The 71,177-nt window shown below is 35.8% G+C and overlaps 4 protein-coding genes and 1 long non-coding RNA gene across 17 annotated transcripts; 2 read left to right on the top strand and 3 right to left on the bottom strand.

The window, feature by feature from the left end:
- Positions 1-16,399: 16,399 nt before the first annotated feature.
- Positions 16,400-23,653, top strand: LOC112273192 (uncharacterized). Of its 11 annotated transcripts, none has more exons than XM_073529168.2 (10): positions 16,400-16,670; positions 17,021-17,111; positions 17,385-18,313; positions 18,539-18,745; positions 19,045-20,198; positions 20,334-21,129; positions 21,329-21,671; positions 21,803-22,060; positions 22,282-22,414; positions 22,564-23,653. In XM_073529168.2, exons 3-10 carry the CDS (start codon positions 17,766-17,768, stop codon positions 23,313-23,315), a joined length of 4,191 nt encoding a protein of 1,396 aa, XP_073385269.1. In that variant the 5' UTR covers positions 16,400-16,670; positions 17,021-17,111; positions 17,385-17,765; the 3' UTR covers positions 23,316-23,653. The 11 variants fall into 11 exon arrangements, with proteins under 11 accessions (XP_073385269.1, XP_073385268.1, XP_073385267.1 ...); XM_073529167.2 differs by having other exon boundaries at positions 16,404-16,726; XM_073529166.2 differs by having other exon boundaries at positions 16,406-16,730.
- A 7,745-nt stretch (positions 23,654-31,398) lies between these two features.
- LOC112273354 (glycerol-3-phosphate 2-O-acyltransferase 6) lies at positions 31,399-34,622 on the top strand. The gene is made up of 2 exons (XM_024502020.3): positions 31,399-32,613; positions 33,355-34,622. The coding sequence occupies exons 1-2, from the start codon at positions 31,957-31,959 to the stop codon at positions 34,228-34,230; spliced, it is 1,533 nt and encodes a 510-aa protein (XP_024357788.1). The 5' UTR covers positions 31,399-31,956; the 3' UTR covers positions 34,231-34,622.
- On the bottom strand, positions 34,365-36,795 carry LOC141044600 (uncharacterized). The gene is made up of 4 exons (XR_012216203.2): positions 36,392-36,795; positions 35,506-35,633; positions 34,851-34,918; positions 34,365-34,672 (listed from the first exon to the last, which is right to left on the bottom strand). It is a non-coding gene; the product is annotated as an uncharacterized LOC141044600 (long non-coding RNA).
- A 1,512-nt stretch (positions 36,796-38,307) lies between these two features.
- On the bottom strand, positions 38,308-42,768 carry LOC112273355 (LOB domain-containing protein 25). Of its 2 annotated transcripts, XM_024502022.3 has the most exons (4): positions 41,767-42,768; positions 40,953-41,444; positions 40,503-40,753; positions 38,308-39,407 (listed from the first exon to the last, which is right to left on the bottom strand). In XM_024502022.3, the coding sequence occupies exons 2-4, from the start codon at positions 41,325-41,327 to the stop codon at positions 39,068-39,070; spliced, it is 966 nt and encodes a 321-aa protein (XP_024357790.1). In that variant the 5' UTR covers positions 41,328-41,444; positions 41,767-42,768; the 3' UTR covers positions 38,308-39,067. The 2 variants fall into 2 exon arrangements, with proteins under 2 accessions (XP_024357790.1, XP_090101147.1); XM_090245021.1 differs by having other exon boundaries at positions 38,308-39,523; positions 40,953-42,768.
- A 22,212-nt stretch (positions 42,769-64,980) lies between these two features.
- LOC112273394 (30-kDa cleavage and polyadenylation specificity factor 30) lies at positions 64,981-70,275 on the bottom strand. Of its 2 annotated transcripts, XM_024502110.3 has the most exons (10): positions 69,542-70,275; positions 68,755-69,108; positions 68,432-68,594; positions 68,054-68,164; positions 67,779-67,847; positions 67,575-67,661; positions 66,804-67,365; positions 65,959-66,366; positions 65,538-65,726; positions 64,981-65,361 (listed from the first exon to the last, which is right to left on the bottom strand). In XM_024502110.3, the coding sequence occupies exons 1-10, from the start codon at positions 69,895-69,897 to the stop codon at positions 65,357-65,359; spliced, it is 2,304 nt and encodes a 767-aa protein (XP_024357878.1). In that variant the 5' UTR covers positions 69,898-70,275; the 3' UTR covers positions 64,981-65,356. The 2 variants fall into 2 exon arrangements, with proteins under 2 accessions (XP_024357878.1, XP_024357877.1); XM_024502109.3 differs by lacking the exon at positions 64,981-65,361 and having other exon boundaries at positions 65,369-65,726.
- Positions 70,276-71,177: the final 902 nt, after the last annotated feature.

Raw genomic sequence — 71,177 nt, 5'->3', positions numbered from 1 at the left:
TTTAAAATAGGACTTTTTTTTAAAAATCAAATAACTTAAATTAGGCTCTTAAACTATTCAAAGTAAGATTCTAAATACAAAAATCTTTAATCATGAAATTATTGATAAAAAAAATATTATATATTCTATCGTAATAAAAAATTAATATATAATTATTAGGGACATAATCCTTAGAACCTTCTAGAGATAAGTTTCTAGAACCTTCTAGAAGCAAGTCTCTGGAACCTTCTAGAAGCTTCCTAGTTGGTAGAAGTTGCTTGAAAAGCTTCCTAAATAGGAGTATATATTCGAATCGAGGTTGAAGAGTTCTTCAATCTCGACGACACAACTCTTGGAGTTCTAGCTCACCTCTCTGGTATTGTTTTCATCTGATTAAACTAGTTCTTGCCAGTTCTTCTTGAACTTCTTCTTAGATCTCGAGTCTGTATTTCTGTGTCCGTGACAGTTTGTCGAGACTTCACTCACCTCAGATATCAAAGCTAGTTTCTTCTTTGTTAGAGTGTGGATTACCCCTCTGCTTGGAAGTGTACTAGCATTTTAGAGATTGCGGATTACCCTCCACTAAACTGATACTTCTTTTGTTACAATATTGGAGTCTTATTCTTCTTGGAGAGAGTGGATTATCCCTTTTTTTGAAGCTCTTAAGGCATTTTAGAGGTTGCGGAGTACCCTCCTCTGAACCAATATTGTCTTCTTGTAGAGTCATTTTTGTCCTTCTCTTAGAATGGTTGAGGGCCAAGACATTAGTATGACAAAAAGTTTGGAGTCCAAGTTGGATGTTATCATGAATGTCCTCACTACGTTATCGCAAAGAACTGCAGAGATTGAAGGAGTCATGGCAAGGCTTCTTAATGATGGAGCATCTGGGATGGCACAATCTAAGTTGCATCAGCCTCAAACTTCTGCATTTGGAGAAGCAACTTTGCCTCAAGTTCGACAAGCACCGCAGGTTCTACAACATAAGGAGCCCCGAGTTAGCCTTCCGGAGAAGTTCGATGGTACGCGTTCCAAGTTTCGAGGATTCATCAACCAAATCAGGTTGATAATAGTTTTACAGTCTGAATGCTATCCAACGGAGGAGTCACATGTTGGGCTTGTTGGAACCTTACTTATAGGACAAGCTCTATCATGGTTTGCTCCTTTGTTTGAGAAACGATCGTCCATACTAAACAACTTTGACCTTTTTGGAGGCGTTTGCGGAAGCATTTGGTAAACACAATAAGGTTCGATGGGCTACAACAAAGATCCGGTCACTAAGACAAGGGATGCGCTCTACATCAGTCTATGCATTGGACTTCAGGCAATTAGCATGCGACATCAATTGGGACGAAGAAGCATTGATGAGTCAATTCTATTGGAGTTTAAGGGACGATGTGAAGGATTTTCTGTTAACTCTTCCTGATCCGCAAACGCTCAACGAAGCTATTAACCAAGCTGTGTAGTGCGATAACCGCCTATTTCAACGTCGCCAAGATCAATGTTCAAGACAACATACGGTTCGCCACGCCCCAACTATGTCAGAAAGCAGCGTGAATTCACATTCAGAGGTAGAAGACATGTAAATTGATGCGGTACGTGTCAAATCTCTTATCCTAAAAGAAAAAAAGCGGCGTATGGAGGAAGGTCTATGCTTGTATTGCGGTGAAGAAGGCCACAAAGTTGAAAACTACCCCAAGAAGCAAAATCGATGTATTGTCACGACTGGAGGTGCGTTTATTCAAAAAAACGAGGATGCCCAGCCACAATAGGAATCGTGCGGCTAGACAGTAAAATATCCCAACAACAACTAGGTTCTTTTCTTTCCGCTCAATTTGTCCTTTGTTTTACAATCCCTTTGCTTATTGGCCCTCAGAAACTGAGAACCTTAGCATTATTAGATTCAAGAGCATCTGCTTGTTTCTTAGACGAAGAATTTGCAAAGCATCATAAGATCCCTTTAGTACAAAAATCCAAACTTGTTCACGTTGAGGTCATAGATGGGCGACCTTTATTGTCAGGTAGTGTCACCCATCAATCAGAACCTATAGAAGTGACGTTTAAGGGCCATAGTAGTCATATTATTTTTAATATTATTAGAATCCCATCAAATTCTATTATTCTTGGTCTTTCTTGGTTGAAAAAGCATAACCCATCTATAGATTGGAAATTATGAAAGATGACCTTTCCCACAAAACTACCCAAGAGCAACCCTAGTAGAAAACCCAGAATAGAGAAATCTTTATTCATTGGAGCAAGAACGTTTATAAGATCGTCCAAGGAAGGCACACCATTTGTCATTTATGTGGCTCCAACTATTGGGGAGAAGATCTCGACAGCAAGTATATCGGAGCAATATAAGGTTTTTAAAGACGTGTTTTAAAAGAAAAATGCCGACATGCTACCGGAACATAGATCATATGATTGCACCATAGACTTACAAGAAAGAGTACAACCGCCTTTTGGCCCAATCTACAATCTATCGCAGACGGAGTTGGTGGAGTTGCAGAAGTACATTGACGAGAATCTAACCAAGTACTTCATCTGTCATTCAAAATCGTCAACTGGAGCATCCATCTTATTTGTGAAGAAGAAAGATGGCTCATTATGGATGTGCGTGGACTATTGAGGCCTCAACAAGGTAACAAAGAAGAATCGTTATCCGTTATCCTTGATTTTTGGTCTCTTAGAACAACTTGGACATGCAAGGATCTTTACAAAAATTGATCTAAGCAGAGCTTACAACCTCATTCGAATCAAGGAAGGAGATGAGTGAAAGACAACGTTCCGTACAAAGTATGGCCATTTTGAGTATCATGTCATGCCCTTTGGTCTTATCAATGCTCCAACAGTCTTTCAACATATGATGAATGACATTTTCCGAGAGCACCTTGATGATTTTGTTGTCATCTATTTGGATGATATTTTGATATTCTCCAAAAATGAAGAAGAGCATAAAAAGCACGTTCGTTTGGTCTTGGAGAAACTATGCAAGCGAGGAGTATATGCCAAGTTAGTGAAGTATTTATTTTATCAAATAGAGATGGAGTTTTTGGGGTTCGTTGTGACTACGGAAGGCTTGAAGATGGATCCCAAGAAGGTGGAAGCAATTGTGTCCTAGGAGGTTCCGAAGACGGTTAGAGACGTACAATGCTTTCTTGGTTTTACCAACTTCTATTGAATCTTCATCAAGAATTACTCTCAAGTTGCTGCTCCTCTCACTTGGTTGACATGCAAAGATAAGCTGAAATGGGGACCTCTAGCAGAGAAGGCATTTCAAGACCTGAAGACCGCATTTACTACGGCTCCAACCTTGGTACATATAGACTTTACAAAGGCCTTTTATTTAGAAATTGATGCTTCAGATTTTGCTTTGAGAGCTGTACTTTTACAAATGGGAAAAGACAAGAAGCTCCATCCGGTTGCATTCTATTCTCGAAAGTTCTCTGCTGCTGAAATCAATTATGAGATCCACAATAAGGAACTTCTTGCTATAGTGGATTCTTTTCCAGAATGGCGTCACTTTCTTGAAAGAGTTGCACATCCAGTGACCGTATACACAGATCACAAGAATTTGGAGTATTTCATGTTGGCTCGAGTTCTAAATCGACGTCAAGCTCGATGGAGTATGTTGCTATCTAGGTTCGATTTTGTTATCACTTATCGACCTAGAAAGTAGCAAGGACTATCTGATGCCTTCTCGAAGAGATCGTATCTTGTACCAAAGGCTGAAGAAGCAGCGTTTAATCAACAATGTATGACATTATTGAAGCCAAAGTAATTTCAGCTTTGCGCTACTATTATGCCAATTGATGTTGACTTCTTGAATCAGGTACGTGCCGTGACCATTGAAGATTCAGTAGCCATTGATATTAAGCAACGTGCCAATGACGACAAATTCAAGGTGGAAAGAGATCTTTTATACTTTGAGGAGCGGTTGTATATCCCAAAAGGACCAGCTCGACTCTGAGTTCTTCAATCTCGCCACGATTTTCCAGCTACATGACATTTTGGATTCAACAAGACCTTGAAGCTTATTTCTCGAGATTTTTGGTGGCCCCAAATGTAGAAGGATGTGAAAGATTTTTTCCTCTCCTGCGACATCTGTTCAAGATCCAAGAATCCTCGGCATCGCCCTTATGGACTCTTACAGCCATTGCCGATTCCACGTCGACCATGGTCTTTAATTTCCATGGACTTCATCACGGATTTGCCATCACCGAACTCATTTGACAGCATCTTTGTAGTAGTAGATCGGCTTGCAAAAATGGCGCACTTTGTTCCTTGCAAGAAGACATTGTCCAATGAAGTCACAGTAAGGCTCTTTTTCGATAATGTGTATCGATATTATGGACTACCAGATGATATCGTATCAGATCGAGGAACCCAGTTCGTATCAAAGTTTTGGAGATCTCTCTTTGAGATACTGGAGGTGGATATCAAGCTTTCTTCGACTTTTCATCCTCAAACTAATGGCCAAATGGAACAGACGAACCAAATTTTGGAACAATACTTACGATACAACATCAACTATCAGCAAGATGATTGGACCACATATCTGCCACTAGCCGAGTTTGCATATAACAACACCCTCCATACGTCAACTCAATATACACCATTCTTTTCTAACTATGGGTATCATCCGAAGCTTGATTTATTGAGTCCGTCAACAAATAACAATCCAATAGCTGAAGGTTTTGCAAAACAACTATCAGAGCTTCAAAATACGTTGAAGCTTCAATTACAATCCACTCAAGAATCCTACAAAGTGTCTATAGATAGATTTCGGAATCAAGCACCTACTTTCAAAATTGGAGATAAAGCATGGCTTCTTCGATGGAATATCAAGACCAAGCGACCATGTGCTAAGTTAGACTATCGAAGATTGAGACCATTTATCATCCAGAAGCAAATCAATCCAGTGGCGTACCGTCTAGAATTATCGGCTTCTATGAAGGTACATCCAGTCTTTCATGTTTCTCTGTTGGAGCCTTATCGAGAGTCGTCTTTTTCTGGAAGAGTACAATGTCCGCCACCTAGTATTGAGATCAAGAACCATGAGGAATACGAGGTTGAAAAGGTATTGGATTTACGATGAAGGTGGGACAAGTTGGAGTATCTTGTTCATTGGTGCAGCTACGACATTAATGAATGAACGTGGGAGCCAGCTGAAAATCTCGCCAATGCGCCACAAAAGGTACAGGAGTTTCATCAACAACATCCTCATAAACCTAAGCCGGTTCGACGATAGCTTCCTTCTGAAGCTTGCTCACCCAAAAATATAAGAAAGGGAGAGAGCACCACCAAAATTTGTAGTTGATGTAGTTATTTTCTCCAAGATAAAATAGAATTTTTTCAATAGCCATAGTTTGATCTTTTGATATGGATAGCCAAGAGATAGATACTATGTCAGTCAGATTATCTCAACAGACTAGCTCACGAAGGCGACCCCGAGATAAAGAACCGCCTACATCACGACGACGACGGAAGATACTGAGTAATTGATCACTGGTGATTGTATTTGAGTCTGAGCTTGCTTACGATGGTCAACCAGAAGGCGTGTTTGCAGGACAATTTCACAATGAGGACACGGAAGTTCATGCTTGGTCAGAAGTTGAAGGAGTGGGCCACTACCATTGGCTTCAAGGGTCGATGAACTACTTACCTCATGAACAACAGTTGGAATTCATAGCAGACATTATGCGACGGATCTTCATTTTCTTGCGTTGGTACTGATTAACAACAACATTGCTTCTCAGAGACCTCGAAGCTAAAGGAGGGGGTGATGGTAGGGACATAATCCTTAGAACTTTCTAGAGACAAGTTTCTAGAACCTTCTAGAGTCAAGTTTCTGAAACCTTCTAGAGACAAGTTTCTAGAACCTTCTAGAAGCAAATCTCTGGAACCTTCTAGAAGCTTCTTAGTTGGTAGAAGATATTAGGGACATAGTCCTTAGAACCTTCTAGAAATAAGTTTCTAGAACCTTCTAGAAGCAAGTCTTTGGAATCTTCTAGAAGCTTCCTAGTTAGTAGAAGTTGCTTGAGAAGCTTCTTAAATAGGAGTATATATTGGAATCGAGGCTGAAGAGTTCTTCAGTCTCGACAACACATCTCTTGGAGCTCTAGCTCACCTCTCTGGTGTTGTTCTTGTATTCATCTGATTAATCTAATTCTTGCCAGTTCTTCTTGAACTTCTTGTTAGATCTCGAGTCTGTATTTCTGTGTCCATGATAATAATCACCAAAAGTCAAAATTATAATTTTATTAATATATATTTTTTTGAATATTAGAATATAGCAAAAAGTCTTAAAATTTTCTAATAGAAAAAAAATGGTATTGAAAATTTTGGTAAAATAATTCTTCTTACAAATGAGTAGAATTTATTAGCAATAGTTTATTTAACAATATAAATAGAGTTGGACCAAAATCATAATATTTTTTTGTAATTTAAATTCAATGTATTATAAAAAAAATATTATATGAGAATTTATTTTTAAATATATTAATGAAATAGATTACACAAATCATTATTTCTACAAAAAAAAACTTCTGAATTATTATTCTAATTTAAGAAGTACTAAAGTAATATCAACATAAATGTCAATTAAAAATAATGACTCATATTTTTTATATATAGAAGTGAATTGATCTATTTTTTTAAAACAATAATCATCAAAAAAATTAAAAAATGAACCTTAATATAATCTAATGTTTATAATTTCACTTGAATACAATAAAAGTTATAATTTTTTAATAAATAAATGGAAGTACCTACAAAATATCATAGACATATTTATTTATTTCAATAATTACTTAGATAATATGAAAGGATAGAAGTGGCTAAAAGTAGATAAATTCAATAATATCTTGTAAAAAAGCTACTTAAAAGCTTCATAGATGTAGCTTTGTCTTTATATGTGTCTATAGGTGATTGGTAGGTTGAAAACCAAGCCAACAAGTTGATTATGTATTGTACATGTTAGCCACTTATAATACAAGTTGGACATATTGCACATTTATAGGAAGTTTTTCTTTAAAATTAGACATGTGTTCTATAAGTTAGACATGTATTAGAGGTTCCATAAAATATTTCTAAATTACTCCTATATAAATAGTATATATAGATAAGAGTAAAGCCTTCATTATTCTTATCAATTCTTTTCTTGCTTTTAGTTAAGTTTCTAGAATTTTTAGTTTTTTAGTCTTTGGCAATAGCCATTCTAGTTCTTTTTAGAATATACTCATTTTTTTTTCTTTTTTTTCATCTTTCTTTGAAAAATGTTTTACTTATTCAATTATATTCATTAAATTTTTATCTTTAACAAAATATTAAATATATAGACAATATCTAATGTCTTATAATATTATTTTTTAAAGATATAATTTTTTTTTTGAAACTTAAAGTAAAAAAATAAACATGATTCTTCTATTTTTTGCTAATTATTTAAGTAATATATTCATCTAATATATTATTTTAAGATATTTTAAATCCTTTCTATATTCATAGTTTTTAATTATTATTCTTTAATAATATATAAAATTAAGACTTTTCTATCTTTGCTAAATCTTTATATACTTTACCACTTTTTAGATCCCTAATTACCTACACTTTCAAACAAAAATCTCTAATAGTTCAAAAAAACTCTACCAATAAAGTTTACAACTAGCCATTATAGTGTAGTAGAAAAATATAAATATAAATATAATATTAAAATTAATATAAAATTTAATAATAAAATAATAATTTAAATATCACAAAAAAAATATAATTATAATTGTAATGTGATTTAATTTTAATTACCAAATCTACAAATAAGACATATATTAATGGATATCAAAATGCTGAGAAAAAAATTTGTAATGAAATCTATTTTTACTTCTTATTATTTTTTATTGTATTTGACTCTATTCCTATAAATCAAAGCAATCAATAGTTTTATTGTAGGTAATAAGTTGTCACAGACATACACATGTAAGCCAATAATTACCTGTATAAATAAGTAGAAGTAAGTAGAAGTAAATAAAAGTAAGTTAATTCTATAATATGTTTTATATAGGCTTCCTAGAAGCATCATAGATGTTGCTTTGACTTTATAGGTTTCTATAATTGATTTTTTGGATTGAAAAAGTGGTCAACAAGTTGGCCATGTGCCACACATTTTGTTAGCTTGAAGACCAAGTTAATTATGCGGTCCACACTTAAGAAAAACTTGCCTTGTAAGTGAAGGCATGTATCCTACAAAGTCAACACATATTGGAAGTTCTATAGAACATTGCCACGTAGCTTCTAGTTAGATAATATATATAGAGACAAGAGTGAAGCCTTTTTCATTCTTGTTAACTACTTTCTTACTTCTAGTCTAGTTTCAAGAGTCTCAAGTTTCCTTGTCTTTTGGCAATAAGCCATTCCAATTTCTTTTTAATATACGTATTTCCTTATTTCTATTTTGTTACTCTTTCTTTGACACAGTTTTCATTGGTTTATGCATCATCTTTTAGTTCATGTCTTTAATAGATTGACAAGACTGTACTTACAATATTAGAGCTTTGTCTTGTCTTGATTAAGAGTGGATTATCCCTTTCTCATGATAAGACATAAGCATATTAGAAGTTACAAATTACCCTCTTCTAGACTCATATTGTTCTTAATATTTTTTTTATCTTCAAATCCTTTTTTTTACTTATCTTGAGTGGTATTAGATATTTTTTTGAGTATTATTATGGTAGAGCTTATTGAAATGAAGAGAGTAATGGTACAAATGCAAGAGCAATTAAGAGAGTTGATACTTGCGATGCATCAAGTAAACTTACCACCACAAGTATCAACAAGAATGGCAGGAAGTGAGGATATATAGAGATGATTAGAATTGCTTCAACATCTGTACCAAATCATGTCCCTCCACCCATGGTGGAACATCTTTCAAGTATTAGAGAATCAAGAATTTCTTTACCCAAAATATTTGATGGTACAAGATTCAAATTTAAATGATTTATCAATGAAGTACAACTTTTGATTGAACTTCAATCTCAAAGCTATCCAAGTCCAAGATTATAAGTTAGATTCATTGATATACTTCTTTCAAATTTAGCACTATTATGGTTTTCATCTTTTTTTGAATGATGAGATTCAATATTGGATAATCTAGAGGTATTTTTGGCAATATTCTGGTCCATGTATAGAAAACAAGATGCAACTTGTATTGCAACCAACAAGGTCAATATTTTGTGACAAAGTAATCGATCTATAATGTTATATGCTTCACAGTTTTGACAACTTATAACTGATATCAAGTGGCATGATGCTGCACTTATTAGCCAATTTTTCTATAGATTACAATATGAAGTAGAGAAATTGATGCTCAACTTACTTGATCCTCAAACATTGAGTAAAGCAATTGACTTTGCTTTGAAATGTGATAATTAATTTTTTGAATTTCGATGTGAGAATTGGATACATGGGCCTCAACGTTACTACAATTCAATGGCAACACCAACATCTCTTCAACACATACATTCAGAAGTAGAAGATATGCAAATTGATGTGATATATTTTAAACTTCTTATTAAGCAAGAAAAGACTCGTTGCCGTCAAGAAGGATTGTGCTTATATTGTGGAGAACCTAAACACACTACTCAACATTATTCAAAGAAGTGATGAAATCACAAAATAAGAAGCATATTTGTCAAAAAAGACAATATGTCGGAAAACAAATTTGTCTAGCTACAATAAAGACTGTGTCGCTAGAATCTTATACAATTTTTAATGAAGGTCCTATCTTCTCCTCAGAATCCTCTTTTTATTTTATAATAGATGTGCATTTAAGACCTAATAATTATAAAGCCTCTACCTTGATAGATTTAGGAGCCTCAGCTTGTTTTTTAGACGTAGAATTTGTTAAAAGTCATAAAATATTGTTAGTACAAAAAACCAAACTTATTCAAATAGAAGTCATAAATGGTCGTCTGTTATCTTTTAGAGATGTTACTTATGAAACACTTCCTATAAATGTAGCAATAAATAGTTATAGTAGTTGCGTAATCTTTAATATAATTAGATCTCTCTCTAATCAAGTCATTTTAGATTTATCATAGTTAAAAAAGTATAATCTTTGTATAGATTAGAATTTTCATATCCTTGAATTCTCTAAAAGTATAATTAAGAGTGAAATTAATCCAATAAAAAGTTATAAGTCTAGTGCAATTAAACCTATGTTTGTAGATGCAAGAGCTTTCTTGCATGCTGCAAAAGAAGGATCACCTTATGTTATTTACGCCACACCTATTTCTAATGATGCAAAGACTTCTAGTAGCATTCTCAAACAATATCAAAAATTTCAAGATGTATTTGAGAAGAAAAATACAGATATTCTTCGAGAATATCATCCCTATGACTATTCAATTGACTTTCAAGAAAGAGCACATCTGCCATTTGGACCAATCTATAGTTTATCAAAAAATGAATTGGCTAAACTCAAGAAATATATTAAAGAGAATCTAGCCAAGAATTTCATACGCCATTTCAAATCACCAGTAAGAGCTCCAATCTTATTTGTGAAGAAGAAAGATAGATCATTATAAATATGTATTGATTATCGAGGATTCAACAAGATAGAAAAGTGTATATTCTATACTACTCAAGTCGACTTCTTAGGATACATCATTTCAAATGATGGACTTATGATAGATCCTAAGAAAGTTCAAATGATTATGGATTAGAAGATTCTAAAAATGATAAGAGATGTCCAATACTTTTTGAACTTTACCAACTATTATTGGATCTTCATCAAAGACTTCTCTAGAGTTGAAGCTCTACTTATACATTTGACTTGCAAAGACAAACTTCAATGGACTAAAGAAGCTAAAGCATCTTTTAAAACTTTAAAGTCAACCTTTATTTTTGCACCAATCTTGTATTGCATCAACTTTTCTAAGGTATTTTTTATGAAAATAGATGCATCAGACTTTGCTTTGGCTGTCATATTATTCCAAATGAGAACAGATGATAATCTTCACCCAGAAAACTTTCAGTTACTGAGATTAACTATAAAATCCATGACAAAGAACTTCTTGAAATCGTGGATTCATTTCAAGAATGGCATCATCATCTAGAAGACGCTTCTAATCTAATCACCGTTTATATGGATGATAAGAATCTCGAGTACTTTATGTGAGCATGTATTTTAAATCTTTGCCAAGCTCGTTAGAGCATGTCTTTATCAATATTTGATTTCAAGATCACATATCAATCTAAAAAATAAAAAGATTTGTCAGATGCCCTTTTTAGACATTCTTATCTTGTACCAAAAGAAGAAGATGTATCTTTTAAACAACAAAGAATAATTCTCTTGAAGCCAGAGCATTTTCATCTTCGAGTAATGAAATCAATATTGAATGTTGATTCGACTCTTGTGAAACAAATCCAATCAAGTATGTCTTTTGATCCTCTTATTTATAATATCAAGAATCCTTCTTCTGAGTTCCAATATACTTCTAAGTTTGAGTTCAAAAACAACCTACTCTATTTTGAAGGTCGATTATATATTCCAAAAGGAAAAGCACGATTATTTGTTCTTCAAGCACATCATGACTTTCCAACAGTAGGAAACTTTAGATACAACAAGACTTTGAAACTTATATCCAAAGATTTTTGGTGGCTACAAATGTGGAAGGATGTGAAAGACTTTGTTCAGTCATGCAACATTTATTGAAGATTAAAAACTCCTTGTCATCAACCTTACGGACTTCTTCAACTATTATCTATTCCAAAACAACCATGGTCTTTTGTTTCTATGGATTTTATCAGAGATCTTCCAATCTCAGGTTTTTATGCCTCTATATTTGTAATAGTAGATCGTTTTACTAAGATGGCATATTTTGTACCATATACAAAATCTATCACAAGTGAAGAAACAACTAAACTCTTTCTTAACAATATCTATCACTATCATGGATTATCTAAGGATATTATATCAAATAGGAGAACTCAGTTTGTATCAAGATTTTGGCGGACTCTTTTCAAGATTCTAAAAGTAGATATAAAACTATCTTCAACATTCCATCCTCAAATTAATGGACAAACAAAGCATATTAATCAAGTTTTGGAGTAGTATTTAAGATGTACCATCAACTACAAATAAGATGATTGGTTAATTATTTTACCATTAATAGAATTTAATTATAATAAAAAAGTAAATTTTTCTACAAAATAAACATCTTTCTTTGCCAATTATGATTATCATCCACGACTTCATATTTTTGACTTTTCAAAAGCTAATAATTCTACAACAAAAGATTTGGCAAATCATTTGTCAAATCTACATGCAACAATGAAGGCACAATTAAAAAAAGTTCAAGAACAACAAAAGATTAATGCGGATGTCTATCGAAAGGAAAAACCACCATTCTACATGGGTGACAAGGTATAGTTACTTCATCGCAATATCAAGACCAATTATCCTTGTGATAAGTTGGACTATCATAGGCTTGAACCATTTTCTATTTCTATACAAATCAATCTATTTGCATATTGTTTACACTTATCGAAGTCAATGAAAACCCATCGAGTATTCCACATGTCTCTTCTTGAAGCATATAAGACAATAGACATATTAAGAAGAAGACAAGCTCGACCTCCTCCTAGAAAAGTGGATAATAATAAAGAGTTTGAAGTAGAAGAAGTCTTAGATTTAAGGCGACGCCAAAATAAATAGGAATAACTTATCCATTACCACGGATATGATATTAGTAAATGTACATGGAAGCCAATAAAGAATCTTACAAATGTAATAAAGGTGGTGGAGGCTTTTCATTGATAACATCCATCAAAATCAAGATGAAAATCTTTCATATAAAAAAAATAAGATCTAAGCAAGATAACATTCGACTTTCAATCCTAGTTTGTAGCTTCTTTGTAGTTGTGACGTTGAAGACATGAAAAACCAACAACCAGCAGTTTCGACTGAAGAGCCTTCGTTTGCTGACCTATTGGACAAAACATTGCAATTGTCACAACCTTCAAGATGACACAATCAAAATGAATATCCTTAAGAACAACATATTTTTTCTCGAATAGATGGCAAGATACAACACATTTGGTATCACGACCTTAGAAGAAACTCTCGATGTTTGGTAATTTTATTAGAGATGGGAACAACTCCTAACGGTGTTACAAATATTTTATTTGAAGGAAGTTATGAAGGCCTCAACAACAATAAAATATCATGGTGGTCTTTTCGCCTTGGTATGGAATAGTATTGATGGTTGAAAGGCCCTATCAACCATCTTCGAAGAGAACAAAGATCTGAGTATGTGGCAAATATAATTTGTTGCATCATAGATTTCTTCAACATATGATGACTACTCCTTGTAGAACTCATTCTTAGAAGGAGACGTAATGTCATGGACATATACATGTAAGCAAGTAATAACCTATATAAATAAGTAGAAATAAGTGGAAGTATGTAAAAGTAAGTTAATTCTATAATAACTTTTATACAAGCTTCTTAGAAGCTTTATAGATACTGCTTTGACTTTATAGGTATCTATAATTGATTTTTTGGATTAGAAAAGTGGTCAACAAGTTGGCCATGTGCCATACATATTTTTAGCTTGAAGACCAAGTTAATTATGTATGCCACACATAGAAAAAGTTGCCTTGTAAGTCAAGGCATGTGTCCTACAAAGTTAACACATATTGGAGGTTGTATAGAATATCACTATGTAGTCCTTATTTGGATAGTATATATAGAGACAAGAGTGAAGCCTTCTTCACTCTCATCAATTCCTTTCTTGCTTCTAATCTAGTTTCAAGAGTCTCATGTTTCCTTGTCTTTTGGCAATAAACCATTCCAGTTTCTTTTTAATATATGTACTTCCTTATTTCTATTTTGTTATTCTTTCTTTGACATGGATTTCATTGGTTTATGCATCAACTTTTAGTTCATGTCATTGACATAAGCACTACAAGTATTATCTATGAAATACTTCATTATTAGATGATTAGTTTACAATCTCTTTTTTTTCATTCTTCAACACCAAGGACAATGTTTATAGATAAATGAGATTGAACATGGATTATCATTTATTTGATGTTATATTAATAGAAAATATGAAGAATGTGATCTATAATCATATACTTGTAATGTATTATATACCATAATTGTCATTATAATAATTTTATTATAAATTATTTACTTTAATATTAAATTGTTCATTTGTTTCTATATCTATTGGAAGAAGCAAGTAAGAAAAATTTATAGCAATATGTATATAAAGATATATAATTTTATATATTTTTTTCAAAAATATTATTGAAATATCTTTATTTATATTTTATTTTTATATTAAAATTATATTTGATAAATGTAATTATAATCTTTTATTTTGAAGATTTTAATTTTTATTAAGAAAATAATTATTAATATTGCAATTATATATCAAAATAAATATATAATTTATATTATTTTCTACCTCATCAATGATGCGTTTAATTTTTTTTCTTAAAATATTATTTGTATTGTAATCTTTTTATCAAATAATTTATTTTATTTCATTTTATATTTTCTTAAAAATTTATGTGTTAATAATGTAATAAGTAGAATTTTAAGTTATTTTAGTAGTAATAGATATAAAATAACTTCATTTATAATAATACCAATTTATAATATTAAATAATATCTTTTTTAGAGATTTTAGTAATTTTTAATATATTACTAAAAATAGAAATTTCTTTTAAAGAATAAAATAAAATAAATTCATGATTAAATTTTATTTTTATTTTATGATAATTCAAAGAGAGATATATTTTTTAAATGTAATCAGAGTTTTACTTTCAATGATTTTTGGATTTTAGATTTTTGTAAGTAAATAGAATAGTAGGGTTTTCATAAAAGTATTAAAAAAGATATGATTTCTTAAGCATTTTTAAACAATAAATAAAATTATAAATTCTATAAAATACTATATATCTATATAAATGATACAATATAAACAAGTAGTATTATCAAATATAGTTTAGTTACAAAATAAAGTAATATAAAATAAATATTTATTGTGCTAATATATAGCATGTGCATAATTAAATATGCATATCAATTATAAAATTTTGATAGTAAAAATAAGAATACAAATATAATATTTAATATCAAAAAATATGACTAATTTATTGTATGAATGACAAAGAATTTGAAATCAAAAATAATTCTAAAAATAGATTTGTTTATTATAAAATTAAAAAGATATAATATATTTAAAGTTAATCTTAATCTCAACCTTTCAAAAGTATTGAAGAATAAAAAAAAATCATTAGAGCATAATAAAAGTTTTGAAGTATAATATGACATATTTATCAATATAAAAAATACAAAATACAAAAAATAACAAAACATTTTTTAATTTTAGCTAAGAGAGCATAGTCTAAATAATTTTTATTGTTAAGTATACTTGTTGGTTTAGAAGGCACTCTAATGACTTCGAGATTTAATAATAGAAACAATGATTAGATTAACATATCCTAAGTTGCTACATGCATATGATAAATTATTATATACACACCCAAGAAAAATAGAGGTCTTTAATTGGTTAATTATTCTTAAATAGAGCTTATCACCTATGATAGCTATAGAATGCTCAAAGGGGTGGAAGTCCCTATGTGATAGTCTAGCTAGCTGATTAGCAAGTATGAAGAAAAGGCAACATCTCTATGAGAGTTTGTGGAGGCAATGAATTTTGAATGAACCTTGTAATTTTGTAATCTCTATGTTCTTTTTCAAATTCCTAGACTTGCATTTTGTGTGTATCTCTTTTGGTGTCTCTCACTTCTTTCCTTTCCCAACTCTCTTGTTCTCTATTTTCTTGTCTGACATTCTTGTTCCTTCCTTCTCTTTCATAATGTTCTCATTCTTGTTCTCTCCTTCTCTTTCATAATGAGCCTTCTCCCACCAGACTTAAAAAAATGTACAACTCATGGAAAGAGCTGCTCAAAGACATCCAAACCTATTTATTCATACAAACAATTGTTGCTTCCCTGACCCTTGCCGTCATCACAAATGTAATGCTCTACACAATAACAACCAACTAATTAGAGGCCACCATTTTTATTGAATGTGCATATAGCAGTTTGGAATGTGTGTGTTACAACTTGGACTGTGTGCTTGTAGCCTGAGTCTAGAAACAATCACATATGCAATGCAACAAGGTGTCAAATCCCATCGGAGGGCGGGGAGGTGGTACGCACTTTCACTTTCTCGTATGCTTCTAGCCTGCGCGTGTCTGGAAGGCTGCTTATCTTTGCTTTGTTGCTGTTACTGGTGTAACTAGGGACCACTTTGGAGAATGAGGGGAGTGACTTTTGAAACACAAAGAGGTTTAGGGCTGCTTGGTAGAGTCATGGAATCGGTTAAAGTTGCTCTTGGAATAGCATTCCAAACGGCAACTGGGTGCTTCGTATGTTGTGGCCACTGCGCCCCTTACTAGTATCGTTACTAAGTGGTGACATACTATTCCAACAAACAAAACCAAAACTAGGAAAGAGTAACTGAAGTAGCGACGCCCTGCCGCCACTCTTCGGCACACACTTCGACAGGAGGCGTAATGTTCATTATGGATGGTTACGAAATACACATCTTGTGAAAAACATTGTATCCGCCAAGCTGATAGTACTTCAACCTGATCCATCTTCCTTAATAGGTCGAAGAGGTATCTACGCTTCATTACGCATTGCAAGGCAGTCATCCACAACCAGCGTAAACATGGTTGGTATGTGTGTGTTTGAATGTGTATATATAGATATATGTAAGGAAATATAATTGTATATATTTGCACCCATGCAAAAATCTCGCAACAAACTTCTAAGATACCGATTCGTAACCCTACCATTCATCAACTCATACCTATCGAATTCTACCTGAAATCTTGCGTAATTAACCCTCATTCTATAATGCTCCTCGTTAAACAATCTCGTGGGTCTCTAAATGCATAAACACCGCAGCACGGACCTCGTTGCGTGCTACGGAATTGATGACTTCACGACAACCACGCTTTGGCAGGATCCGTTGAACTTCAGACAATACAGTGACAAGAGCAGACAGGAGAAGAGTCAGCAAAGATATAAGCTCTTAACGATGGCGATGGTGGCAGGTGCTAGTCTCGTTTCCGGAAATTTGTTGTAGTCAACGGGTTTCTCAAGATGTCTTTCGCAATGTTATTTAAGATCGTTGCAAATGCCATTCACGGCACAAAATATTTTTCACGAGTACGACGATGTTGCCTGCATTCATCGTGGTTCGTAACCCTAAAACCACCAACTTTGACAGGGAAGAGGTTTTCGATCTGCACTGATTTTTCCCTCTATTTATAGAATATGAATCAACTATAACAATAAATATATGGGGGTTGGATGAGATGATGTAGGAAAGTAAATGAAGGCTAAGAGATGTTCATATTGTGACACAAATTGTCTAGTGCCGGACAAAAAACAGACCAAAAAATAGAAAAAAAATGTGTACTAATTCATTGAAGGGTTTATGAAGTTAACGAAATATTCAAAATCTAAAATTTGAGAGCAAATGACAATATGAAGTGCAACAGATCAAATAAAAATAAAAATAGCATACACAAAACATTTGGTGGTACTTTTGAAGACATGTACTGTTGGTAGAGGGGGAAAAAAAAAAAAAAAAAAAAAAAAGAGAGAGAGAGAGAGAGAGAAAGAAAGAAAGAAAGAAAGAAAGAAAGAAACACACACACACACACAGACACACACCAGGGAGTTATTCAAGCATTTTGGCTTGCATGGAAACCATACAGCTGAAAAGCTTGCAGAGAAACTATGACAAAGACAGTTATAAAAAATATTGTATGATTCCATCACACAGTATTATTCCTTTGAATGAGATTGACATTGATTCAAATGCTCCACAAAATTTATTGACTGAAGGCGGACCATGTGATTTGCAATTTATCAAGTCCAATTTGTCTCAATTAGAAAACAAGGAAAGGAAGAAACTCACAACTGCAAATGTTGAGGAGTTAATTTATGCGTTACAAAAAGGAAGTAGTCGCTGTAAAATTGAAGCTGCCATAACTATTAGATTTTTAGTAGCATCATACGATAATTTTCAATCAATACTAATTGAAGCTGAGGGTGTAGGTCCTTTAGTTGATCTTCTCAAATATAAAGCAGAGGAGTCTCATTGGCCTTTGGAGTTAAGGGAAAAAACATCTATTACAGTCCAAGCAGAAGCAGCTCTTGCAATAGCTAGTTTGTGTGCCAACAATGATAATATGAAAGATGTTATTGGTGCTGCTGGGGCTATTCCATTACTTTGCGATCTTATATGGTAAGATATCAAAAACCAAGACATGTCCTTTCAAAAATTAAATATTATGTAAAGACATTTGAAAAGTTATGAGTGCTTGTGCATATATATATATATATATATATATATAATGTAATTCTTCAAGTTACATAATAGAGTTATTGAGTTATTCAATAATTTTTCATAAACATCTATTAGTATCGATTTTTACTTTTGTAAACACAACACTTTTCTTGTTTAATGTAGTTTCAATGAACGTAATCACAATCCAATGGATACTTTGAATCACATTAGCAAAGATATGATCCCATTTTTTGCTCTTGCACAAGATGCTAGTGTTGGAGCTCTTTTATGTCTTTCAACAGGTGAAAAAAACAAAGCAGTGTTAAGTGCTACACCTGCCATACTTCCAATATTAATTTGCATGATTGACCAGGGAACAAATTTTGGAAGGTGACTACACTTTGAAAACCCTCAAAAATAATATTACGTTGCTACAAATTTTTAATAGGGTAATTTTTATTTCATAAATTTTATTTTATTTCATTATTTGGATAAGTAGTGAATAATTTCAATATTAAACTATAAATATATATATTCTAAGTCATCAAATTATGTTTTTTCTTTGTATTTCTCAATAATTCTTATTAGTCTTGTACGAAAAAGATACATTTTGCAGATTATTTTATTATTCAATTCTTTTGATTTTATAATTTAATGTAGTTATTGTATAATATATACATTTTTAATAGGATAGCTGCTGCAAACGTGATTGCTAATTTGGCAATTGGAAAGCATGGTAATTACAACCAACTCATCTTAGGACAAGAAGCAGGAGCTATCAATCCATTATTGCATTTACTCAAGCATAGTTCTTCTAAAGCTAAAAAAATTGCAATCGAAGCACTTGAAAATTTAGCATTGTGTAATTGGAATAGAAAAAGAAAGTTACAAGAAAGCAGTATTCAATACTTGATGCAAACACAAGAACACAAAAAATTAATTGAGCCTGAGACAACAAAAGGTATTAACTTAAAGACTTGGAAACTGCCTATCCCATCTTTACTTATTCCACCACAAAGTGAAACAAGATCATTTGAAATATGTACAAATGGATATGAAAAGGATCTGAAAAACAAAACTGAAGAATCCTGTAAAACTATAGAATATGAAAACTCCATGTTTACAAACAAAGATGATGTGATAGATTCAACTGGGTTTTCAATCAGAGAAGAGGACTTGTACCATTTAAATAATCATATCTATGACAATTTGGAAGTTGCAGAAGATTCATCTTTACTGCAACAACACAATTCAAAAATTGAATCTCTTGTATTGGGAAGTAATTTTTTTTCTTCTTTTGATCTTACTTCAACAGTTGCACCTCCATTAGTAGGACAACCTTCTGTTCAAGTTGATGCCATGATGCAAAACATGAAACAACCTTTACCACCACTATTAAATATCAAGAGAATGAAAATGACCATAAATGATAGCAATGATTGTCATTCACAATCACAACCCAAAGTAAACAATTCAATCACCAATTCGAAAGAACTTGAATTTAACCATCAAAACACCATCAATTCTATGCAAACTCATTACTTGGATTCAAATCAACAAAATAAAACAAAACTCACTCCTTGCAACATTGACAAAGAACCAGTCAACCAACTAAAGGAGACCTTTTCATTTAACAAAGAATTCATGTTTCCAAAAGAAAATGAGGACCAACAACACAAGCAATGTCTTGATGTGGACAATCAACTTGTTGCCAGCAGCATTGTTGCCTTAGTGAGTGCACTATCTATCCCAAATCCAAGTGCTCAAGAATTTGCTGTATTGGCATTAATGCTACTTGCCTCTCAAGGAGGATTTGAAGTTAAAACAGCAATAGCTGACATTGGTAAGAGCTTTTAACTCAACCCCCTCCCATTGAACATCAGAACAAAGAAACACAAATGCTCACATACAAACAAACAAACAAAAAAAACAAACAAACAAACAAACAAACAAAAAACATGTTGATTCATCCATGTAGGTGCCATTCCCCTGCTGCTGAATATGGTGGACTCATCGCCATATCCCATGATAAGAGAGTCAGCGGCGGCGGCCATAGCCAAGTTGGTGGCGAGCCATCCGGGCAACAGAGCGCAGGTAATAAGAGGCGGCGGCGTCCAAGCCATGGTGACCATGGCTCGCTGGGCCACCACGCTGCCGCAGGACGCCGCGTCCGCTTCCGAGCCGAACGGCAGAGCGAACATCCAAGCCGCGGCGCTGGCGGCGGTGCTGAACCTGGGCAACCTGCAAGAGCGGCACAGCAACCAGCTGGGCCTGCACGCCGGGCTGCCCTTGTCACTCCGCATGCTGGAGAGCGACGACCCTCGCGACGCCGCGGCCAGTGCCGCGGCGCTGCACACGCTCCGCGCCTCGCTCGCCTCCGCTGCGGATTGCATGCGCGCTGCTGCTCGGCCCTGGCTGCACGCTGCCCCCGGCAGCGTCTCCTCCCACATGCTCTCTGCGCTCCTGTGCCTCGCCCGCAGCACCTCTAGGTGCTGTCGAGCCGCTGCCATTGATGCGCTGATTGGGCTGAAGCACCCCGTGGGTGGTGCTTCGATGGGTTCCTCCCGGGTGGATACAGAGGAAGCTGCTCTTCGAGACTGCGATTCTGCGGAGACTGCTCGGCTTGACGGTGTCTACATTCTCTCTACTATGTTGGGTTCGTGTCCCAGTTTTGCGCGAGAGAATGTTACTTCCGCGTTTGCGTATGCCATGGCAAGTGACAAACTCAGTGTTTGTGTCGTGGATGAAGAACTTATAATTCAGAAGCTTATGATGTATGTGACTTACGGTACTTTCTTTTCTTTTACTTTTTTCTTTGTGTTGTGAAAAATAGTATTATTTCTGTTGATCTTTTCCTGGTCATACGTATATTACACAATGTGTTATCGACATGCTCTGATTTGAAGAGTGGAAAAGTTGAGATAACGAAACAATATCCACAACTGTCTTTTTTTTAATATTCTACGAGTCTAGGATCTTGGAGGAAGGACCGACCATCGCCACACGAGTGTCGGCAGCAGCCTCGATAGCGACCATCGGAGCTCGGAAGAAAAGGCTCAACGCCCTTTCGAAAGAGAACATTCTGTTGCTGGTGAAAATTCTGGTTTCAAATGAATCGAAAATCAACCAGTGGGAAATGCATTTATTTGATGATCCAAACAAAACTAACAACAGTCGGGATAATTTCTCGTTGCCGCATGTTCTGCTTCGTGAACACATCATCGCCATCGTCGTTTATATCGCTCTCTCAGGAGATTATAGAAAACAACTTCTCATTGATGTTGGAATGGCACCTATTTTGGTTGGAGTCCTGCGAGTGAGTTCGTCCTTTATCGTCTAGTATTAGTATTGATAATTAATCCTGTTTCTATCCACTTCACTTTTCTTCGAAGTATATTATTCCGTGAATTATAGACATGTATTTACGAATGTGACTTTATCCAACAGAAATGTCTATTTGAGTCACACACGCAAGGATCGTGGCAATATATGCAATTGACTTCGGACAATAATAGAAGAATGTGTGGGGTTCCTCCATACCTTCATGTCACACAAGAATTCGCGACAATGGGACTTATCATGTTGGCGGATAAGAGCATTGAAACAACTGAGAAAATTGTGGAATCTGGCGGTGTTTTTCTTTTGGTGAAAATGTTGTCGGCTACGACGGGATGCCAAGAAAAACTTGGTGCTAATTGGAGCGAGGTACACAATTTAATTATAATTATTTTCATTTTTAAAAAAAATCAAACAAATCATTCCGAAGTGTATTAATTGCAGAACAATTGACAATTTAAGTATATTTTAAAGGTATAATTCATTAACCAACTATATGCAGATAGGTTGAATAGGCTCTTGATAAATACTTCATACTTGTTTACAATACATGTTATATTTTTATTAATAAATTTGTTTCATTTTGATAGATGGCCGCTGCAGCGCTACTGACAATGGCAGGAAGCCAAAATGCCCGGGAAGAAATAGTCCGTGTTGGTGGTGTCTCTTCTCTTGTTCAAGTGCTCAAAGGTGAAGGCGGAGCATGTGGGTTTTCATTTACAGGTATTTCACAAATTTCTAAAACTGAAGATCTTGTTTCTACACGATATATGTAAATGTACATGTACAAATATTTGTGTATGCGCGAATGCTAAGACAGGCTCTATGCTCAACTCATTTAATTGTCATGATATTGTATTGAAAATCAACAGGCTTGGCAGCAATGGCACAGCTCATAGGAGTACTGGGACTCAACAATGAAGAAACCAAAGCTCGCATGGCTGAAGAAGGAGCGGTAAAATGTTTAGTCGAAATCTTAACGGGAGGAAGCAAGTGTTACCTTCAACCATCCACAGTCACCAACAACGAACACAACCTAGAATACGTAGCTCTCACCCAAGAAGCAGCAGCAGCTGCACTTGCAACGGTAGTTCTACACTGTCAACCCAACGCTGAGGCAGCGGTCCAAGCTGGCGCCATCGAGCCCCTGGTGAAGCTACTGGGACCACCAATCGCTTCATGCGACCACCCGACATTCAACTCTGAAACTCACGCGCTTCTACCTTCAACATACAAAGCCATGAGAAGCAAAATCAGCCTCGCAGGAAACAAACTGGCAGCAGCGAACGGCGCCGCGAAACTGGCATCGGAACTGGGCGACTCAACCATGAACACCAGCGAGGATAACTTTGCCACTAGGGCTAGCATTGGAGGACCCTTGGCAGCCATGGCGGCATTGGGCAACATGGTTTCGTGCTATCCTCCGTGTTGGCGAGAGATCGTGGATACCGGAGCGGCGCCGAGGCTCGCAAATCTGCTCAGTGGCGGTAGCTCTGAACTGAACACGGGACTATCGCAGGCTGAGGCTGATTCGCATGAGACTTGTGCGACCAAAACTCAAGAGAGCGCGGCTCTTGTTCTGGATCTGCTTATAGATTGTGAGGAAATTCATCGCTCGGCGTAAATTTTCTCTGCAACTGAGACGCCGACGACGACGAGGAGGTCTCGAAAACAAGCTCCGCGTCCAAATGGATGAACGATGTCTTCTTCATCGACAACGCGGTAGATGATATAATTTTCATTCGTTAGTGTATTTCTCTTATGTTCCTTGCTTTTAGGGCATTGAAGAGCTTCTTTTTTTTTTACATAAAAACTAGAAGCATAACTTCTTGCGGTTATGGTAGAAAGAAAATTAGATTTAAGATGTGTATGTATATATATTCATGTATGTATATATATTCATGTATGTATATATATTCATGTATGTATTTTAAATGATTAAATTGATTATGTTTGAAATAATGCTGGTTTCTATTGTAAATTGGACAACATGAAACACATGATTATTTATTTATATACTTATTTTTGTTTCTTTGGTTTGGTTCTAGAGATGAGTGTTACATTATATAAACTTATGGGTAATGTCATAATGTTTACAATCCGTTTTGGAATTTTTATTTCATGACGAGATGGATTGTTACAAGCAAATATATGTGTTTAAGTTTTGGAATTTTGAAGAGTAGTTCAAAAAATGTCAAGAATTTTATGGAAAATATTTTGAATGAGAATCTATGATATTTTTTATTTGATCGCCTTAAAATAATTTTAAGTATATATTTATTGTCATTCAGAGACTTCATATATATATATATATATATATATATATATAATACTGTTTTAAACGAATTGGGATTTGATCAAATTTAAACACATCTGTATTATTTTTGTATCCAATACCAAAGGGGTTTCTTTCTAGTATATGTTTGAATTTAAATGTATATATATATATATATATATATATATGTGTGTGTGTGTGTGTATACACATACATGTACTAAACTTTGTTCCAAGAACGTAATTTTATGCCTTTTACATCTAAAAAAACAAAAAAAATATATGTATGTAAGTATGTAAAAAACTAGAAATAATAATAAAACTTTAATCTTTAACAATTAATTGTTATTGTGAAGTACTAGATTACTTTTTCAGCGTTATAAATCTCTTATTTAGATTTTTCACATAATAGATTAATGTAATATAATTTATTTTAATTTATAAGAATTTCAATCTCTTGTCATATCATATCTAAAAATAATTAAAGGACGTATAAAAACTAAAATCCATATTGTAATTGAAAATTTGTACTTTTCATAACTTGAACCACTTTTGTACTCATAAATAAAAACTATACCTGGAGTTAATGTGATATATATATATATATATATATATACATATATACATACATACTACAAATCTTGTTTTGTAATAAAATTCAAATAGGGTATCTAATTGAAAATATCCTCTTTTTCTCTTTCATTTCTATTCTCTCACTCTCAAGTTAAAGAAGTTGCCTTTTATCATGGTTTTTTCTTTTAGTTGTTGTTATCATTTTTTTAGTTGTAAACTTTTATTGAATCATTGCAAAATTCCCTAAATCCCTTTTTGCAATAACAAGTTATTTTGCATAAAATTAAAAACTTTTTACTTTATTGTATAGGTCTTTATACATACATATATACATGCATACATCAAACCAACTTAAATATAAATAAAGTAAATCATAAAATTTACTTTCAAAAAAATATCTATACATGTTATTTTTTAATTACAAATAATTTTGAAAATAAAAATTCTATATATATATATATATAATTTTAAACTTTTACTAAAGATATCAATTAACAATCTTGTAAGTAAACTAAAAACAAGATCCAAGTAGTATTGAAATAATTTGAAATTCTATTAATATATACAATGTATGTATACATATGATGCAGAACTGAACCGGAAATAGAAATTATATACCTCACAATTACTGCATGATTTTAGTTTCATATAATATGTGATATTAAACAGAATTATGTTTATAAAAATAATTATTTTGCCAGGAGCATTTGCAGTTGACAGGGCAATAATGTAGGTTAGAACACAAAATGGTGACAAGTGCATTTAAAAATCACCCAGCTTTGTGTTCTCAATATTATTGTAATTCTTATTTTAAATGTATAATTCAACTTCTTTTTAAATGCTCAAAAATAAGAAAAAAATATATTTATAATTGAATTATCTATATTTTACCATAAAAAAAAATAAAAAAGAAAAAAAATCCTTCCATGAAGATGTAGTTGTATAAGCCTAACTATTTCTCATATAACATAACACTTATTTTTTTATGATTTTTTCATTTGGGAGATGAATTAGGAGCCCATGTGAAGTTAAATAAAAGCACAATGAGAATAATTTGCTCTGATTCTTGCACTGTGATTCTCTGAAACGAATTCCAATTATCAAACAACAAATGCCACAAATAAAATTACACCCTATTAGTTTATTTCCAAGATTCAAAATCTACAAGTTAGCATGGCATATTACATCAGCATAATCTTTAATCCACTAACAAAAATCAAGACCCAAACAACAAACATTAAAATCAAGTGTGCAATAAAAACCAAACAATGACAAGTTGGTAATCTAACTTGACTATCATTGAAACAACGACAAGTAACAATGACAAGTTGGTAATCCCAGTTGTAAAACACTCCAATTGTGCTTGTTTCATGCTACCATAAAGATAATGACTATTTGATGTGGCCATAAAATTAAAAATTAAAATAACTGTAAAAATGAACATCAAAATATTTAAAAAATCACTTGCACGATCTTTCCATGTAACAACAAACAACCAAATAAACTAAAGTGTCTCTCTCTCTCTCTCTCTCTATATATATATATATATATATATATTCACACACACACACACACACACACATATATATATATATATATAGATAATTTATTTTTGAAGGTGTGGTAATTGAAAGAAACCAAGTCACATCAAGTCAAGTTATAGAGGCCAAGACATGGCCTTGGTTACGCCAAGTGGGATATGGACTTTGAACCAAACCCCCAAGTCAAAAAAATTGAGTTCTTTATTAGTGTCAAAAATTTAATTAATTAATTAACTAAATTGAGAGGGGAGATGTGACAACGCCACGTGGCCAGAGCTCTTTGGAATGTTGAGGGGATTGGCACAAGTGGGAGTTTCCTTTAAAATGTTGCCAACCTCAACCTTTCCAAATGTCCATTAAAATTGCTTGAAGGCCCTTCAACTCCACTCCCTTCTCTCCCAAATGGTAGGTGAATTTATACCAAAAAAACCCCCCTTTTTTGAATTTTATGTTGCACTGATTGTTCAATATGTTGGTGATTTCACTTCATCACCTCCTCCTATAAAAAGCAAAACCGACTTATAGGCACAAAACTTGAACCTTTTGTCATTATATGATTTGTTAAATGTGGTTTTTTTTGGACCTGTAAGTTGTGCTAAACTTTATGTTTTTTTTTTTTTTTTTTTTTTTTTTTTAATCAAATCATTGGTTTGCAATGTTGGTATCTTTTGTTTTGACTTGGGGGACAATGAAGAATTAACTGTTCAGGAGCTTTGCTTTGTGTTATCCACAGGTGGAGAGAGAGTGTGTGTGTGTACAAGAGAGAAAGCACAAAAGATGGTTGTCAATATTCAACACAAGGTAGGTAAGTATTGCAAAAGGCCACCACCAACCCATCTCTATATTTTGTTGTACTCACCACCCCACGCATCGCCCCCTTTTCCCACTCACCCTCAGTTCCTTCTTTTTGCACACCTAAATTAATATATATATATATATATATATGTAGCTTTTCATTTAAATAATGTTATGTGCAAGGTATGTTGTGCATTATATCATTGAAACCAAAAAGTTCATATCTATTTCAAAACTTTCAAAATTGCAAATGTAAAGATCCTTGAATTTATTATGAATTTATTTAAAACATAAACATTTGCAAGTTTGGATTTTGACTATCATTTTCTTTACAGATTCTTTACCTTGATCAACTGCCTGGATGTCAACATTGTGCCATAAATATGTGTGAATATTGAAATGTATTTTATAGCATCAGCTTTTTGTGTGATGGTTTCACTCTTATTGACAAGTGTAATTTGAAATAGATAAGGTTGGTTATATGAAATTTATAAAATAAATAAATAAATAAATAAATAGAATCTTATTCTGGTTTTGACTTTTTTAAATCCAAAATATGTATTTTTGTTTAGTGTCACTAATTGACCTGGAGTTGTAGCAACATTGGTTCTAATCATGGTAATTACAATTTTGAAATAATTTAGACTTTGTATGATATTCCATATTAACTATTAAAATTTTTCAAAAACACTAAATTATTGTATTATTTTACTGCTATTTGTACACAAGGTTTTTTGTAGTCTTGTAATATAGATTACAAATTCTTATACAAAAACAAATCAAGCTTTGCATTGGAGACATGCTAGAGTCTCAACAAGATTTAAATTTATTCCACTTGCATATTTTATAATTTCATGAAATAGCTCGTCTATATGTGTAGACACATACACTCACTTAAAGGTCTTTAAGTGGACCTTAAATCAATTTAGTAATCATGGTGAATGTGGTTGGTTTTTATTGGTTTGAGATCCAATAGTGGAGAAATTAATGTAGATGTCATTTTCTTTTCATGATAGTTGGGATGGGTGGGTCAATTTAGTAAAAGCCTCAGTCTATATAACATTCCCCTCTACATACATACATATATTTCAAAGTTAGCATTCTCAACATTTATGACATATCTTGACTGAGTAAACTATGCATGGACTACTTAATTTTGAAATTGAAACAACATTAACTAATATTAATCCTTCCCTTCTCCCCTTTAATGTTTTTGTTGGTTGTTTTTGTCTCCTTTGCCTTTTTGGGTCATGCCAGCGTTCCAGGCGAACAGAGCATGGGGAGTATATTTCATTCATTTCCTGTTTTCATCCATCCATTCACATCAGATGTGTGAGGGAAGGAGGGAGAAGTGTACAAACCAAGGCCAGGCCTTTCAGGTAACCATGGAAGTGCCATGAGTCCTCCTCTGCCCCTCATTATTTCATCCATCCAAACGAGTTTCACATTTTCATCCACTTCTATTCATCCTTTCACCTCCCTTCTACCCTCCTCATTTCTTTTTGCTTATAAATTGAACTTTTCTTTTAATCTCTCTATCTTTCCTACTTCCATAAAAGACTTTCAATTGCTTTTTTGATGAGCGTTAGTTGATTGTGTAATTAAATACTTAATAATTCATAAATTCAAATAAATCATCAAAAATTACATAAATTTCCAAACTCAAATCGAAGTAAAACAACACTGAAAATTTTAAAATAAAAGGCTCCTGAAAAAACATTAATAAACAGAGAGTCAAACAATCGAAACAGGCCATTGTCTGATCTGTAATTTTAAAAAATAAGAAGTCCATTAGAATTCATTCATTCATTCAAGAACAATTCTTACTTCCTTACACAAATAATTTATGCATAGACTATGCAGTTAGAATAAACTCTTTTGTTCTAAAGCATAATATTCAAACAATCTATCTTCTTAACAAAATAAAATTAAATACACAGCCAATTATACTTGATTGAAGTATTTGTATAGTAACTTTAATTAAATTTTAAGTTAATATTCACATTTCTTCTAATAATTTTAAATATAAGTATTTTTAATCAAGAAAAAATCAATATAAACAGTACCATCATAATTTTAAAGAAAATTAATTATGTTGAAATTATAATAATTTTTTTTTCAGAATAAGTTTTTTGTGAAACAGCCATTGAAATCCTAAACAGAAAAAACTACTGACAATATTCTTGGAGGTAGTTATTAAATACTAATATTTTTGAGGTATTTTTTAACAATATATGATATGAATATAAGTGTTTGTTATTATGATAGATTTTCCAGTAAAACACCAATAAGCATACTGTTTTATAATGTGTTCATATAAAAATAAAAACAGAGTAACTACTGTGATATTTACACCAGTATTCTCTAAAATAATATATTAAAAAAATAAAAATAAAAAAACCCCAAAGTTCTACTAAAAATGATTAAAAGTTTTAATCCCATTTAAATACTTAATATTTATAATTATTTATAATAATACTATTTGAAAGTAAGTAAGATATGTCAACATAATAAATATTTAAAATTGATATTTTAAAAAAATGATATAACATTGCTGATTTTATTAGATTGCGTACAATTTTTGATTTAAAAGTTAATAAACCAAGAAATAAAATAAAATTGAAATTAAAATAAATCATGAAAATTAGTTACAAAGGGTGCTTATAATGCTACCACAATTTTTGCTATTGCCACCACATGCCATTACAATTTTTGCTAATCCCACCACAAGTTGCTCTAAACTTATGTTACACACCACAATTTACTTTATAAAACATTGCCAATGCACACCACAATGGATAAAGTGTACATTCTTTATGGATGTGTACTTTTGTGTTTCATGAACTACATTTTGGTGTGCAACATCAATTTAAGGCAACTTGTGGTGGCATTAGTAAAAAATGTGATGATATGTAGTAGATGAAAGGTTGTGGTGGCAATAGCAAAAAGTATGATGATATGTGATGGATAACAAGTTATGGTGACAATAACAAAAACTATGGTGACATTAACAATATTATAATATATATATATATATATATATATATAGTAAGAAAGAAAATAATTAATCAACTATTGTCAGAATCAATTAACACAAATTTATGCATCTGTATTATTCCTGAAATTAACTTAATCAAATAATTCATGTGTCATCCATATTATATATATATATATATTTGCATATACAATCAAATATAATAGGTTGAAAATTCTAAAATGTAACTGGGATTGGCAGATAATTATACACTTCTACAATTGTATAAGTTGACCTATTCTTTGTAGTAAGATTGGTTTATTTACAAATAGATTATCTTTTAACACAATAGCAATTCTATCCACAAAGTTTTATATTCCTGACAAATATGAACATGATTATACATATGCATCATAAAAAATTATTAGAATGTGTCAGTTAAAGATATATTTTTTTGTATCAGATCAATTATGCATACAATATAAATCTTTTAAATATATTTATGAATAGTCAAATAAGTTATAGAATTTTTACTTGCATGTATAATGCTTATAAGTATCATTACATCTACAGTCTATTGTGATAGTTTTTGTGGTTACATTATTTTCACTTCAATCATGTGTTTCAAACATTCATGAAACACATCATTAATAGAAACACCATAATGCGCTAACAATAGGACTAAGCTTAGCCTAATTGTGGCCTAATTACACAGCTAAACAAGTCACCGAATCCAGGGGGACAAGATCAGGATCAAGGGAAAACAAAAGCATCTAATCTTTTGAGATTGGACAGAGGGAATACAATAACAGTAGAACAGAACTGAATAGAATAGAAGGATGGAGCATATTAAGTCAATCTAAAGGGGCACGATCGCAATCAGACAATTAATTAATTGATTAATTATCGGATTAAGTGAGGGGGAGTTAACGCACGGCGAGCAGGCACCGCGTAGAATCCATGATCAGCACCCCACATCCTCATCCTCATGGCACCAAGATAGGACAGTGATCGGTGCCAGGGCGCAGCACTACACACTATCTGTACTGACTCCCTCGACTGATTGCTTAGTTAATGATCTCCAGAGGGAAAGGAAAAAAAAAACCACCTATAAAAGATAAAAGATATAAACATGAAAAGCCTACAGGAGGAAGAAACACACAGCAGGAGCTTGGGCGGGGGGGGGGGGTTACTGTAGCGGCGTGCCGATGGGCGTCGTCGTTGAACGGCGGGGTGGGAAGGGATCCGACGCAGGGGATGGGACCGATGGAGGTGCAGTGATCGACGACTCACGCGGGATAGATCAGGATCGGGAAGTGTAGGGCGGTGGGAGTGTAAGGCGTGAGAGAGAGCGGGACCTGATCGATGGGTGTGGGATCAGGATGGATCGATGAATGGGTGGGAGCTAGAAAGGGGAAGGGAGGGGGGTGGGGGAAGGAAAACTGGGCTGAGTGACTGTGAATTGAATGCGCTGGTACACCAGTCCCACCTACCGGACGACCCGCGCATTAAACCCCATCGCTCCCCGCATCCCCCACCACGGGCAGGAGTTTCAAAGGGGCTTGGCTGGGACGATGGGCTAATTATTAAGGGGCGTTGGTTGTCGCCGCTTGGCACACTGCAGCAAACCTGCAGCGAGTACCAGGCTCTCCACAGTCCATACTCGGGCTCTCATGCATTCGACGTTGCCAAAAGCTGTAGCAGGTCTGGGCTACTAGGGCGCGTATTGACTGCGGAGTCTTCTCGTCTCTCTCAGACCCCCCTTTCCCACTTCCCTCCCGGTCATCGATAAGTTTCTCCCGCTCCACCAGCCCATGCTGTGGATTGTGTTTAGTTGATGCTCGTGGTCGCAGTCGGCGTGCGATCAGAAGTCGACGTTTCGCTCCTGGCTCAGAGGGTTGGTAGACGTTTAGTTCATGAGGGATTGACGATATCCGTGAAGTGAATGTTGTGCTCCATTTGGCTTGAGGTAGCTAGTCAACTCGTTAGTCGCGGTTGAATCAGCATTGACCCCCACAGACAGGGATTCATATAGTTAGTTCCGTAGAGAGCAACAGACACTGGTACAGTTCTGCAGTGGTTACTTCTCGTTTTTGAGGCACTGCAGGATGGTTGCGAGGATGGAGGTGAGGAAAATGAGGAAGGTTAGGAAGTACGACTTCCCGATAGTGGGGGAGTGCAGCTCAGGGGAGCATCGGAAGAGTGAGACTGTCATTGCGGACTTGGAGGGGGCACTTATGAGAGCAAGATCATCTTTCCCCTACTTCTTCCTGATCGCGTTTGAAGCGGGTGGGTATTTCCGGTCGCTGATGCTTCTCCTCATGGTGCCTATGATTTTGTTTCTCTACAACTTTGTAAGCGAGGCGTCGGGAATTCACCTTATGATTTTCCTTACATATGCGGGGCTGAAGGTTAAGGACATTGAGGGCGTGTCACGCGCCGTGCTCATCAAGTTCTATGCCGACGACCTCCACTCCGAGACATGGCGAGTGTTCTCCAGCTTCGGCAAACGGGTGGTGCTGACAGCGAGCCCGCGCATTATGGTGGAGCCTTTCTTGAAAGAACTGCTTGGCGTGGATGAGGTAATAGGGACGGAAATTGAGGTGAACAAGTGGGGTCGCGCCACAGGCTTCCTGAAGAAGCCCGGTGTGCTGGTCGGAGCTAAGAAAGCTGAGGCCTTGAAGCGATGGAGCATGGGAGGAGAGCGCACCCATGTAGGACTTGGAGACCAGGTTACTGGATACCCATTCATGGCTTTCTGCAAGGTGCGAATTTCTCCCTCACTTCACATTCTTTGCAGATGGCTACCTTTTTCTCCTGCCACATCATCACACCTCCATTTTTATACCCTTTGAGTTTAGAATTGTTGCGTGGGCAATTTGTTGGATTCACGAGGAAGAGATAACAGTTGGATGCCGCCCCGGAATGTAGCTTGGTTCCCATAAGTTATTATGAGCAGTAGATATGTCACCAGTGAGAAACCTAAACTTCAGAGCGAAAGAAGGTTTTCCGTGATTGAATTTGATCTAATTTTCTGTCTCATGGATCGTTCGCGTTCGTCAGCTCTCTATTCCCAGCCGCCATAGCTCGAGCCTTTTTATTATTATTATTACTAATATTTTTATTTTCTTATCAATTTCTTTTTCTATTTTAGGGGCATTCTCTGCTCAACTCATAGTAATTTTGGATCTCGAGACATCTCCTTTTCGCACCACTTTAAGATATGAGTTGTCCTTCATGAAAATACAACCCTGAAGTCGACCCAAACCGTTATTAAGATATTCAAGGCCACTATGTATTAGGTCTTACCAGCGTTAATTTAGGGGGTATCTTCGGGAGAGGGTCAAGCTCTAACTCCAGATCATATGCATCAAATGTAAATCCAGCTCCGGAAGGGCTCTTGTATCTCATATCTTTCGAAAGGCAGTATGAGACTTCAAATTTGTAATGTGCAAGATATAGAGAATTTTGATGCTGATGTTGTTCGCGGGCTGGGTCGTTTGCAGGAGGGGTATGCCGTCCCTCGAACGAAAGTTGAAGCTGTCAGAAAACAAGACCTACCAAAGCAGCTCATCTTTCACGACGGTCGGCTGGTTCAACGCCCAACGCCTCTCAATGCTCTTATTGTTCTCACATGGATGCCCCTGGGCTTCCTCCTCTCGATCTTTCGAGTCACGAGCGGCGTGTGGCTACCATTAAAATATATCCCCGTTTTGTACAAACTAACCGGTGTCAAGCTAATCATCAAGGGCAAAGTTCCCCAAGCTCCCAAGAACGGGGAATCGGGCATCCTCTATGCCTGCAATCACCGCACTCTCCTTGACCCAGTGACCGTCGCCATTGCTTTGGGCCGACCCGTTCCCGCAGTGACCTACTCCATATCCTGGATATCGGAGGTACTATCTCCCATGCCAACCATTGCCCTGTGCCGTGACCGGGAGAAAGACTCCGAAAACATGCGCAACGTCCTCAAGCAGGGTGAGTTAACCCTCTGTCCTGAAGGCACAACCTGCAGGGAGCCATTCCTGCTACGATTCTCGGCTCTTTTCGCCGAGCTGAGTGACCGGATCGTACCGGTCGCAGTCCGCACCCAGATGAACATGTTCCATGGCACCACTGCTCGCGGCAATAAGGCCATGGACCCCTTCTTCTGCCACATGAACCCGCGGCCAACTTTCGAGATCCACTTTCTGAATGAAATTCCGCGAGAGATCTCTTGCTCTGCAGGCAAATCTTCCTTTGAAGTCGCAAATTATATCCAACGGGTGCTTGCCGGAAGCCTCGGTTATGAGTGCACACATCTCACCAGGAAGGATAAGTACAGGCTGCTAGCAGGGAACGATGGGATTGTGCCGGCGAAGGAGACGAAAAAATTATGGTGATTGCGAAGCCGATCTGAGCAATTAATTACGGTTTAGTCATTTGATTTGGGAATGGTTTGGTATTATATCAATTAATTCATGTTAGATGATGGATGTGTAGATGAGGGGTTAACCCCCTGAGCATTCACGCTAGATGCCACAAGTCAATAATATTAGGATTTGTAGTGTTGGAGTACATAGCTGCTGGAGCTCAAACTGGTTCAATTAGGAATGGTACTCTGATCTAGTACATTTGTAGGAGAGAGGAAGTAATAACGTTGGGCGACTGCAGGATAACCTAGAGACTGGCGCTGAATGTCGCCAGGATTGTCGGCTGCTGAATTGCTTTGTATACTATAGCGTCTGAATTAGCGATTTGAGTTTTCCCTTTTGGGCCTCCAATTACCTTCAAATCGTCTGCTGAGTTGCGTTTGGATGAATAGAACACATGATGGCGTGTTTTCTGAACCCAGATTTGCATTCGGTGTTACACTACTGTTGCAGTTCATGTACTACCTCAGTTTGAGACATGAATTAGATGACCCAGGAATTTGTGTGCCAGTAGAGGCTTACTAAACTATAATTGCATTGGAAAGTTGATCAGCTTGTTTGCATGATCTTTTTGGGTATAGCTCACTAACCTCTTCTGTTACCCGAGTAAAATTATTCCCGAACTCAAGTCCACGCCCGAAGTTGAACCCTTGACGACCTAGTGAAGAGACGCATTCACACTTGATTCTAGTTCGTCGGTAAGTTCTTACTAATTCAAAGACACAGCATACCCTTGCAAGTTGGTTTCGCAGTATACCAAGGGAGAGTACAATCCATGTAGTAAATGTATAAGTTACTGATCTGAGACACAAAACTCATAACAAGCTCACAACTCGACAAATCAGAACAAAATGGCAAGCTCGCAAGCTCCTAGAAGGTTCTGAGACAGCTCCACAATAGGGCAGAAGAAAGAATTCCACTATGACAGGGTCTCAGATATCTTATGCTGCAATATTCTAATGCCTGGTGTCTGAGATCATGTTAAGGAATGTTAACATGATTTCTGACAACAATATATTTATTCCAGGGAAAAAGGTCTGACTGACGAAATTCTGCATGCAGGAATCTAAGTTACACATTCCATGATAAAGCCCGAGGTTGTTTGGAAAAGCAAAGGTGAATCCAAATCTACCCAGGTATCCCATCAGCTAGGTTTGAAGTATGCGTTTAGAGATATAAGAGATACAGTTCGTTCATAGTGCTGGGTGGCTTCTAAATCGGAGAGAGGAATGTGGTGTTTATTACCTAGGTTCTCATAATACCGCCTCTGCTTTGAGTATGACATTGATGTCATAAGTCGCACATCAAGACATCAATTGAAGCTCTTCTTCGCAAAGCTCCAGCCCATTGATGTATGATTAAATATTTGTATCCTGCATATAATAAAGAAAACAAAGACTTCGCTATGATAAAGTAGAGAAATTTTGAGAGGTAACGCACTTTATACATCAAGTTAATTAATTGCATAATTGGCGTCTCAAGAATAGTCAGAGACACAAGTCTTAAGAACTATTAGTGCATGAAAGAATCTAATTGAAACATGAAGCGCCTACAATACTTCTAATTTATTTGCGTACACAGAGACCGATGCCAATTCGAGAGTTCAAAATATTGAAGATGTGGACAGCCAAGAGACACTTCGAGACCGTGACTATGTAGGTGGCCGCAGAACATGTACGGCTTGTAGTGTTAACAAATTTGTGTGACTGGCCAGTTACATACTGCAGAATCAAGCCTCTCTGTTAAAAAACTGAGGAGAGGTATACGAAAGGCCTGACAGGGTGGAACTGGACTTCCCTGGACTGCGATCAAAATGCTCTACATCAGGTTATCCACACAAGATGGTACTCTATCACACGATAGCTGTGTATATGTACAACAAGACTATCAGGCAGGGATTTTTAAATAGGCTCCGAAAAAGCACGTCACTAGTATCATGTTTCCAGCGAGTACGAGCGAGTACTCGTGTGCTTGCAGAGCGACAAGATTGAAAGCAACAGCTTTGCTTCAAAGCTAATACAAACAGAATAAGTATAACAAAATTTTAGATTATGGTTAGATTTAACCTAACTAGGCTTATGACGTGATGGACGAGGGAAATGGACAAGATACATAGAAAATGTAGACTCACAATTGTCATCAGCACGTCGACCTGAAGCTCAATCGCTATTTGATTAAGAGCTTGAAATACCAGTTGCAACTTCGAAAGTCTGTTCTTCACTCCTCTAAACTCATTATGTCTAGACAAATCTGGAGTTGGCTGTTGATGGTCCGACATGCATGGGGCTACAGACTCAGAAGGAGCCAGCAAAAGCTGATGACGCCCAATTATTATGATACGTATTTATCGAACTCAGAAGGATTTCAAAGTAGCAGAAACATGGTTAAGGCCTGCTACAGAGAGGACTGGAACTTATTTGTACTGCAGAGGTTTCCTTCACAATTGGTTAAGGTCTATTGTGCTCAGGAAACGAAGGATATCAGTGGCGTGGAAAACAGCTTCTAATATCCTCTCTCCAGAATGACCCTTGGAATCGCCGATTTATCATTGCCACATGTGATCCAGTGCAGAAGCGAGCATCTCGCGACGCTTGGCTCCGCAACTTACTGAAACCGCGTTGCCCTTGAATACTTGCTCATATACGTCACGCGGTTGTCCCAGCTACCGAGAGCTACTGTGACTCTGGCTTCCAACCAGTGCGTTGAGATTTTACGCGTGCATCTTCTCAACCACAATCTACTAGTAAACCTGATTAACTTACCGGCCTACTACTACTTTGAAACCCGCTCTATATCCATGTCATACCATTTTACCAGCTGGCGCTGTCCAGGGCACTGTTGAAGATCATGAACAACCTGGGCTACGTCATCAGTGTCTAGAACTCAGGGTAAGATTGTTCTTGCTAAATCAATGTTATTCATGGTTCATTTTTTCCGTTTCAGAGTGCTCAGATCGATTCATTTCCTGGTGAGGACGTTTCACCAATACACTATCATTTACTAGACTTTTTAGACAGCATCCAATATTCTGCAAACTAGTGTCTACTGGGGTGTGAGCTTTCGTCTATCCTTCAAATCACTGGATAGTTATTGAGACAGCGGAAGCCTCGCGATTTTGTTAGCAGAATTCAGTCAAGTGCATTTGCATGAACTTGGCTAGAGATCGACCATGAGTCAAGCAGCTTTAAACATATCAGGGAAGTTGCTAGATGAGATCGACTTGTCCAGTTGCATACAGGTCTATGATGCATAAGACGGTATATCATGGTCTCCACACATCTAATGCTCAAGGCTCTGCGAATTAGCATTTTATCATTCTCTTGCTTCGACGCAACGATTTCTCTTAAACATCCCATCGCCCCCCATTTCCTTGCTTTTGATTACATTAGTGCTCATTTATAAGTGTTCATTGGCATAAAAATCCCCTTCATGACGCACAAACCTTAGAAAGAGTATCAACATATAGTTCCGGTGAATGCAGGGCAGTCAGAACGTGCTTGGCAATCAGTCTGGCGCTTCTACAATACTAGATGAACCTCTTAATTTTCCGGTTCAGAGCTCATGTTTACGATGTTAGTGCATGATTTCGAACGCATGCATCTCCATGCCTCATGCACCAGAATTTTACGTTTGTTTTGGCTGATCTTAAGTTGAGTTCTAAAGAAGAAAGATGGAGAAGTGACATGAAACATCCTATGAAAGATATGATTGTATCGATTGAGACTTGAATAAACATCCGGAAATGCAATTATTGTACTTAATGAGTTGCATGCCGTATGATATTGTAGCGGCTGAGAGAGACGTCCACTTAGAAGTGACCAAACAAAAGGGATCATGACCAAGCTGCTAATGGCTCTAAACGGCACAAACGTGCACATCAAATGTTTCGGAATCTTCTTGACGAACTGAGTGTGAAAATTGAAAGGAATGGAGCCAGCAAGGAAATCTGAAACATCGTGCGAGTAGATTCCTTGTTATAATAAACACAGGTGAATAAGACGCAGTTAAAGGTGGCGCAGACAGACTCCGTGCTACGACCAGGGCCAGTTAAACATACAAAGAAAATGAAGATGTATTAGCATTGCTGTATCCAAAGTTGAACCTACGAAGCAACAGCCACAAACCTGTGTCTATGTTACAAAAGCGAAAGATTGCAGAAGCAGATCCAGTTTCCCTCACGGAAACTGCACACCAAAGAATACAGCCTATCGAGTCATTGAAAATCAGCACTGGACACTTATCGACATGTCCAATTGCATAAATCTAGTAAGGCTCTAAACAGTTAGGCTTCTATAAAGGGACCTTGACTTTATCCCTGATTAAACTAATCACTAGTTAGAAACTTAATGTTTTACTTGAAATGTTCATACTAGGCATCAGTCCTATCTCCTCAAACTCGTAATACCTAAAAAAACCTGCATGTCAATGTCCTCAGTCCTGATTGTTCTACACATGTTCGAAATGTCCATCTGATCCAAGCTCACTGAGTAAAGCTCCTCAAAACCCCCAACAACGCACAACCGTCGCGATTTGGCGTGATTCTGAGGAACAATCGTTGCAGTTGCAGTGATGCTGCGACCAATGAAACCAGTGGTGGCTCAGCTTCCACCATGTTTAGTAAGCAACCCTGGCAGTCGAGAGACGCCGTTCCATCCTACTGTGTTACTCTAAATTACAATCACTAATATCTTCCAGCTGCAGAAATGTCCTCTAACGTAAAATAGTGAGTACAATTTTGTGTATGGTTTTTGTTAGATGAAGGTATCGAACTTGGTCGAAAGGAAAGTGTGATACTACATTTTTTAGATCAGTTGTTTGTCAAGGTGAGGTAAACTACTGCACTTCTAAGCTCGTGTTTGGGAACTCCATGGTGACCACCTGTAGCTCGTCTTAGTTCGGCCTCCGAAGCAACAGTCAAGTTAAGTAAGTTGCTACCACGCCTACGAATGGCCATTGCGTATTGATCTGGTGTGCCAAAGGCGCGGTCTACATCTTGTAGTAGGTTATGGTCACCGCAAGGAGTGGGTATGAAGGAGCTTCCAGCACCGGCAATTCCATAATGTCCACGCTGTTGCTCAGATTGCTCCTTCAGCTTCACTTGTCCGAGTAGCACGGATTGTTGCACCAAAGACTCCCCTGGGATGTACCTGTTTGAAGCCCCCAAGTGTGCATCTGTGAGACAGGTGAATGCTTTGATATCATTGATGTAATGTTCAACTTGGGTGATCCCGAGTAAGTGTGAGAAGGTCACTTAGACTCGTCTCTGTACAATGGAACATGAGACCAATATTAGTACGTCAGATTAAGTTAGTCTCTCCTCCACACCGCTGCTGACTGTCCCCTTGGCCAGTTTTATCACCTTATTCTTTGTTTTTTTCCTAAACTATTCTGAAAATACATTTCAACGATGTAAGCTCGGGTCACCAGAGTCCCAAACACATCTCATTCCAGCAAGTTGGTAACTGGCTTCGTCAGTGTACTTAATAGCCCAAATGTTGATGCTTTAAGAATCTTGAAGCACTTTAAAACTGGTAATCCACTGCTTATTGCGCTGAATAACTGAACACAAGAGTCGTCCCTGAGACCCGATTACCTGACCAATCCACAGATCGAACTGACTACCACTCCAACACTGATGTGGTAACTACTTGCTCCTCATTCACTATCCCGATCATCCAAATAATCATACTCTCTCATAGACGCCAACTACACCAATAATAGCGAACAACCGTCCAAGATAAATAACCCGAAAACTCTCATGTTTAGCAAGTGCCTCAATCGATTCCAAAGCATTGCCATGGCAATCTCTCTGGAGCTACAAGTTGGCTAGAGTGTGTCAGACAGATTGTCCGTGTCTTCGTTATCAGCCACGGGACTGTGTATACACACTGGAGATTGAATTGTTATTCTGCAAAGCAATGCCTAGAATTCTTAAAAGCTGTCACCTACTCGATCTAGTTTAGTTTCTTCCTGATAAGAAACTGAATCACATTCGCTGATTTAGAGGTTTCTGGGAAGCAAGATCTTAGTTTTTGCAGAGTACGCGGATTTACACAGCTATCGATGTCTTCTCGTACCAGTATCAGAACTCTAAAAGAATAGAATTCAAAGATAATAGAAGGTAAACCTCTGTGCAACGTTTGTCTTCGTGATGAATTATTGCCTATTGAGTAAATTCTCCGCATCTGTCAGAGTAAGAAAAGTGCGTGAGGTCACTAGAGTCTGGCCTACGATATCTGTACCTGCCCACGTCAAATCTTGTAGTGAGCGCTGAACCAGGTTTGAGCTGTTCAAAGCCGTCATTTCTTAAGTACTGGTCCGGCTCGAAGGATGAACCAGGAAGCGGGTTGCTCTTCACAAAATCCGAACTGAGCTGGTTCAATTCATTGAACTGCTGAAGTTGGTGCATTAGGACATTGTTGTCGTGCCCAGAGCTGACATTGACGACTGTCGTGTTTCCCCCTAACGAGCCCACAATTTGTTGTATTTGTGCCTGCTCCACGAACACTCACTTCCATTAATCAGTCTCTTTAGCAACCCTGGGTTCGATATACAAAAGTCTCACACTAGATGCAATGTGTGCTCTCAAGGTTAAAAACTCAAACTAGGAGCTCAATCACAGAGCTGTGATTGCTATCGACCAAAACCTCCCTCAGTTGATCCCAATGGCTTTGCCATCTCCACAAGATTACCTGCTGGTTGAAATTATGGTGCTGCTGGAGCAAGTATAGCTGCTCTCGGGCCACAGCGAGCTCGTCCTTTAGCTTCGAAACCTGGTTTTGTAAAATTGTGATAACACCCAGACAGCCATGAACGGGGTCCTTTTCCCTCGTGTCAGCCTCGTAAGCTATAGATTTGACAGTGTCTTCGCGCTTGCTAGGATCGACGTGCTTGAGGATGCGGAGAATGTTGGAGACGCCGAAGAGTTTGTGCACGTTCTGAAACCGTTTGGGTTGGTCAGGTGGAAAGTAGGGTGACAATGGGCAGTCTGGGGTGCACCTCCTGCGCTGGTACTTGCAGGCGGCACATGCAGTGTTCGTGCCGCCAGAGCTTGACGACCCTGTCATGTCGATGTAATTCTCGCCCTTGGCGGCAACGTGCGTCGAATTTATCACCGACACGAAGGACTTCTACCTTCCGGACTCCAGATAAAAATATGATGAAATACCAATTCGGCCACCAACCTGCGTCATTATATGGCTCATCGCAATGTTCTCCCACACTCGGCTGAAGGAAAAGGAGGAAAAGAGGGGGGGAAAAGGGACAAAAGCGAGAGAAAAAAAAAAAAAAAAAAAAAAAAAAACCAACAACAACAAAAACAAGAACTATAAAAAAACAAAGAAAGAAAAACGGGAGAGGGAGGGTGAGAGAAAATAAAAAAAAGAAAAAAAGAGCGGCAAGGATATACAAGAAAAGAAGAGAAAACCAAAACTAAAATCTGTCACCAAATTTAAGCTCCGTTTCTCCCCAACCTGAACCAGAACCTCAACCTCAACCTCAACCTACCGCCGCTCTGCGATGACCACCTCCTACTGCTGGCGCTGGTGGACCCGCGTCGTCCTGATCTACCTATCTCCGGCTCAAGCTTGTGCAAAAGCCCACCTCAGCCAGGTCATTGCGACGTCTGCAGCTTCTCCAAAAATCCATTGTAAAAATTAAAACACAGATTACTGTAATTCCTCTTGAGTCATGCCGTGATGATCATCCCTACAAACCAACCACTGATAACTCGTCACATATCCAATTCTCAGACAGCCTCTAGCACCCAGTCTAAGTCGAAACGCGATACGTTTACTGCTACTGAGATCGTACACAGGAGATGAGAGCGGCGAGCTAGATCGCGAGTAACCCGAGCGCTTGGACGCGAGAGTAAGCAAGTGCAGATTGGAGAGCGGGCGAAGATTAGGGGCAGGCTGGAGAGGGGTGGGGTTGCGGCCTTTAGGGCTGCCACGAAGAATGAGATGCTGCACACGCCCCCGCCCTCCAGGTTCTTTGACCCTGGCCCACAGCTACATACCAGGAAGCTTCAGAACGTCAAGTCCTCCCTAGAAGTTAGCAGACTGTCGTGGTAAGTGAGAAAAATCCAAGCTGAAGCTCTTGAATTAAACAAGCAATATATGCATCGCATTGCAATTTTTTTGATATATGATGAGACCTGAAGCAAATGTGATCTTTGATTCTGAAGTTGGTGTGGTGCATCCCAACTGCCGTTAAGAGATCTCTGAGTCGAACGACTGCGTAAACATGCCAGCGGGAATCGCCAGAACACTCGGATTTTCTGCTGTTAAGATATATTGGCATGGAAGTCTCCCTTGTTTTACCCCATTGAGTTGAATTAAGTTAAATCGATTGTCGCTTATTAGTGTAGCATTGTTTTCGCGGGAGCAGGTCACGTTAAGTTATTTTGATTTTGATTTTGATTTTTTTTCTGATTGCGGGAATGTCGAGTTGGCAAAGACTGATGTATTTCTATTCAATCCAACAAATAGAAATCATCTTATTTCAAAATAAAATAGAAAAAAATCAGTTCAAGCTTTTATTTTTATAGTATATTATATACAGAGCTCAAGCACTCACACACTTCTGACATCAGATGATAGGTCTTTCAAATTATCAGACGGAACCCAGAGATAAAGTTATTGATTCCTATATTTTGGTCCTAACTCCTCAATGCACACGCTTTCGTACATGAGTGTCCTTCGGATGAGGAGAATGGCCAATGTCAGAAGCTAAAAGGAAATCAGACGTCTTTTTGGAATTGAGCACCTACTCAGCATTTAATTAGGTTTTCAGACTCTACCACCCCAGAGAGGATGACGGCGGTCGAAATGCTTCTACAGATGGTAAAATCGCAGTGACCCAGATAAGCCATACGTTTACAGTTCTAGTACTCAAAGTACTACATTCGCACGTACAAGTTGATCGAGTACGGTGTCACTACTCCAGCGGTGAAGTGCAGTACATCGACCACTGGGGAAATCGCCGCAGCTCAGACGCCTTCGTTTACTCCCTTCATGTCTACCCCCATCAACAGCGTCGCTCATCAGGTCCGCCTTGATGTGAGCACATGCGTAGTTCAGAGCTTTGCATCAGCAAGCTAGACCAACTTCTTCCCCTCTCGGAGCTAAAAATAAGTTATGCTGAAGGGGGGCTGCATCCTCTACCACGTAGTGAGGTTTCTGAGCTGCCGTACCCTCCAGTTTTGGCTTCCACCCTGTGATGCCAATGTGCTTTCGACCGCATGCACCGTCCCGCCTTCCAGCGGGCACTAGATGCAGCTACCGTAATCGTCAAGGGTGGAAAGCTTCCTGCGTTAGTATTGTAGAGTTTGTAATGAGAATGCTAGATGAAAGTATTGGTACTGTTGTTGTTATGATTATGATTATAATTACTCTGTGCGAATTATTATACTGGTGTGTGGGTTCATACATGTTAAAACAAATGTTTGAAAATGGTGTAAAACACTAAAGGTGTTCACTATTCGATTCACAGAAGAATTTGGCCCTCAACATGAATGACATATTAAAATTTGATAGAAGCAGAACAGAATAAATTCATTGCAGTGTGTGTACAAATATATATAGATATAGATATAGATATAGACATGTTTTTTGTAGAAAAAAGAAAAGAAGTATAAATATGAGGAATTGTTACTTTATAAGCCTATCCACTGCAGATATCATTAGTCGCAAAGATTCACCTAAAATCCAAAAACTCTACCAGGGTAGCCTAGTTGTGTAACCCAAATCTATCTATCTATATATATTTATATATTTGTATATATATATTTGGCTATAGTTACAGTTATACTTAATAACGTAGGATTTTCTCTCCATGGTCTCTTTCTTAGTCAAATTGGAGAACAAATTTCACCCCAAATGATCTACACATTAAAAAAAATAAAAAAAATAAAAATAAAATCGTGATTTATGAGTGACGAATGTATGTATGTATGTATACACATGTCTACCAATGTAATGTACAATTTTCGATTAAATAAAACCGTGTCGGTTAGATGAATTATTTGCTTTACAAGGAAAGAACAGTACTGAAGTCATGATTAGCTGCGATTGCTTTCCTTCTTCACGGTGGGTTTATAATGAAACAGCTACAACAAAGGATTAAAAACACGATGTATGATATATAGCTGAGGTGAGGGATCATTTTTATCTTCCTGATTTTGGAAAGTTGCCATCCTAGCGTGAAATTATTCTTTGTAGGTTGTGTGTGGAGAGCAGAGGGATATGATTCGAAGCGCTGGATATAATTTTAAGCACGTGGAGAAAAGGGAAAGAGCAGATCGGAAACAGAATAATCTCTCATTGTTTTTGTGGCGTGATCGTCAGCGCGTCCATTCCTTCCAAGGCACAAGCCCTTTCGCTTTTTCAGGGATCGGAAACTGAAGACCAACCTCAATTAAGGCAGATTTTTTTCCCCATTCAAATAGTCAGGCAGGACTCCAAATACTGGGAGCACTAGATCATCCTTTGACAGAAGCGTGAATACGTCGAGAATCTCGCAGAGCAGATCCATCACCACTATCACTAGGACTTAAATTTACACAAAATGTCGTATCCTCATACCGGGAAGTACATCGACGATAAAACAATCCATACGAGCACAAACTACTTGTACACTGATAGACGCTGACTCGTTGAGTAGAACATATATATATATATATATATATATATAATTGTGAGTGTGTGTGTATGTCTGTCTCAAATGAAAAATACATGTCGCATCAAGAGCATAAGGTAGGCAAAATATAGACCCAAAACTGTGGCAATGCCTCCGAAGTGCCAAATGAGGAGGCAGGGGCAGGAGAATCCACTCTTTTTTAGGGGCTCGATGGTGTTTTAAAGAAGCTGCAGATGCACGAGAGGAATATCTATTTCTGTCCCACCAAAAAGAAGGACACTCTTTATTAGATCCGGTGGGGAGCTTATTAAAGCGCAAGGGCCGCACTGATATCAAGCAACAGGGTGTCATAATTTGTACCCACACGAAAAGGCTTCCAGAACCCCCAACGCTGGTAAAATTAAGCCGAGCACCCAATTTGCTCAACATCGGTCTTATCATGGTGGTGATGTATTAATAGCGAAACAGCAGGACAGCAGGGCCCCTTTGACGACACAGAAACAAAACCAGGAATCAGGCGCGGATCATCACCGCCATCCGTCGAGCCTTGTCTGTCTGTACGCATCCCCGGCCCTCGCTACCACCCATCAGTCCAGCCACCAGCGATACTGGCCGTGATCCCACCCACATACCGTCCTCGCCTGGACCTGGACCTGGACCTGCAGCAGCGATGTCCGAGTCGTGGCAGTGGCGCAACGCAACAAGGCGCCGATGCTGCTGCTGGCGCCACTTTGCTGGTGTGGATACACCTCATCATTCTAGTTACAACCTCTCGCAACATGGCCCCAGAATCTGCAACAAAACAGAACCCGAATCAAAATACCCGAGGATGATTATGATGCTGATCAAGATGGTGGTTTTGTGATTAAGTTGAACAGGTCGATGGGTGGATGTTTTGTTGAGATAAAAACTAAAACTTTACTGTTTCAGTACCACACCACGTGGACTCGTCGTTTTTTATTCGTTTCCATCCCCTTCATCAGGATTGATAAATGCATGGCTTTACATCTCTTCATTGATTGTGCACCTGAAGAGGAGGAAGTTGAAAAATATGGCAATTATAGGCATGACAGATTTTACTTCACGAGTGAAAAAAGTGTGTGAAGAGAACTGCTAGCATGTTGCTTTTTCCATTCCTACGTCATCTAGGTTGCATGCAATATAGAACTTCACAGTACTATATATATATATATATATATATATATATGTATGTATGTGTGTATACATATACAAGGTGTAAATACTTTTTCAGAAATAGAAGGCTTTTGAGCAACTACTTTTCCATGCAAAAGGCTATTTAACATGTTAATAATTATAGAGAGGTTGAATTTTGAAGGTTTTATTTTTATTTTTTGAACACGGGTGGACCCTTTTGCAAAAGATTTTATTATTCCTAGCATGTTTACCTAGATGTTTGGATAGGAGATTAGGACATTGGAAGAGAGGATTGTAGTTTCTACAATATTTTTGGCAGACTTCATTTTAAGCAAATTTCTTTTACAGACAATGAAAAAGTGTGCTTAAATTTTTTAGCATATTATAGTTAATCCAAGTTTTAGAAATTATATATATACAAGTATGTGTGTATATATTTTTATATTTTTATATTTATTTTTTACATGTATTTTTGATAATATATATAATTTAATGATATTTCACTATATTTATAAAAATTTATAATTTATTGTATTTTTTTTTATAGTTTTGAATAAATATAAATCACATGTCTAAATATCATGTAATTTTTTATTGATATATAATCTATATATAGTTTATATATTCTGAAAATTAATAGATATAATTTTTTATATATAGTAGAATTTTAATAAAATCTTATCAAAGATATATGGCTTAGATTCAAATTTGATACATTCTTTTAATACATTAACTTAAAATTGAATCTGCATAATGGATCACAATTTTGTTTCTAAATCTTTTAGATATTCAAGCATTACAATACCTATTTTTTTCCATAATACTTTCTAATTTCAATAAAACCATAAACATATAATTTTATTATATTTTATAATTTAATCTAATTTAAAATAATATTTATTTTTTGGAGAATTTTTTTTTGAATACCTTATTTTTTAATAATAAATAATCATCGTCATAAATAAGAAATAAAGGCTATATTTAAATTTTGAATTGGTTTAAAAAAAATAGAATGTAATATTCTACTTGTTTGTAGATTTTGTATTAAGGACATGAATGTTGAAGAAAGAAAGCTTCAATACACTCTTGGTCACTCAAAAGAACTAGAAAATCACTCAAAGTTAATATAATATTAGACTAGAATAGCTATTACCAAAGACAAAAAGACTTGAAAGTCTTGAAATTAGACTAAGGATTAGAAAGACATTGGCAAGACTGAAGAAAACTTCACTCTTACCTCTATATATACTATCTAATTAAGAGTTATGTAGTAATGTTCTATAGGACCTCTAAAATATGTTGACTTTACAAGACACGTATCTTAACTTGCAAGATAAGTTTTTTATATGTATTCCATATAGTTAGCTTTTTTTATAAGCTACTAATACTTGTGGTACATGATTAACTTTTTGACTAAGTTTCTAACCTATCAATCAACTACAAATACATGTAAAGTCAAAATAGTGTCTATGAAGCTTCTAAGAAGTTTTCTAGAAAATATTATGAAATGAATCTACTTTTATATACTTCTACTTAATTACATAAGTAAATATTAGAGTAAATATGTATGTTTGTGATATTACCTCCCTTCTAGAGATGAGTTCCACAAGAAGTGGTTATTATATGTTTAGTAAATTTAAGATGTAAAAAATCATGTTTGTCACATACTTTGATCTTTATTCTCTTCAAAGATGGTTGATAGGTCCTCTCAACCATCAATAGTGTGTTATATTAGGGTGAAAAGACAACCATGTTATTTAATCTTTATTGAGGCCTTCATAACTTTCTTTAAATAAAATATTTAAAACACCTCTAGAAGTTATTTTTACTTCTAATAAAAATTTTAAACATCAAGAGTCTCTTCCAAGGTCGTAATATCAAATACATTGTATCTTGCCATTTATTTGAAGATGGACATGTTATTATTAAGGATCTTCATTTTGATTACATTGTCTTGAAGGTTGTGGCAATCACAATGTCTCATTCAATAAATCAATAAGTGATAGCTTTTAGGTTGAATCTATTGATTATTAATTCTCCATTTTATTATCATTATACATATATAAAAGTTACAAATAAGAATAGAAGATAAAATGATATCTTCCTTAAATCTTGTTTCTTTTATAGTAAAGATTTTTTTTATTTTTTTATCTTTGTTTTGATGGATGTTATCTATAAAAAGTCTCGATTTTCTTTGCTTTATTTGCAAGATTCTTTGTTGGCTCTCATAAGCATTCACTAATATCATATCCATGCTAATGAATAAGATATTTCAATCTATTTTGGTGTCACTTTGAATCTAAAACTTCTTCTACCTCAAATTCTTGATTATTATGTATTTCTATAGGAGGAAGTGGCATTTATCTTCTTCCCAAGATATTCACTATTTTATATCATTCAAGAAGACATACATAGAATATGAGATGGATCTTCATAAATTTTGGTAGATATAATAAATAAGCAACATAATTGATTAGTTTATAAATAAAAAAAAGGTTCAAGCCTAGAATAGTCTAACTTGTCACAAATACAAATAGTCTTGATATTATGACAAAGTAGCGATACTTTGTCATCTTTGGTGAATTGAGGTTATTCCTTGTAATAGGCATCCACATTGAACTTCTTTTGTTCTTAAGCTTCTTTTAATTGCACCTTCATTATTGCATGTAGCATTAACAAATGATTTGCCAAATCTTTTGTAACAAGACTATTAACTTTAAAAAACTTAAAAGTATCAAGTCATAGATGATAATCATAATTGACAAAAAAATATATTTATTGAGTAGAAAGATGTATCTAATTATTGTACATAAACTCTGTTAATGGCAAAAAATTTGTCCAATCATCTTAATAATAGTTGATGATATACCTTAAATATTATTTGAAAACTTGATTCATTTGTCATATTTACCTAAAAATTTGAGGATGAAAAATCAAAGAAAGCTTTATATCCATCTTTAAAATCTTAAAAAAAGGTTCTTCAAAATCTTAATATAAATTAAGTTTTCTTATTAAATATAATATTTTAGGGCAATCTATGATAATAATAGATTTTTTTAAAAAAAAATTAATCATTTTTTTAATTATAATATATTTTATATTTAGTACAAAATATACCATCTTGGTAAAATGATCTACTATTATTAATATAGAATTATACAAATTTGAGACTAGAAGATCTATTGTCATATTGTAATTTGGTTACTATGTGAAAATAATGCATATATATATATATTTAAAATATAATTTATTATATAATATAATGAGAGCCATATTATTAAATTTTAGTTGATTATAATTTTAGTTACTTATTACTTTGAAGTAGTTAGTTTAAAAGGACTATTATTAAAGCTAATTTTATGTTGATAATAGTTTTATATATTTAAAGCCACCTTTATTAGACATCAGTGATTCTTAAAATCTTATTATATTTTTTTATTTAATGTTTAGGATACATACTATATAAAAGTTATTAAAAAAAGAATTAAAGAAGGATTTTTGTAAAAAAAAGAATAGTTAAGGTAATGATATAGATGAATGGAGATGGATGATAAAAATCTCCATTCTTATTGATAAAAATTTATACCTAATAGACTTCAAGGAGGTTATGTGAGGCCTTATTAGAAAATAGGGTTATTATTTCAAAGGCATTTAAACTTAAAAGGCTAAAATCACAAAGTTTATATTTTTTTTTATAATTTTGATACAAGTTTTGAAAGATTTAAAGTTTTTATGAAAGAATTATAGGCGTTTAAAATTAAGGTATTGATTTTGTATCTATTGCCACTCTTTTCGACATAATGCATGCATATAGAAAGTAGATATAGACGTTTGAAGTCAATGCTTGCAATCAAAGGGTAGTAAGTGATTTGATTTAATAGTGGTTGTGTTTTGAGCTATTTCTTGAGAAATTTGATAAGATTTTAGCTTAAAATTTCTAAAAATGTGTATTATTATGATGATAAATTTTATATTTAAATATTATGGCATTTAGGATTTGGATTTTTGAAAATAAAGAAAATAGTATCTAAGTACTTTTTCATTAGGATTTAGAATATCTGCTAGGATTTCTAAGATGCCAAATGATTTGTAGTAGATTTATAATTTATTTTTTTATAGTAAAGCTTAAGGATAAATCTTAAATTATCTAGAAATTTGAAAAAAATTGAATAGTTGAATTAAGAAATATGAATTTTTAAAGTTTAGCAAGAATAAATCTTTTGCAATAGAAAAATATTTTAAAAGGATTTTGCTATAATTTGGATATTTTATGCAAAATAAAGGGGTTTTTGGAAGTCAAGACTTTATATTATATTATATATATATATATAAATTGGAGATATGAACCTATAACAAAATTATGGTATGAAGATGGATTTTTTATAAGAAGATTATGGATTTTCTTTGAATTCATGAGAAATTTAACTTATTAGCAAATAGTTAGTTATGACTTGATATAACAAAGGATGTTAGGACATTTCTAGATGTTTTAAAAAGCCTGATATACAAAGCTTCTTAAATATAAAAGAATTTTCATCAATAGAATATCTTTTGATATTTTTGTATTTATTTATCTTTTGTAATAAGAATATATTACTTATTGAAACTTGGCCAATAAGTTGAAGCTAAATTCTCTATAACTAAATATCCACTATATTTCTAGATAGAAAATCATGCCATATAATATTATAATAAAATCTATTGAAATGAAAGACTATGATTGTTTTGAAATAAGTAATAGCTGAAGAAGTTTATAAGGGCAATGATGAAGAGTTTTTGATCTTGAATAAATATCACATGATTGTATAAAGCCTTTAACTACCTTTTATATTTGAAGCTACCAAAAATCTCTTGATATTAGTTCTAAAGTCTTATCTTATTCAAAATATTTGGCTATTAGAAAGTCATGATAAGCTTGAAGAACATGTAATCATGTCTTGGCTTTTAGAATATATAATCATTCTTTGAAATATAATAGATTATTTTAAAATTTGAACTTAAAAGTACTATAAGACTTAAAAGAATTATTTTTGATATTATGATCAAGAAGATTAAATGACATACTTGATTGAATTTTCTTAGCAAAAGTTGAATCAACAGTTAATATTGATTTTATTACTTAAAAGTGAAAATACTTTAGCTTTAAGAAAATTATTTCTTGTTCATCAAAAGATGCATCTTCTCCTTTTGGTGCAAGATAAGAACATCTAAAAAGGACATCTGACAAACCTTGTTGTTTTTCAGGTCAAAAAATAATTTTAAAATCAAATCCTAATAAATACATGCTTCAATAAATTTGGCAATGATTCAAAATACATGCTAACATGAAGGACTTGAGGTTCTTGTAATTTATATATATTAAGATTAGACTTGATGTACCTTCTAGATAATGACGCTATTCTTGAAATGAATCCATGATTGTAAGAAGTTTTTTGTATTGGATCTCATAGCTAATCTTGGCCACTAAAAATTTCTTGGAATGAAAAGCTATTGAGTAGAGCTAATCATCTATTTTCATTTGTAACAAAACAACACCTATAGCAAAGATTGATGTATCTATTTTTGTAAAGAATATCTTAAAGAAATTGATACAATATAAAATTAGTACAAAAATAAATATTGTCTTCATGGCTTCAAAAGATGTTTTACCTTCTTTACTCTATTCAAGTTTATCTTTGCATATTAGACATGTAAGATGAGCTGCAATTTGAAAAAAAAAAATCTTGATGAAGTTCTTATAATAATTGATAAATTCCAAAAAACATTATACATCTCTGATTATTTCTGAGATCTTTCAATCTATAATAGTTTAGACCTTCTTCAAATCTATAATAGTTTAATCTTTTGTTAGAAATAATATATACTAAAAAGATAACTTGAATAATATGGAATACATACTTTTTTTTATCTTAGTATATAATCTTATATCTCTAAGTTTTTGTAATACATGACAAATATAAAGTTAATATTTTTTGTATTCTTAGATTATATTAGAATATTGTTTATATATCACACAACAAAATCATCAAGAAATTCACAAAAAATATCATTCATGAAATATTGAAAATTAGCTAGTGTATTTAAGAATCCAAAAGCTATGACATTATATTTGAAATATCCATACCTAGTTCAAAAAATAGTTTTCTATTTACTTCCTTCTTTGGTGCACAGCAAGTTATATACTCCTCATAGATCTATTTTTGTATAGATCTTTGTTTGATTGAGTTGGTCAAATAGTCTTGTAATCAAAGATAGAGGATAATTATTCTTAATGGTGAATTTATTAAATCCTCGATATTCTATGCATATCTTTAGAGATCTATGATTTTTCTTCACAAATAAGATAAGAGCTCATGCTAGAAATTTTGAATGACATATGAAGTTTTTAGCCAAGTTCTTATCGATGTACTCTTTAAGTGCAGCCAACTCATTTTACAATAAGCTATAGATTAGTTCAAATGGTAATTGAGTTCTTTCTTGTAGATCAATTGTATAATCATAGAATTGATACTTTAAAAGAATATCAACATTTTTATTTTAAAAAATATTTTTGAAAACTTTATATTAACTAGAAATACCATTTAATGTCTTTTTACTATAAAAAATGAGCATGGCATATATAGCAAAAGATGGCTCTTCTTTTGCACCATACATGAAAGCTCTTCCACATATCAATAAGAATTTAGATGTACTAGACTTATAAATTTCTACTTGACTAATAGGATTTTGGATTAAACTACCAAAAAAATTAAGGTTACAAAAAATCCAATCTATTTAAAGATCATATTATTTTAAATATACAATATTAAATTAATTATATTAGAAGGAAATCTTATCACATTAAATATTACTATGCTATTATGATCTTTAATTACTATATCCAAAAGAATAATTTCATGGATAACATTTCCAAAAGATAAAAAATAACCATCTATGACTTCTACATGTATGAATTTAATTTTCTTAATTAAAGAAATTTCTTATTTTTGGACAAAGTCTTAGTCTATAAAATATATTAAGACTCTTGAATCTAATAATACAAAGACTTTATGATTTTTAGATTCTAAACATACATCTATTATAAAAAAAGTTGAAGAATCTAGGGAGAAAATAGAATGTTTATTAGGTATTGTACATGATTTCAACTACATGATCCCTATTATAGCTAAAAAAAACTTTTTTTTGACACATTGTCTTTTTTGGCAATTGTGCTCTTCATTTTGTAATTGTGTTGCTTTTTTGGATAATATTAAGTAGTATGCTTAGCTTCTCTATAATATAAGCATAAACCCTCTTGACATTGTTAATTCTTTTTTTACTCTATGAGGAATTTAAAACATATCATATCAATTTGCATTGATTTTGGCCTTGATGAATAAGTTTCTAAAAACTTCAGAGCTATCTTCAATGCTTGACTTATTCTTCTCCAACCAAGTCTTTGCTCTTGATGCCTTTCAAATAATTGTTTGTTACATGCAATGGCTTGAGCAATACATTATTTCAAAGAATCTACTTTCCATATTATTAATAATAAATATTTAATATTATCCTTCAATCCATATTGAAATCAATTAATAAGAGCTTTGTCATTCCATTCTATATTACAAGAGAGAATTTAAAATTCAGTAGCATATATGATAGTTGACAATGATCTTTATTGTAAATATAAGAACTTTGTTTCTACTATTTTTTTTCAATCACTTTTTCCAAATGTGGCCTTAAATTCTTTTAGGAATGAATTAAAATCATAAAAGAGTTGTGAATCATTTTCCATCAAAATTACAAACCAAGAGAGAGCACTTCCAGATTAAAGTACGCCTATGAATCCAACTTGATTAAATCTATCAAGATAGTGGAAAGGATACAACTTTAGATAAATCTTGATTTATTGCAAAAATCTTTGAAATTTTGATTTTGTTCCATCAAAATTTTTGAGCATACTAATTATTGTCTCTATCATATAAATAGAAGCAAAACTTCTTGGATTGGGTTGTAAAGTTGATCTACTTGCTTCTTTCAATTATACAACTTTTTGACATAGATTCTAAACTTCTTCTATAGGCATAAGATTAGTGTTTCCATAGTTGGCACTAGTGATGTATGAAATTGCCACCCTAAGAATGTTGACAAATTTGTGAAGATCTGCAATAGTTATAGATTTATTCTTACTTTTGCTATGTATAGAATCAATGATTTTCCTTCTATTTCAAATAATTTAACAAATCTACAAGTCAACTTAAAAGAGGATAATCTATAACCTCTAATATCAAATGAAAATTTCTACAAAAAAGGATAATTTTTTCTCTTTAAAAAAAAATAGTATTAAATAACTAAACAGTTTATTTAAACATATGTAAAATACAATCTTCAAAACACAAGAAGAATAATAAGTTAGCACTTTTGTCAAATTATCAAGGACATAAATCCCAAAGAAAGAAATCCTCAATACACTCTTGTGTCATTCAAAAGAACTAAAAAATCACTCAACAATAATATAGTATTACATTAAAATGACTATTGCCAAAGACAAGAAGACTAGAAAGACTTGAAACAAAACTAAAGACTAAAAAAACATTGAAAAAAGTGAAAAAGGCTTTATTCTTACCTCTATATATACAATCTAATAATGAGTTATGTGGCAATGTTCTATAGGACCTCTAAAATGTATTGACTTTGTAACATATGTATTTTAACTTGCAAAGTAAGTTTTTTATATAAGCGCCATATAGTTAGCTTGTTCTGCAAGCTACTAATATGTGTGGCACATGGTTCACTTATTGATCAAGTTTTTAACCTATCAATCATTTACAAATACATTTAAAGTCAAAGTAGCATCTATGAAGCTTCTGAAAAACTTTTCTAGAAGATATTATGAAATAAATCTACTTTTACTTAGTTTTATTTAATCATAAAGGTAAATATTAGAATAAATATATATGTCCATGACATATTGTCATTAATATATTTTATATTTAAATACATAATAATTTGATAAAGAATATATATTAATAAAATTAATGAAGTATATATATATATATATATATATATCTTAGTCTACCAAATATATATTTAATACTATTATTTTTTTTGTTTTGAAGCTAAATTTATCTTTATGACATGCACTTTCAATTATAATTTGATGAAGAAATTTTGGCTAGTACATCCTATCAAATTGATATGTTTCCATCTAATCAACTATAGTAGGGTTTTGATCTTATAATTCAATAGATGTTGTCAAATATTCAAATATATTATTAATAATATGGTTTAAAAAGTAGTGATTGCTTTTATCTATTACAAATCAAATTTTCAATAAGACATTAAGAGAAAAGTTTTTAAAATTAATGTCTATCAAAATCAAAATATATAAATACTTAATAAATTGAAGCTGGCTATTTCAACTTGGTTGTTATTACTTTTCAAGGATACTTACTAAAGTCCAAGAAAAAATAGCCTAATAAAAGATATAGTATCTTAAAAAAATAAAATAAAATCTAATCTAATAGACAAAATAATATTTATCAATTCCAAAGTTGCTACCATTACTACTTGATTTTAAACCAATAACCTTTAGGATGTACTAAAAAGATATATATAAATTTTAATTAAAAATATATTTTTTCTATTAATAGAAAAATTCTCTTTGAAAATCAACTTCTAAAGATGTGATTTTATTGAGTAATATATAATCTTATACTTTGTGTAGAAGCTTCTTTGTACTATTCTTATCTTCTTACAATCAAATTATATCTTGAACTAAGTTTGATAAGTTTTTTAATATTTTTTTATTTTATTAAGAAAGAGGTGAAATTCTATAATAAATAATATGTATGACATTTGTTAGGGACATATTCCTTAGAACTTTCTAGAGAGAAGTTTCTAGAACCTTCTAGAAAACAAGCCTCTGGAACCTTCTAGAAGAGAAGCCTCTGGAACCTTTTAGAGAGAAGTTTCTAGAAGCTTCTAGAAAGAAAATCTCTGGAACCTTCTAGAAGAGAAGTTTTTAGAAGCTTCTAGAAAGGAATCCCCTGGAACTTTCTAGAAGCTTCCTAGTTAATAAAAGTAGCTCGAGAAGTTTCTAGAACCTTCTAGAAAGGAAGCCTTTGGAACCTTCTAGAAGCTTCCTAGTTAATAGAAGTAGCTCGAGAAGCTTCCTAAGTAGGAGTATATATAGGGATCGAGGCTGAAGAGTTCTTCAGTCTTGACAACACATCTCTTGGAGTTCTAGCTCACCTTTCTGGTGTTGTTCTTGTACTCATCTGTTTAATCTAGTTCTGCTACTTCTTCTTGAACTTCTTGTTAGATTTCAAGTCTATATTTTGTGTCCGTGATAGTTTGTCGAGACTACACTAACTTGAGATATCAGAGCTAGTTCTTTCTTAGTAGAGTGTGGATTACCCCTCTACTTGAAGGTATACTAGCATTTTTTAGAGGTTGCGGATTACCCTCCTGTAAACTGATACTTCTTCTGTTACAATATTGGAGTCTTATTCTTCTTGGAGAGAGTGGATTACCCCTCTTCTTGAAATTCTTAAGGCATTTTATAGGTTGTGGATTACCCTCCTATAAACCAATATTGCCTCTTATAGGGTCATTTTTGTCCTTCTTTTAGAATGGCTGGAGGTCAAGACATTAGTATGATAGAAAGTTCGGAGTCTAAGTTAGATACTATTATGAATGTCCTCGCTACGTTGTCACAAAGAACTGCAGAGATTGAAGGAGTGGTCGCAAGGCTTCATAATGATGGAGTATCTGGGATAGCACAATCTAAACTACACCAGCCTCAAATTTCGGCACTTGGAGAAACAACTTTACCTCAAGTTCGACAAGAACCACTAGTTCTACAACATAAGGAGCCTCGAGTTAGCCTTCCAGATAAGTTTGATGGAACACGTTCCAAGTTTCGAGGATTCGTCAATCAAATTAGGTTGATAATAGTTTTACAGCCCGAACAATATCCAACGGAGGAGTCACGTGTTGGGCTTGTTGGAACCTTACTTACGGGACAAGCTCTATCATGGTTTGCTCCTTTGTTTGAGAAACGATCATCCATATTAAACAACTTCGAAACCTTTTTGGAAGCATTTGCGGAAGCATTTGGTGAACACGATAAGGTTCGATGGGCTACAACAAAGATCCGGTCGCTACGACAAGGGATGCGTTCTACATCAGTCTATGCTTCAGATTTCAGGCAATTAGTATGCGACATCAATTGGGATGAAGAAGCGTTGATGAGTCAATTCTATTGGGGTTTAAGAGATGATGTGAAAGATTTGCTGTTAACTCTTCCTGATCCACGAACGCTCAATGAAGCCATTAGCCAAGCTGTGAAGTGCGATAATCGCCTATTCCAACGTCGCCAAGACTAACGCTCAAGACAACATACAATTCACCATGCTCCAACTATGTCGGCAAGCGGTGTGAATTCGCATTCAGAGGTGGAAGACATGCAAATTGATGCAGTACGTATCAAATCTCTTACTATAGAAGAAAAAAAGCGACGTATGGAGAAAAATTTATGCTTGTATTGCGGTGGAGAAGGCCACAAAGTCGGAAACTGCCCCAAAAAGCAAAATCGAGGCATAGTCAAGACTAGGGGAGTATTTGTTCAGGAAAACGAGGATGCCCAGCCACAGTAGGAACCGTGCGGCTGGACAATGAAATATCTCAACAACAATCAGGTTCCTTTCTTTCTGCCCAACCTGCACTTTGTTTTACAATCCCTCTGTTTATCGGCCCTCAAAAACTGAGAACCTTAGCACTACTAGACTCAAGAGCATCTGCTTGTTTTTTAGACGAAGAATTTGCAAAGCGTCATAAGATCCCTTTAGTACAAAAATCAAAACCTGTTCATGTTGAGGTCATAGATGGGCGACCTTTATTGTCTGGTAGCATCACCCATGAATCAAAACCTATAGAAGTAACGTTTAAAGACCATAGTAGTCATATTATTTTTAATATTATTAGAACCCCATCAAATCCTATTATTCTTGGTCTTTCTTGGTTGGAAAAACATAATCCATTGATAGATTGGAGGTTGCGAAAGATGACTTTTCCCACAAAACCACCCAAGAAAAAACCTAGTAAAAAACCTCGAAAAAAAAAATCCTTATTCATTGGAGCAAGAGCGTTTATAAGATCATCTAAGGAAGGCACTCCATTTGTCATTTATGCGGCTCCAACTACCGAGGAGAAGATCTCAACAGCAAGTATACCGGAGCAATATAAAGATTTTGAAGACGTGTTTCAAAAGAAGAACGCCGACATACTATCGGAACACCGACCATATGATTGTGCCATAGACTTGCAAGAAGGAGCACAACCACCTTTTGGCCCAATCTACAATCTATCGCAAACGGAGTTGGCAGAGTTACGAAAGTACATCGACGAAAATCTAGCCAAGAACTTCATTCGTCATTCAAAATCATCAGCTAGAGCACCCATCTTATTTGTGAAGAAGAAAGATGGATCATTACGGATGTGTGTGGACTATCGAGGCCTCAACAAGGTAACAAAGAAAAATCGTTACCCATTACCCTTGATTTCTAGTCTCTTAGAACAACTTGGACGTGCGAAGATCTTTACAAAAATTGATCTAAGGGGAGCTTATAATCTCGTACGAATCAAGGAAGGAGATGAGTGGAAGACAGCATTCCGTACAAGGTATGGTCATTTCGAATATAATGTCATGCCTTTTGGTCTTACCAATGCTCCAGCGATTTTCCAACATATGATGAATGACATCTTTCGAGAACACCTGGATGATTTTGTTGTCATCTACTTGGACGATATTCTAATATTCTCTAAAAACGAAGAAGAGCATGAGAAGCATGTTCGTTTGGTCTTGGAGAAACTACGCAAGCGAAGACTATATGCCAAATTAGAAAAGTGTTTATTTCACCAGACGGAGATGGAATTTTTGGGATTCATTGCGACTACAGAAGGTTTGAAGATGGACCCCAAGAAAGTAGAAGCAATCATGTCTTGGGAGGTTCCGAAGACGGTTAGAGACGTACAATGCTTTCTTGGTTTTGCTAACTTCTATCGGATCTTCATCAAGAATTATTCTCAAGTTGCTGCTCCTCTCACTCGATTAACATGCAAGGATAAGTTGGAATGGGGACCTTTGGCGGAGAAGGCGTTTCAAGATTTGAAGACAGCGTTTACTACAGCTCCAATTTTGGTACATCCAGACTTTACAAAGGCCTTCTATTTAGAAACTGATGCTTCAGATTTTGCTTTGGGAGCTGTGCTTTCACAAATGAGTGAAGATAAGAACCTCCATCCAGTTGCATTCTATTCTCGGAAGTTCTCTGCTGCTGAAATCAATTATGAGATCCACGATAAGGAACTTCTTGCTATAGTGGATTCTTTCGAAGAATGGCGTCACTTTCTTGAAGGAGCTGCACATCCAGTAACCGTATATACGGATCACAAGAATTTGGAGTATTTCATGACGGCTCGAGTTTTAAATCGGCGTCAAGCTCAGTGGAATATGTCGCTATCTAGATTCGATTTTGTTATCACTTATCGACTTGGAAGGCAGCAAGGACTATCCGATGCTTTATCAAGGAGATCGTATCTTGCACCAAAGGTTGGAGAAGTAGCGTTTGATCAACAATGTACAACGTTATTGAAGCCAGAGAGATTTCAACTTTATGCTACTATTGTATCATTTGATGCTGACTTCCTAAACCAGGTACGTGCTATGACCATTAAATATTCAGTAGCCATTGATATCAAGCAACGTACCAATGACGACAAGTTCAAGGTGGAGGGAGATCTTTTATACTTTGAAGAGCGATTGTACATTCCAAAAGGACTAGCACGACTCCGAGTTCTTCAATCTCGCCATGATTTTCCAGCTGCGGGACATTTTGGATTCAACAAGACCTTGGAGCTTATTTCCCGAGATTTTTGGTGGCCCCAAATGTGGAAGGATGTGAAAGATTTTGTCCTCTCTTGTGACATCTGTTCAAGATCTAAGAATCCTCGGCATCGCCCTTATGGACTTCTACAGCCATTGCCAATTCCACATCGACCATGGTCTTCAATTTCTATGGACTTCATCACGGATTTGCCATCATCAAACTCATTTGACAGCATCTTTGTCGTGGTAGATCGGCTTACAAAGATGGCACACTTTGTTCCTTGTAAGAAGACATCGTCCAGTGAAGTCACAACAAGACTCTTTCTCGATAATGTGTATCGATATTATGGACTACCAGATGATATCATATCAGATCGAGGTACCCAGTTCGTGTCAAAGTTTTGGAGATCTCTCTTTGGGATATTGAAGGTGGATATCAAGCTTTCTTCAGCTTTTCATTCTCAAACTGATGGCCAAACGGAACGGGTGAACCAAGTCTTGGAGCAATACTTACGATGCAGCATCAACTATCAGCAAGACGATTGGATGGCATATCTACCGCTAGCCGAGTTTACATATAACAACACCCTCCATGCGTCGACTCAACAAACACCATTCTTTTCCAACTATGGGTATCATCCGAAGCTTGATTTATTGAGTCCGTCAACAAATAACAATCCAGCAGCTGAAGGATTTGCGAAGCAACTATCAGAGCTTCAAACTATGTTGAAGCTTCAATTACAATCCGCTCAAGAATCCTATTAGACGTCTGCAGATAGATTTCGGAATCCAGCACCTACTTTCAAAGTTGGAAACAAAGCCTGGCTTCTTCGACGAAATATCAAGACCAAGCGACCATGTGATAAGTTGGACTATTGAAGATTGGAACCATTTATCATCCAGAAGCAAATTAATCCAGTGGCATACCGGCTGGAGTTACCGGCTTCTATGAAGGTACATCCAGTCTTTCATGTTTCTCTGTTGGAACCTTATCGAGAGTCATCTTTTCCTGGAAGAGTGCAATGTCCGCCACCTAGTATTGAAATTGAGAACCACGAAGAATACGAGGTTGAAAAGGTATTGGATTCACGGCGAAGGTGGGGAAAGTTAGAATATCTTGTTCATTGGTGCGGCTATGACATTAATGAGCGAACGTGGGAGCCAGCTGAAAATCTTGCGAATGCACCACAAAAGGTACAGGAGTTTCATCAATGACATCCCGATAAACCTAAATCAATTCGATGATAGCTTCTTTCTGAAGCTTGTTCTCCCAACAATATAAGAAAAGGGGAGAGCACCAGCAAAATTCATAGTTGATGTAGTTATTTTCTCCAAGATAAATCGTAGTTTGGTCTTTTGATATGGATAGCCACGAGATAGATACTATGCTAGTCAGAGTATCGCAACCGAGTAGCTCACGAAGGCGACCCCGAGATGAAGAACTACATGTACCACGACGACGACGGAGGATACCGAGTAACCGATCATTGGTGATCGTATTTGAAATCGAGCCTACTTACGATGGTCAACCAGAAGGCGTGTTTGCAGGACAATTTCACAATGAGGACACGGAAGTTCATGCTTGGTCAAAAGTCGAAGGTGTGGGCCACTACCGTTGGCTTCAAGGGTCGATGAACCACTTGCCTCGTGAACAACAGTTGGAGTTCATAGCAGAAGTTATGCAACAGATCTTCATTTTCTTGCGTTGGTACTGATCAACAACATTGCTTCTCAGAGACCTCGAAGCTAAAGGAGGGGGTGATGTTAGGGACATATTCCTTAGAACTTTCTAGAGAGAAGTTTCTAGAACCTTCTAGAAAACAAGCCTCTGGAACCTTCTAGAAGAGAAGCCTCTGGAACCTTTTAGAGAGAAGTTTCTAGAAGCTTCTAGAAAGAAAATCTCTGGAACCTTCTAGAAGAGAAGTTTTTAGAAGCTTCTAGAAAGGAATCCCCTGGAACTTTCTAGAAGCTTCCTAGTTAATAAAAGTAGCTCGAGAAGTTTCTAGAACCTTCTAGAAAGGAAGCCTTTGGAACCTTCTAGAAGCTTCCTAGTTAATAGAAGTAGCTCGAGAAGCTTCCTAAGTAGGAGTATATATAGGGATCGAGGCTGAAGAGTTCTTCAGTCTCGACAACACATCTCTTGGAGTTCTAGCTCACCTTTCTGGTGTTGTTCTTGTACTCATTTGTTTAATCTAGTTCTGCTACTTCTTCTTGAACTTCTTGTTAGATTTCAAGTCTATATTTTGTGTCCGTGACAACATTAAACAAATGTATATCCTTTAGTACATAAAGAATGGTACAAATTTCAAGTAAAAGTGTAATTTAACTACAATGAATTGAAACATATACTCAAATGTAAATAACAAGCTTATTTATTAATTTAAAAATATATTTTTTTACTAAATTTTAGTAAAAGAAGAAAATAAATAAATAAATAAATCATTGTATACAAGAAAACATGTTCTTACTGATTTATTTAAGAATATATATATATATATATATATATATATATATTTAAAAACTTTTATTGAATTGGATTAGAAAAATATATCTTCAATACATCTACAAGATTTTTGTAACATATATACGTATGTATATATATATATATATATATATATATATGTATATATTAATTATAAAAAAATAAGTTAGGAATGTAAGTGTTGGCCAAAAAATAGATTTAGACTTGTAGACTAGTAAACAATCGAAAAGATTGGGTATATTTTGTATATTTGTACATATATACCATATATATGTGTGCTTATTTATTTATTTATTTATTTATTTATATAATAGTTTAGAAAATTCATAGTTTTTTTCTATTTTAAAAAATATAAATATAACAATAAGATTGAAAGTGCTTTTATCTCTAAGCTTCCATTTACACTTTGGTGATTATTGGAAAAAAGTACTAGAATTTCTAAGAGTAGTAAATACTCCATGTCTTGTCAATTGTTTAGTTTTTGATATTGGTTTTTCTTTTATGTCATTGTTTTAAGTTCGTTATGTAAAAATTATAATTTATGAATAATGAGATACAACCAGGCATTTCAGCATAGACAGCACATAGTATATAATGTTACATGGTAAAGCCTTCGTATTGGAGTGCATACTGTTTCTTTTTATCTTAAAACTTACATGTGTTTTTATTTTATTTTTTGAATTACAAGTTTAGAATAATTATATTAATGATAAAAATATAATATCTAAAATATGTTATTTTATTTTATTGTATGCAGAAATATTGACAATGGAATGAATTCACATGACTTTTTCCAATGCCACTCTTTGCCTTCTCCTTTGCCTTTTTCATTCGCCTTTTCTTCGCCTATTCCTTTCCCCTGCTTGCTCGGTTGCTCGCTGTTGTGGGTTGAAGTGTCTTCATCTTCTTCGTGCCTCGAGAGACTTTCATTATCTTCACGTGTGCGCCATGTTTCCTCACACCCCAATTTCCCTCCGCGAATTGGCACTGACACCCCCACTGCCTCACTGGTGGACAAACATCCAAAACTGGAAGCTAAGGCAGTGGACTGCGATTCCACGATTTCGATTCCAAGGCGCCACCCGAAATCAAATTATATATAAAAATAAATAAAAATATGAGTAGGCGTGGAAAGCTGACGATCTTCGCCTTTGGCTGTTCCATGTGATAGTCCCCGAAGAGCAGCCCCTCGCATTGCGGACCCCACGCGTTATGTCAGAGGATTTGGGTTGCTGTGAATGCGAAACTAGCTCCCGAGCTATGCCCACCTGCCTCCCCCCCCAGATGACGTAACTGTGTGGGAATCCTGAGCCCGAGACCACGCTTGAGCCCCAGCCAAGGTTTATATTTAGAGTGAGCGATAGCCTGGATGTCAGAGAATGCATCTGGGTTGTGCTCCTATTTAGCCTGCCCCTCGCGAAGTACGCACATGGCGCATGCGAGAGCTCTCTCTTCTCTGGAGCGAGGCTCAGCGCGAGGGGTGATGGCGTCACCGCATTTCGTCGCCCTGCTCAGTCCCTCTGAGCTCAACCCCCCCTGTAGCTGAATTGCCAGCAATCCACCATGGGATTCATGTTGTTGCGCACTCCTCAACCCTAATTTATGTAGATTTTGCAGGATTCTCATTCCGTGTCCATTAATATACAAACAAGCAAATGAAACTAAATTGCACTAAGACAAGTGTACATTCCAAAATGTTTTGAAGCAATCTGGAGTGTGATCGCACTTTGCTTTTTGGGCTGCATACTGATAAAAAGCTGTGTGTGTTTTAGTATGACAATTTTGTTGAGAATAAATGGATAGACAGAAAATTCACTTTTGAAAGATGGGAAAGGTTAATATTATAACAACAACAACAACAACCATGTCGGGAAACCTTGTGAATACGTGCTTCGCAAATCCTCATTTGCCTACATGTCTTATCAAAGGGACCCCGCATTATACTTGTATTTAGAAAGAAAGCACTAAATATAGCTCTAACCAAATACCTAATCATGACTAGTGGTATTCTTCTGTGCCATTTAATCGCGTAGTTATTGCGGCTCCGTTGGCGAAGCTCTGCCCTATCTGTAAAGGCAAGTTGCTAGCTCACCATCGAGTCTAAACCACAGTACGCTACAAGGAACACTATAATTAGCGCGGAGAGAATGAAGAGGGTCATATCGTACACTTTATCCATCTTGTGGTGTAGAATTTTGTCACTCGATTCTAGCTCTAGGTGACAATTTAAGACTTACAGGCCATATGGAACAGCCTCGGAACAGCCTCGGAACAGCCTCAGTGTCCTAAATTTGAAATTAATCGATGACTTCGGATGCTGCATCCCGAGGTCTTCTCTGTGTAGGGTCTCTGAGCTGACAAAATGTTCAGTGTGAACTATCCTCACTATACTTGGTGTGGACAAGTTGGGCTTATCCTCACTAGACTGGCATTGAGGTACATGATCGCCTCCATTTTTTCAACAAAAGTTTCGAACCACCCCAGAAGTTATCCGATCTAATAAATCAGGTGCTTTTCACCTGCTAGCTCCTAGAAGTTTATTCTGTTCCATTATCTCAATCCAGGCTCATATCAATCAATGGGAATACTCAATACGTGATATAGATTAATCCGCAAGGCTAGAAGCTATGAACAAAGAGTTTCCAGGAAACAACTCTTACTTCCACGTAAGAAAGTATGCAAATGGAAGATGAGTAAAAAGGAAAATACAAGACAGCAGATATTGCTGTACATAAGATAGCAACAGAAAATCTTCTGCGGCAAAGGAAAATATGTAATCTTCGGCGGAGAAACGCGGCATATAGCTCAAACGCCTCTGCTTCAAGAAAGGGGATGCAGTGTGTAGCATGGTGTTGGAGAAGTCATGGGTCCAAAGTCATGGATCTCGGTTGTCCAACCGCCCTTGACCTTCACCACAGAGAACATTCGAGACTGGTGTTGACACCCGCTTGTCATTCTGCCACGTGATGCGGCCGAACAACCCGAATTTAGAAAATTCAGGTACTTTCGTTCACAATCTCAGTACGATGATACTTGAAGAGAAGTCTCACTCATCCGTCACCAAAAGTTGAAGCTAACTCTCCACAAACCCAGCAGAACATGCGTTCTATAAATTTGCTTCATCAGGATCACCTGAATTCACTTCCCATTGATTGGCTACCGGGTCCCATCTTGGATCACCAGACTCCCCACCTTCCAACTCCTTCCGTCTCTTCTTCGCTTGCCCGTGTCTCGACCTTCGAGGTGCTTCATCCTCGCTTTCACTGTCTTCTTCGTCAGCATAGCTTGCAGAACCTCCAATAGGCAACTGTTGTCTTTGCCCTGAAACGAAACCGAATATCGATCAGAGATAAAGGATATTTTACCACACTAACAAGACAATTTCACTCCAAACATTTCTCTTCGTTGCGTGGAAAAAAAATGTGAGTGTGTGTCTGTGTGTAGGAGATAAGAACAGAACTTAAGGTAGAAATAGTAGGAAAGTCCTAGGATAAAGTGAAAAAACTGACACGAATTCTGGTCATGCCGGATGGAGATTAGATATGCATCCTACCTGCATCAGCCTGAGAGCTTTCTTCATTCGTCGAAGCAGAAGGATTGGAACGGCCTTTATTACCACCTGCTCCTCCTTTGTTGTGCCCACCGCGATCACCACGCCTCCTCTTTGGCTGTTCTCCAGGACCTCGACCGCCCCTCCCAGCAAAGGGTGGGCGGAAAGGCATATTCATTGCCCCTCGGGGAGGTCCACGGCCCCCCATAGGAGGACCACCTGGACCATTGATGAAGGGTGGTGGACGACCGTCTGGACCCAACATTGGCCCTTCTCCCATCATACTATGAGGTAGCCCCATCATCCCCGGTCCATTCGGCCCCATCATCATGCCGTTGGGAGGAGGTGGTCTGCCTGGAAATCCCATAGGACCAGGACCGTCCATATGACCAAAATTTGGAAATTCTGGACCTGTTAAGCACAATTTCGTCAGAAAAAAAAAAAAAAAAAAAAAAAAAAAACCAACATAAAGTATTGCAGATCTACATGAAAAGAAAAAAACTCCACAATTACACATGACTGTTACCAACTTCATTGACTTCGTTTAGGCGCATAAATCCCTCTTGAATGGAGCCTATCAAGAGCAAAACTCTACCTTCGTTCTTATACCAGCAGAGGACTTATCGCTTTTCAGGAACCAAGATTCATGATTCATGATGCAGATCTAAATCCAGTGATTAGCCTGACACCCAAGTCCTTCCAATTCGATGATCAGGGTATCTATCGAAGATTCAACAAACTTCAATTTGAACACCATATAATTCTTAGTACAAGAGACTCCTGAAAGGTTGAATTTAAAAATTAAAAGAACAGAAAAAAAAGTGAAGAGTGCTTAGGCAGTCACGAACCTCCGAAATTAGGTCCTGGACCACCAGGATGCCCAAACGGAGGGAAACCTCGAGCAGGTCCCGGAAGACCTCCAAAATGATCACCGGGACCCATAAACCCGCCTCCAGGTCCCATGAACCCACCACCAGGTCCCATGAATCCTTCTCCCGGTCCCATAAATCCATCTCTGGGCCCCATAAAACCTTCTCCAGGACCCATTCCATACCCATCATAGCCCATCCCAAAACCCTCGCCCCCCATCTCTGGGTGGAAGGGTAGACCTCTTCCTCCAGGACCATTCATCATGCCCCTACCTCCTCTGCCCATCCCGTCAAATCCTGGGCCTTGAGGACCCCACATTCCCCGCCCCCGTCCGATTCCCGGTCCTCGACCACGACCACCAGGACCTGCATTTGCTGGAGACGTGGATTGACTGTTAGAGTCGTCCTCTTCGCTGTCATCATCCTCAAGTTCATCTTCATCGTTGTCCTCAAAAGGTATTATATCTGCTTCTTGCTCGGGCTCCTGCGCGCCCCGTGCTCTTTCATCTTCTCGCTTCTCCTCTGACTCCTTGGCGAGTGTCTGCGTTAAAACGTATTTCAGATGTAAGACCTGATTATTAGCCATTCACAGATGCAACTTCACACAGAGTTATTTCAAAGTCAAATAAAATCTAAAACAACATTTCGCAGATAAGCAACGATGAGAAATATACATCATGATCTTTTTGGCCGCTGGTAAATGGTCAAGGTACTAAATAAGTATGGGCAGTACAGAAAGGTAGAATTTACCATGAGGTCAGAGTCAGGCTCTTGGTACAACAAGAGCGCCAGTTGCTCTCCTACACTTGGTTCCAGCTCTTGACAATCTCTGCTGATCTGTTACCATACCAACCAAAGGAGAGCTTAAGGTCCTGTGATTAGCACAGAGAACCCAGAAAGGCAAAGTATAAACGCTCATGCATTAAGAAAGAACCTTGTTTTAGCTAAACATACCTTCACGGGCATATTCTCATTGTAAGAATTCCGTAAATGACGCGTCTTGTAGAATGAAAGTTCACACAGCTGCACAAATAAAAACCCAGACACATTTTAAAAGACGACGCGCATGTACTTTCAAGAAAAACATTTTGAGTACAAAAAACTTGTTGCAACATTCACAAAATAAAGATAAATGATAACATCGCAATTCGTGATAAAATGAACTCCATCATAGCAACTCAAGGGTGATGATCTTAGGTGATCAAAAAAATCTTGAATGGAAACCCAACCTTCAGCCACTTCAAGCGGAAGTTGCGGCCATAATTTGCAGTGCCGTGAGCATACTTCCAGGCTCCTCCACCTGCAACGCCTCCTATCTTAGACATCATTCGCGCGCAACCCTATCATGTAATAGTGCATCCAAAATTAGCACAAGCTTTGAAGACGCGTCTCACACTAGCCTAGTGAGAAAAAAGCTTTGATTCAAGGTAGACAAGAAAAGTATCGTGCACACATTCTGTAAACTCAGTTCATAGTCATCACACTGCTCGATGATATATATGTATATATATATATATATATATATATATACACTTGACCCTCAATGTGTGCATTTTTTTCGCAAAAGTCAATTAGAATTTACACCATTTATGGGAAGACGATCTCACCTGAAAATGTCGAGTTTCGTTGACTGAAAAAATGAATATGACGTGCTCACACGAGTCGAAGGCGTCATTTAATTTTGCCTCATTGTTACGATGTGTGGCCCAGAGTCCTCGTTCAACTGATAACTCCAAGTTTTCTCTATTACTGCTCTTCACGATAAAGTATCTGCAAATTTTGAAGTCGAAACATTTTAGGTTATGATTAGTCGGTTGTCGCTACCTCGAGAATTCTCAAGCCAATCCATACCCACCACTTAACAAACCCCAGAGAGACTCAAGGATGCGCAGATACGAGAAAAAAGCTTAAGGATTCAATTTCCACTCACCTACAATACCCGAGCGGCAGTGGAGCAGCGATTGATGGAAAGGAGGTAGGAGGAATAGGTCCATTTGCCATTCCTGACGCAGGAGGTAACTGAGGTGCCACTAGTTGTGCAGGGAGGCGGGATGAGCGAGGTGGTTGCGCCTCCTCAGCAGTTGCCCGGCCTCCCGTTTGACCACCCTCCGAATTACGAGCAGGTGTATGTTTGCCATGATGTGTTGTGGTTCCATTGGTATTGGGTGCGTAAACCCGATGTTGAATCTTTTGAAGGTTTTGATCGACAGATGGTGGCGGCCCTGGCAACTTCTGGTGACGATAGCGACAATCGGGTCCATTCGGGCAAAACCCCAACTTATACCTATTGCACACAATTGCAAAAAAATCAGTACCCTGCACACCAAATGCTTGGTTTCGAATCGATAGTCAACAATTTATATCGAGGGACCACATTTATTTTTAGAGACCTAGTGAATTATGCAAAGAACTATGACTATTTTTTTATGTCACACGATGGTCTCTAAACATACGCAACTATGGAAACGCCCATATTGGAACCAAGATGATACAACAAAAAAAAAACACCGAAGCGTCAACCTAGTACATATGAATGCATAATCAGGTCGTTTGCATGTTACACCCATTTTCGCAACAGTAACTTATAATGACTAATTTTTGTAACTAAGACAAAAAAAATCTTGAAAAATTCTCAAAGGGCGTATAAGAAGACTTGTGAATAGCTCAGAGATGATCAGGACCGCAGAAAATAATTTTAAAATGAACAATAATCTTACATGTTACACTCTTTGATATCTTCATTGGTGTGCTTGTAAATACAATCCGGCTCGCGGCACTCTCCAAACTTGGCAAAAAACCGACACACAGGCATCCGCGCCTTATCAAATTGGTGCAAGAACCCACAGGCATCGCCCTTCATACATAGACCTCTCAACCAATGTCTGCACACTGTTTGCCTGTAGTTCTTCCTCGCTTGTTGGTTTTTAGGAGCAGCCAGCGAGGACGGAACTTGTGCGTTGTTGTTCACCGACGCCTGCTGAGGAGCACCCGTCTGAGGGGGTCCTGCAGCAGCGACAGCCGCCTCCAATCCGCCCTCAAAGTCAAAACTAAGCCCTCCATCGGCGTCCTCCATAGTGCCACAAACAATCAGCGACACATTCGCTGCTCCTCCACGTCTCCTGCCTCTACACCCTGTGAAAGAAACAAAGCGCCTGCCGTCGCTCCGCACAAATACCACGCTTCAAGAGTTTTAAGCGCAAAACCCTAGTTAAATGTCCAACACCACCTCGCTTGAAAAGCAAAAAAAAGAAAAAAAAAAAAAAAAAAAGGGCTGCCGGAGAACTGATTTCACCCTCGCAAAACTCCGCTACACACAATGCTAACTCCGAGGATCAGCGATGGAAGCTGCGTGCATCGCTTCCTGATCACATACGACTCCGTGACAAATTCACGAGTCTTGCGAGTCACCCCTCTACGAAGCAACTCGATCGAGCTACCCTCGCAACGCGGTAGAGCAGCAGAATGGACGATGCCGACGACGACGACGACTCATTGAGCCGCTCATCTTCGTTCGTCCATTTGGATGGATGATAACTCGGGTTTCTCGTTCGTTCGTTCGTTTGTGTGTGTTTTAGTAAAAACTTGGGTCTATTTAACATTCTCCCAAAACAATGAATGATTAAATAAATCCAACTGGTTATTGCATGTTTTTTGAATTATCCATGTATATATTTTATGATGTAATTAAATAAAAAAGTATAAATTTATTTTATATCATGGCAATTTTTGCCTAATATATAATATTAAAAAAAAACATGTATTTTTTTATGATGCAATGATTTTAAAATAAATTAATCAAAATTATAAAATATTTAAAATAATGCTATGTATCTTATGTTTTGAATGTTATGTTTGAGTTATTTTTTATAATATATAAAGACTACATAAAGAATACTGATGCTTTTTGGAATAATTTGACTGTAAATTATCATGGTGTAAATTAAAACAATTGATATATCAAAAATATATATTGACCCAACTTACAATAAATACATATGTGTAATATGTTAATATATATATACAAATATCCACACACACATATGCACACTAGCAAAAATATTAATTATTAAGCATAGAAATATTCTAAGAAGATGAGTAATTTTACACAAAAAATTCTCCCAATTGCCTCCATCTTAACTTCTAATGCAAACCTATATTGCTAAAAACAATAATAAAATTAATAAAATATATAAATTATTTACATAAAAAGATATGTTTTATTTTATTTATTCTTTTTCATATACATGTTTGTATGCATGTTCTTTCTCCACTATTTATCCAAGTTATATATATAGAAGAATATTAAATAGACCTAGGTTTTTATTAAATTGGTCAATTTAATAAAAATTATAT

This window comes from Physcomitrium patens, chromosome 20 (genome assembly GCF_059467195.1).
Source record: "Physcomitrium patens ecotype Gransden chromosome 20, ASM5946719v1, whole genome shotgun sequence".
In the NCBI taxonomy this organism is placed as follows: domain Eukaryota; kingdom Viridiplantae; phylum Streptophyta; class Bryopsida; order Funariales; family Funariaceae; genus Physcomitrium; species Physcomitrium patens.
The sequence above is the reverse complement of the archived record's forward strand: the minus strand, read 5'-3'. Positions and strand labels throughout refer to the sequence as shown.

Excerpts from the sequence above, each read along its gene's own strand:
- LOC112273192 (XM_073529168.2), top strand. The coding sequence starts at position 17,766 with ATGGAAACCATACAGCTGAAAAGCTTGCAGAGAAACTATGACAAAGAC. Across the intron at positions 22,061-22,281 it reads TTGGTGCTAATTGGAGCGAG|ATGGCCGCTGCAGCGCTACT; the intron begins GTACACAATTTA and ends TCATTTTGATAG. Across the intron at positions 22,415-22,563 it reads ATGTGGGTTTTCATTTACAG|GCTTGGCAGCAATGGCACAG; the intron begins GTATTTCACAAA and ends GAAAATCAACAG.
- LOC112273354 (XM_024502020.3), top strand. The coding sequence starts at position 31,957 with ATGGTTGCGAGGATGGAGGTGAGGAAAATGAGGAAGGTTAGGAAGTAC. Across the intron at positions 32,614-33,354 it reads CATTCATGGCTTTCTGCAAG|GAGGGGTATGCCGTCCCTCG; the intron begins GTGCGAATTTCT and ends GGTCGTTTGCAG.
- LOC112273355 (XM_024502022.3), bottom strand. The coding sequence starts at position 41,327 with ATGACAGGGTCGTCAAGCTCTGGCGGCACGAACACTGCATGTGCCGCC. Across the intron at positions 40,754-40,952 it reads ACCATAATTTCAACCAGCAG|GCACAAATACAACAAATTGT; the intron begins GTAATCTTGTGG and ends TTCGTGGAGCAG. Across the intron at positions 39,408-40,502 it reads ACAAGATTTGACGTGGGCAG|GTACATCCCAGGGGAGTCTT; the intron begins GTACAGATATCG and ends GGCTTCAAACAG.
- LOC112273394 (XM_024502109.3), bottom strand. The coding sequence starts at position 69,897 with ATGGAGGACGCCGATGGAGGGCTTAGTTTTGACTTTGAGGGCGGATTG. Across the intron at positions 68,595-68,754 it reads CTGCCGCTCGGGTATTGTAG|ATACTTTATCGTGAAGAGCA; the intron begins GTGAGTGGAAAT and ends CAAAATTTGCAG. Across the intron at positions 67,662-67,778 it reads ATGAGAATATGCCCGTGAAG|ATCAGCAGAGATTGTCAAGA; the intron begins GTATGTTTAGCT and ends GTATGGTAACAG.